Source organism: Thunnus thynnus, chromosome 2 (assembly GCF_963924715.1).
Source record: "Thunnus thynnus chromosome 2, fThuThy2.1, whole genome shotgun sequence".
Classification (NCBI taxonomy): domain Eukaryota; kingdom Metazoa; phylum Chordata; class Actinopteri; order Scombriformes; family Scombridae; genus Thunnus; species Thunnus thynnus.
In genome coordinates, this window is record NC_089518.1 from 1,676,732 (window position 1) to 1,748,820 (window position 72,089).

At 39.5% G+C, this 72,089-nt stretch overlaps 3 protein-coding genes and 1 long non-coding RNA gene across 4 annotated transcripts in view; 3 read left to right on the forward strand and 1 right to left on the reverse strand.

Annotated features, from left to right (window-relative positions):
- Positions 1-4,554: 4,554 nt before the first annotated feature.
- On the reverse strand, positions 4,555-11,780 carry LOC137189984 (uncharacterized). The gene is made up of 3 exons (XR_010929830.1): positions 11,690-11,780; positions 5,641-5,908; positions 4,555-4,731 (listed from the first exon to the last, which is right to left on the reverse strand). It is a non-coding gene; the product is annotated as an uncharacterized lncRNA (long non-coding RNA).
- Positions 11,781-11,954: 174 nt separating this feature from the next.
- Positions 11,955-39,512, forward strand: LOC137189968 (Golgi phosphoprotein 3). The gene is made up of 4 exons (XM_067600061.1): positions 11,955-12,218; positions 15,729-15,860; positions 33,503-33,617; positions 36,031-39,512. The coding sequence occupies exons 1-4, from the start codon at positions 12,009-12,011 to the stop codon at positions 36,453-36,455; spliced, it is 882 nt and encodes a 293-aa protein (XP_067456162.1). The 5' UTR covers positions 11,955-12,008; the 3' UTR covers positions 36,456-39,512.
- Positions 39,513-65,906: 26,394 nt separating this feature from the next.
- LOC137169725 (uncharacterized) lies at positions 65,907-68,975 on the forward strand. Its single transcript, XM_067573047.1, has 11 exons — positions 65,907-66,015; positions 66,168-66,271; positions 66,358-66,681; positions 66,746-66,839; positions 67,060-67,180; positions 67,383-67,494; positions 67,577-67,807; positions 67,947-68,009; positions 68,173-68,253; positions 68,548-68,628; positions 68,824-68,975. The coding sequence occupies exons 1-11, from the start codon at positions 65,907-65,909 to the stop codon at positions 68,950-68,952; spliced, it is 1,449 nt and encodes a 482-aa protein (XP_067429148.1). The 3' UTR covers positions 68,953-68,975.
- A 399-nt stretch (positions 68,976-69,374) lies between these two features.
- The window catches only part of LOC137189995 (uncharacterized), a 7,600-nt gene continuing 4,885 nt past the window's right edge, over positions 69,375-72,089 (forward strand). The window contains exon 1 of the mRNA XM_067600062.1: positions 69,375-72,089. This exon is cut by the window's right edge and continues 4,885 nt beyond it. Coding sequence (XP_067456163.1) covers positions 69,504-72,089 — 2,586 coding nt within the window. The 5' untranslated portion in view covers positions 69,375-69,503.

Here is a 72,089-nt window from a genome sequence, read left to right on the forward strand (position 1 = left end):
TTCCTGCTTGGACCTCTGACTCCCTTTTTATTTTCAAAAGAGAGTTTTTTGCTCTGGTACATTTTTCTGCAACAATGTGATACAACAGATGTACCATAGTTTTAGAGAAAACATACCTTTTGTCTTGTTTGCATTTAGACTCAGACATGATTGATCAAACCAATGTGTGATCCTTTCCAATGCAATTGTTAGCTTAGCAGCAGTTAACTCAGCTGTTTTTGCATGTATGTACACAACAGTGTCATCTGCATACATTTGTAGTTCTACATCATGAAACTGTTGAGGGAGATCATTAATATATAGGCTAAATAATAGGGGACCTAACACTGACCCTTGTGGAACACTCATTGTGCACTTCATGTTACTGGACAGTGTGTCACCAACTTTAACACATATTTATTAGATAAACATGAAGACATCCATGCCAGTGCTCTAGATGAGAAGTTAAAGTTAGAGAGTTTCGATATCAAAACATCATGATTGACTGTGTCGAATGCTTTACGCAGATCTAAAAATACAGCTCCAACTACTTCTCCTTTGTCAAGTCTTGATTTAATTTGCTCTATTAAGTTCAAGGTAGCAGTTTCAGTGGAATGATTTGCTCTAAAGCCAAATTGCATACAATGTAGACCAAAATTGCTCGTATTAAGAAATGTTGTCAGTTGTTTAATGACAACTTTCTCAGCAACCTATGAGAGTACTTGCAGTATACTTATTGGTCTGTAGTTACTGGCTTCAAGGCGGTCTCCAGATTTAATAATAGGCGCGGCAATGGCACATTTCCAGTCATCAGGAAAGGAGCTGTGCTTAAAAGACAAGTTAATTAAATGAGCAATAGTGGGAGTTAAAATATCTTTGTGTGATTTGACTAACATGGTGTCAAATTGGAAAGCATCTCTACTTTTGGAGCTTTTAAAGGAGCTGATGATTTTGTTTACTCGTAACTCATTAATCTCTACCAGCTTGAAAACCTGGCCTGTAGCATCTATAGGAAAAATTTCCAGTTTCCTTTTTTGTAAATATTTTTCCTAACTCATATACTGTCGCCGTCTTGGATTTGACTGTCCCCATCTTTGATTTTCTGAGCCAGAATTGGCCATATTTAGGTGAGAGGGTGGAGCAGACCCTAGCACTAGCTTCTAGCTTGATTATAGTACCAATTAGCACGGTGCATTTACAGTCTATGATTAACTGTGATAATGCTAATGCTAATTTTCAGCAGGCTTAAAACCATTAAAACAAAATGTACTTACCGGAAAAACTGAACAGCCGGCTCCTTAGAGGGTCTTTTAGTACACCCAAGTGCTGAACAAGACTATTTTAGACAACTAAAATGTTACAATTAACTTTCATTAATTGAAAACACGCTGTGAAATAGTGGCAGCTACACCTATACTCTGTGAATCTGGGGTTATACCATGGTTACGTTACATGATCAACGTTTTCACCGTGGTAGCGACTTGACAATCACAAGGTAGCCACACCCTAAAGCATACCCTGCTTTATTGTTTATTTTACTCTAAATGGGACAATGATTTACAAAATGAACACCATGATGTATTGAAGAAGACTTGAAACTAGTGTTTGAGAAATTGGTCTCATAGAACTCCATATAATTGGAACCAGTGGAGTCGCCCACTGCTGGCCATTAGAAAGAATAAGGGTTTAAAGAACTTATGCATTGTCTTCACTTTTCAGACCAGGAGCTACCCACTTGGGTGCACACAACAGTAAACATACACACACATAACAACAAGAGCAAACAAAACAAACATCAACACATTTAGACAATGTCAACAAGACAACTGTGACTTACAGAAATGCTAATGTGTGTTTTAATGTAGATAATAGTTTGCCCAGCACAATGCTAGAAGTGCCTGGTCACCACCATGACAAAGTAATTTTAGTTCCTACCTGCCATTTTTTACCCAGGAGACATTTGTGTAATAGTAAGAGAGTATCGTGCTGATCATGAATGTATTGGTACTGATAGAGTGAGAAATCCACTGTGAATTCTAAATTTGGGTGTACTGCCCTGCCGTGTTGATGTTGTTGGTTAAAGAGGCTTTCCAAAGAGAAACTGTAGCCCACGCCTAGAGTGATTGGAGAAGGCTACTCACCAAGAAATCGGCATTACACCACACTATGATTGCAGTGTGAATTGATAATTTGATGCTGTGTTGTTTTTCTTATTGCTGTCTTGAGAGATGAGTTTACAGTATGTGGTTTTAATAGAGTTTTGAGAAGAACAATATTTGGAGTATCTGATTTTCAAGCTGGAAGACAGCTTTGGAGTATAATGGATGTGTATAATTTATTACACAAAAGCAAACAACAATAGATTTTATTATTGAGCAGTTGCTATGTAATTTATCCACATATAGATTACTCTTTCATCAAATATAAACTGTCTGTGAGCTGCAAACGTATGGACGCTACCTGAAATAACACACAGTCACTGTTTTTGTGGGCTATATCTGGGACCAAGCAGTAAGGCTGACAATAAAACAAAGAAAACAAACAAAAAAAAAAAATTAAGAAAAAAACAAAACTAGCCCAACCCGAGGGCGATAGCCATACCTTTTTTCCTGTTACCACTTGCTCACTTGCCAGGGCAGACAAGTGACATCAACAAATGCATTTTGTTTTGCAAAAAAGAAAAAAACATGGCATGTCTTACAAGAACAAAAAAATATATTCTACAAAGACAAAAAAATATGTGACTTTTGGCAAAATCTTTCCACCATGATTGTGCCAAGAATACCTAACTGCAGACAAAATGGCAGACACAGAGGCAGACATATTGGACCTCCGCAGTTGACAGGAAATCAAGTTAGCAGCGGAAGCTTGTCTTCTTATTATGATATTTTCCCCCCAGTGAAGTAGCACATGGATTTAAAAAAAATATACAAAATTTATTCATTAGAAATATATTTGAAAGCTTAAAGGCTTTATACAGTATTTCAAATTAGAAAGTTTGCAATTAGTACAGATTTTAAAAATGGGATTTTAAAAATATAAAGTCAATTAAGTCTTTAAAAAGGTGCCAAATCTTTTAAATGTTTTATGTAATGTTTAAATTAATTTATTAAACAATTTCTTATAAAAAATGTATTAAACAGTGTAAATAGAGTATGCCTAACTCGAAGACCGTGTGAGCCACTGATGAAAGACAGTGACCCTCAGCACTTTTAGGGGAGACCAGGGATGGTTGTAACATTTTTGACATTTCTGTCTGTAGCTTGGAGCTCTTTTAAACCACTGCATTCAAAATATGATGTAAACTAGTGACATGTGTCTGCTATTAAATGGTGTAGCTTTTATCTATGCAACACAAACAGAAAATGCTTGGTTTAGTTTCAAACACAAGGAGTGAAATTTTACAACTGACCCCCCCATAGTCTGGGTTAGTTGTAACATACCCTGGGGTGAAATGTAACACTATGAAATAAGGATTATGACAAAAACTTAAGATATTTACATATTATTATTATTATTATTATTATTATTATTATTATTATAATTATTATTATTATTATATTTACTTTTTATTCAACACTTAAATGACTCTTTAACATAATTGGGATGTGTTTGTGTGTGTGTGTGTGTGTGTGTGTTTGTGTGTTTGTGTGTCACACTAACATTTGAACATAATAATAAAACTGAAAACAAATGTGCAAATGTGTGTGAGTGTATCTGTGTGTGTCAAGTATGTTAGTCACTGTCAGAATCACAGTGGTGACAAATGTATGGCACTCCTGGAGTGCAGGCTTTGTGGGCCCACAGACTACATGTCATACACCAAACCCAATCTTAGCTTTCCCCGCTCTTTTACATATTTTGATGCTCTCTTGTAAATGTTGAGAGGTACCCGCCCGTCAGTCTTTCTCTTTTAGGACCTAGGCAATTCAAGGTAAACATATAAATATAATGAAATGTTTTGCTTGGGGTAGGTTGCAACATTTTTTCACATGTTGTTACAACTAACCCAGACTCTTGTAGCCATGAACTAGTTTACCTTACAGCTAACAACTAAAACATTAGCACTAACAACTTGCATGAAAGATATCTACACAGACACATAATTAACATGATTTAAATTTGATGAGTTTATCTACAAAATAAATGAAGTAAAAAAAAAAAACTTTCTTACTTCAAAATTAGTTTTTCTCTCTAAAATGGGCTGTTTCTGCCACAGGGCGCTACTTCCTCATATTTTGAACAAGTACTAAATTGAGCATGTGCAGAGTGACTCAGGTGATTTGTAACTTGTTCCTGATTGGAGAAATTGAAAGTGTTACAACTAACCCATGTTACAACCATACCTGGTCTCCCCTACTACGTCAAATCAAAATTAACCTAGCTATTACGTGAAAATAAAGATCTTTTATGTTTGGGGTCAAATTGCCCCCAGTAAACCTACAAGGTACTCTTATGGAAAAGACATGAAATCTGTGCTGGAAACCAAAATCAAACAGGGACATTTGTGCACAATCCTGTATTCCCTCTCTATCAATTCAATGTTCAATTCAAAGGGCTTTGTAGGCTTTATTTTCATGGGGAACATGCATTTACATTGTCAAAGTAAGTGTGAAATAAAAACGAATATAATTGTGATTTTGTTCTCTGCTAGTTTTGGTTTTATTCAAAAAATGCAGCTGCAGTTGCACCAATCTGCCACTGGAAGTCGCTGTCCGACCACTCTGAAGGGGGAAGTTCAGCGTGTAGCGTCTGAATCCAGAGAATTGAAAGAAAAGAGAAGCACACAGTTAATGTCAAAATGACAGAAACAACTAAAATAAAACCATAAACCAATTGATCATCTGTACACATGTGTTGTATTAGCAATCTGTGATAATAGGCGTCACTACTATGTTGAGGTAATTTAGCCAGAAACAGCTTGTTCTCTCATTGAGAAAACGCTGCTAAACCAAACAGTTTTAATTTTTAATACATTAGCAACAAACATTCATTACTCGTCTAATATGACTTAAAACATCCATTCAGTTTGGTCATTAGTCTATTCTGCCTACCGAGAGATTTGGCTACTCTGCGATTCACCAAAATAGCTTTACTTTGACTTTTACAACCAGTTAATCAGCGTTATTTACTACAATCATTTACTGAAACACTGCAGACAACTGCAGGGGAGCGAAGCAAGTCTGACAGCTGAAACTGTATTAAATTAATTGCAAATTATATCATTAATAAGCTGAATTGAGCAAAATCCCTTCTTCATAAATAACATATCTTGAGGTTAAACAAATAAATTGTGGAGGTGTCATTAAAGTGACTTTATCCGATAACACACTGCAATCTCTAAGTTAGTTAGTTTGTACTCAATAGTACAGCATCCATTTTAAACTCATTTGAACTCAGGATTCATTTACACAGATATTTTTTAAAAGTGCTTGCGTCACCTGCAACAATAAGATAAAAATCGTTAACGTTAAATAATTGGGGCCGCTTTGCATTTTCAAATCATTTTCTCCATATCGTTATACCTGTACTTGCTGGATTCTTTGACATGTTAAAGTTTAACAGACAACATTGAATAAAACCTTAAAAAAGCCAACAAACTTTTTAAAAGATCCTTAATCAATTGTATCTCACCGCTGTAAAGTCTTCCCACCTTCTCACCTTTTCTGCCACACATGCACAATGCAGATGTTCATGCAAAAACAACATGTAGAGGACAAACTTCCGCTGCTAAGGTCACGTGATTTCCTGCGAAGGCGGAGGTCCAAGATGTCTGCCTCTGTGTCCACCATTTTGTCTGCATCCAGGTCCCTCTTGATTGTGCGGAGGATTTTCTCACAAATGTCCTGAGCAGGTGGCATTATGAGTCAATTTAAACACTCCAGGAGGTTAAGCAGAGCAGAGCCGATTGAACAGCCACTGCCAGCCACTGTGGACAAGAAGACTTTATTTACATAGGACCCTTCTTAACAAAGAAAAAAATAACATTAAAAATAAAATTAAACACCAAGATCCTAAAACACAGAGGGATTTAAGAATTTTTTTGTAGATATTGAAGGTCTGATGATTTGATTGTGAATGTTGTTTAAGATGCTTTTTATCTTGGACTTTTTTTGTTGTTTGGAATTGTAGTGTATATGAATGAAATTTGTGCTGTATGTATTTGTATGAGTTTCAAAGTATAAATAATTGTATGCATGACACAATAATAAAAAAAATCATTCATTCAGGTAAAATAAAAAACTAGTTTATTAAAATTGCTTTTTTAGATGGAAGAAACCTCTAATTTGGTAAAGTATGTGAAGACCTAACTACACCTAAGGTTTGTAAATTTCATCATTAACAGATTTTTATCAGGAAGTTTAAAAAATAGAAAGAAAAATGGGAAACAGTTTGGACATTCTTTGGATACTACATATCACATTTCAAAATGGTGTCCAGAATGGTGAGTCTGCAGTGATATAACATGTCTTAATGTAATTTGTGCTGTAAACAAAAATTTTCTATTTCATTCAATTTTTGAAAACATTTCACCAAAATATTTGTCAATACACCCGAGAAAAGCAGAGGGCTACTGCACAAAACCTACATAGCTGGGATTAAACGGGGATTTTCCAGTTATCCTGGCTGAATTTAGCCATGCTGAAACCTGCTGAAACTGGGGTTGTCTTTATGCCACCACAGCAGAGTCTCAAGGCCTGACATTGAATTGTATCCAACTTCTTTAGTAATGTATTTGATGCAGACTGATAAATTATGTAGCCATAGTCTAGAACTGCCCTGATTAACCCTATATATACGGTCTTCAGAGAAAACCTACTTGCTCCTATGGCAAGCCATTTTTACATTCAATCGAACCACACTCCTATCTGCGAAGGCCCTATTGTATCTGAAGGAATTATTAGGGCCCAAGCACCGACAGTGCGAAGGCCCTATTGGAATTCAAGGAAGTAGTTTTATTAGGGCCTGAGCACTGGACGCCTTTCCTGTGGTGGCACAGTGAATTTCGATGTTTCCCCATGAACAAACAAAGTGTTATTACTTGACTCTGCATGATCAGATCTTTTCCAAATGTCCCATGCTTGATAAGGGTCCAGGTCTGAGGGCAAGTACAGGCTCATATTGAGTCATATTCATAGCACCACCTACTGGCAACAGGAAGTCTTAAGCGCCACTCTTTTGCTAACTACTCCTAGCAGGTTAGCAAAAAACACATAAAATTTGGTCAGCCAAGGTGTAAGACCTTGACGATGATAACTCCTGAAGCTTTTGAGCAGGGCTAGGACCCTATTGTTTCTCATGTGTTTGTTTGTTTGTCTCTTTCTTTCTTTCTTTCTTTCTTTCTTTCTGTCTTTATTATTGCGCCACTTAAACCCTAATTTTCACCCCCTAAACATGCTAAGAAACTCACCAAATTTGGCACACACATCAGGTCTGGTGAAAAATTTGATAAGATGTAAAATTAACCCCCAAAGTGCCAAAATGTGCTCTCTAGCGCCACCTATGTAACTAAAATGGCCACCACAGCCTGTGGGAATGTTGTAGAGAGATCAAACCAAAACTCAATTATTTATCTCATCAAGACCTACAAATCATAGATGACAGCCCTGACCTAAATCCAACAGGAAGTCCGCAATTAGCCTTTCAAAATAAGACTTTGCCCCAATTTTGGCCCTCGAACAAACGCTATCTCCTCCAAGGGCGTTAATGGTATCAACTTCAAACTTTAATAGATGTCTTATGACACTATGCTAAAAAAAAGTTGTTAAAAACTTTGTAATAACTTAAACGGTTTGGATTTTATAAGTCCTCAAAGTTGCAGTGCCACATCACTCTTACAATGTAAAACAATGGGGAGGCATGAACTTTGTGTCAAACAGAGGCGCCTGACGTCTAAACTATAAGTCTGACCACTTTCAAACCTGTATCAATGGATTTGCCATGAAATTTCCTACTAAAATATAATTTTTAATGTAAGATTTGGCCAAAGTCACGGGGAGACTTATGAGAAGATTTCACAAGAAGTGTACTCTAAAATCCTCCTCTCCACCTGCTCCTAATGATGTCACTCCCTCAGTGCTGTGAAACATTCTGCAAAACACACTCATTATAAAATCACAGGAAGAGCAAGAAAAGACTTTAAAAGTCAAACTCTGATATCTCTAAATCAGTAAAAGATAGAAAAAACATGTACATTCAAGATTTGTAGGTCAAAGTCTCGTGACTCATTTAAAGTTCAAAGTCTGTGTCTCAAACTATGTGGAAGCAGTAAATGTTCAAAAAGGTGTGGGTTCGCTCATACTCTCAATTCAAATATATGACTATTTTTCTGTTTCCAGCTGCAGTTACTTATTGTCTCTACACACCTGTCAATCAAACTTTGAAAAAATAAAGGCACACCACACTTGTAAGAAATATCCCTCATTTTTAAAATGCAAAATGATTTGATTTTTGATTTTTTGATTTTGATTTTGGAACAAAGATTCTTTGATGTGCATGAAATACAGTGAGTTCCTTGCTCTTATCATTATCGACACAATACATATTTTTTCAAATTTTTTTGCCTAGCTGGAAGTCGGCCATTTTTGATTTTGTGCTTCAATTTTCTTTGTACCTATGTTCGAATTAGTAAGTATTGTGATTAGTATCATAATCAGGCTTGGGCATGGCACATCAGCTTTATAGCGCCCCCTAACTACTTTTAGCATTTTTGAGGTGCTAGGTGTGCTCGAAAACTCACATAACTTTGCGCATGTACCAAAAGTGGTGTGACTTGATATCGGATATGGGTCTTGGGCATGGGTGTGGCAAAATGGCTCAAGGCGCCCCCTAGAAAATTTCAAAGTCAAAGCCCCCAGCTTTAATTTTGACGTAGATTTATGAAATTTGGTTGGCAGACGTACCATCAGACTTAAAAAGACCTCTTGGAGCCACACCCTAAGTCCAACAGGAAGTCAGCCATTTTGAATAAACTGCATTTTTTCGCAAAGTGAAGCCATTGTCAGGCGTTGTATTTTAACAAACTCCTCCTAGAGATTTAATCCGAGCAACTTCAAATTTGGTAGGTTACAATTTAAGGCATTTGCAATGCTAAATTGGGAAGCTTTTTATATTTCATAGAACACCCTTAGCATGGTGTGCTGGGGAATTTTGTCCAAAACATGTTGGGGGCATTAAACAGGAAGTTGTTGTAACTCCATTTTACATTGTCCAATGTGCCCCAAATTTCCCATGTTTGATAATAGTCCAGGCATGAACACACCTACATGTCAATATTGACTCATAGTCATAGCACCACCTACTGGCAAAGGGAAATCAGCCGTATGTGAAAAACATGATCATTAACATGAAATTTAAATGGTGTTGTCTACACATGATATACAGAGTTACGTATGTTTAGTGGTTGTTGTCTAGCGCCACACAGTGGACACAGGAGGTGAGAGTTTTTTCCTACATGCAATTTCCATTATTCATGAAAATATGTATCCACGTCAGTTGCCCTCTGTTAAATGTATTGCTGCAATTATATTTCACTTATGTAGTATTGCCTACATTCAACAGGAATTGAGGCCTAAATGACACATAGGCCCTGTTTACACCAGGCATTATCATGCGTCTCGGGCCGATCACAAGTGGACAGCTCTAAGTACAGGTGTGAACGCACCAAAGAAACATTGAGGACGCACTGAGACCACATGCAAAGGTGGTCTGGGCCGCATGTAGCCACATCCTTTTAGCAGTATTAAACGCAATGTGTCCTGGGCCAAAAGGACCGCCTACTCAGCTAACGTCCTAAATTTTCAAGCAGACGAGGTACAAGAAGTGCATTGCTGCTTCCTGGTCTGTGAACCCTCCGTCCAAAGCTGTGTTCAAATTTGATAACAGGATAAAGACATGCATTATTCTGTTTTTCCATTTTTCATGTGAATTAAAAAATGTAATCCACTTCTCGTTTTTTTCCTGCTTTTCCCGTTCCACTAACCCGTTTCCCTCATCTAATTGACGTCTGGAATAGAAATGAAACCATTCATTTTTCGCTTGTCTGTCTAAAAAATATTTCAGAAGCTAAACGTTGCTGGATAATTTCCTCTGTCCTGTTAAATTGATAACTACAGTTTTTTAGTTTTGCTGCGCTGCTCGACAAAATGAGCTCAGGATTTATCAGGAGGACGGCTGCCTTACTTTAAACAGTTTCACTGTATGAACCTGGACTGTGTGTGTAACAGCTGACCTACTGTATGTGTAGACGAACACAGGACATTAATTAACATTAGATCCTGACCGATGCTGTCAGTGTGTCGGAGATTTAAATAATCAATGAAGTTATGCTGCTGTGCCTTGTGCGTAGGCTAAATGCGCACAGCGTCTCTCAATGGGGAGATGCAGCTTTGGGGAGATTGTTGCATATAACTCCATATCCTCCCGCCAGTTAAAAACAACAACAAATTTGGTCTTTGCAAAAGGAAATGATGTCCATGTTTATTTTCATATAGAGTGGAGAAGTGAGATCTGATCACAAGTGGTCACTCACGACACGTGGAGACGCATGTTAATGCCAGGTGTAAACAGACTAATGCATTGTATCATGCATTGCATTTGTTTATCCTGTTGTCAAACAAGTTTAACAGATGAAGGCATATGGCACATTTCATTCCTGTTAAAAAGACGGACAGTGCGTGAGTCCAGTTAGCAATGATCCTTGAGCAGGTACCCACCTTTTCCAATGTAAGTTAATGCCGTTGTGTTTTCTGTTTTGTGGTTGTGGTTTCTGTTTTGCCGTTGTGATTTCTGATTTGTTGTCATGTTTTCTCTTTTGTTAATTTGAATCGCAATTTGTTGTGTTTTATTTGTGTTTTGTGAATTGTTGTTATGATTCCCTATATATCTCGGGTATATATATTTCGCTGTTTTGTGAGTTATGTTTTCCTATTTCCTGTTGATTTGTGATTTGCTGTTGTGATTTCCTATAGACCTATGCCATTGTGTTTTTTGATTTGTTATTGTATTTTCCTATTTGCTGTTGTGATTTGCACTTCACGGCCACGACAGATTTACAACAATTTCAGGCAGTTGAGAGTTGAGAGTATGAGAGAAATAAGTTTGTTTTATAATTTCCAACTTTTTCATGGGGAGTGATGTACATATCTTTCAAGCCCCGTTTTTGTGCATACGCAAGTTATAAATGAGGCCCCCGATGACTAACAGACGTGTTAAATCACCACAAAAGAAATTCCACTCAACTGAATGGGGGTAGGAGATAGGGAGAAATGTCCATTACATATATATATATATATATATATATATATATATATATATATATATATATATATATATATATATATATATATATATATATATATATATATATATATATATATAGAGCTATTTGTATCGCAATAAACGTGGCATCTTATACTATATCATGTAAACAGAAATGTTTATATTGAAGTAAATGCCTATTTGATCCTTGGTGTCCTTTTATATTTTTGCCATTGCTATTGTATTACCGGGTCTTTTGTAATGCTCTACTGTGCAATTATAGGATTGAGTTGAGCCTATTTGTGTATTTGATGATGACGAGGGTTTGGCTACATCTATTAAAGAGGCTAAATAGCGTCAATATACAAGTGCCGCAATGAATAAGATAAAATGGTGCGTGATGAAAGGGCTTTGGTATAATAGTGTGACTGTATTTAGTTAATGAAATTACCTGATGGCATTAAACCGAACTTAAAGTTACTTGCAGCCTGTCTGTGCCGGGTATTCAGGTTATCTCGGCCTCTACCTGCTGGATAAGGTCGGTACCACATACACCACGCGGCGCCATATTAGATAGACATTATATTGCTGCGGACAGAGTCAAGGCAAGGGAATAGTACTCCAGATGACAACAGTGCTCGGACAGCAGTAGTCCATACGCAAAACACTCGTTACAGCTATATGGTTCTCATCAAGTAATTGAGTCAAACATCTCGGGCAGCGGAGTCCGAGGCGTGTTGTTTTCGTCGTTGTTTAGCTAGCTAGCCGGCATGACTTCTTTGACTCAGCGGAGTTCAGGCCTCGTGCAGAGGAGGACCGAAGCCTCGCGCAACGCCGCCGTCAAAGACCGTCCGTCCGGTGAGGAGGACGACGAGCCCCGACGTGGAGACGAGCAGGACGACGACGATACCGGAGACTCCAAAGAAACGCGTCTCACTTTGATGGAAGAAGTGCTGTTGTTAGGACTCAAGGACCGAGAGGTAAAATCTGATGGTCTTTGAGACTGTTAAATTAAGATAAACCTTGACGTTAAACGATGGGAAGTTACCGAAGCCAACGTTAGCTATATTTTGCTAATCGACATAGCTTTTACGTTAGCTAGCGTTCTTGGTTGTTATAATGCCAGCCGAGCTGACGAACGTTTAGTCTTTTGATCAATCCCGGTTAACGCTATGTTGCTATGAAGCGATCTTATACATGCAGTTAACTGTGGCGGTCTGTGAACTGAATGTTGTTTTTTTGACAGTCTTTCTTGTGACGTGTGTGCCTATTATTGCACCAGTTGCTTAACAGCTAGCAAGGTAAACAATAAAACATTTTTTGTCAGTGGTCGGGGTAATTTTGTTGGTGTAAATGTACATTTCAAGAAACGCAGAGTATTGCCACAAAGTGAAACTTTTAATCTGCTGTTCAAGGGTCATTCTGTACTGTGATCTTAACACTGACTAAACAGAATACTACTGAGAGAGAGGTACAATACAGTACCCATCAATAAGTAGGCTGTTGGCACCCCCTTGTATTGTTTCAAGTCATTTTTTTTAAACTCAAAGAAAAACATAAGAGGGAATTAGGATTTGTTCACTCTGATCAACAACAACAACCAACTTTAAAAACCAAACTGAAGACAAAGATCTACAATTTTGATATGGGATTAAACATTCTGATAATGATATGTCATAAACATCTTTATATGGATCCCTTACATTTAGTTAATGAAGAGTTCTGAAAGAGATATATACTGTGCAGGACATTATGCAGTTGAAAAATACACTTGTTTTTATTATCAAAAACGTAACTAATAGCAGCAGTGAACTTCATTGAAATAATAATAATTATTGTTACTGATGGTTATTATAATTGGCAAGCAAGCAAATGTTCTCCTTTTTATAGACAACTATTTATGTAATAGGTATTGGGCTAAATTAATATTTGATTAAGTTACTGTGATTAACAATAGCTTGTCATCAAAGACTGTTTATTTTCATGTATTAATTTTTCCAGTTTATCCTTTTACCCATACGATTTTATTTCTGTCTATACAACAAAAGCTACAGAAAAGCATTTGTCAACTACCATTTATGTCAGCAGATTGAAAAAGTCGTTTACTGTGTGTGTGTAATGATACAATAAACTGATACAGTTACTGAGAGTGAATGCTGCTGCAGAAACAAGACAAATAACTGCATTAGCTTTCACTGTCATTTGCGTCTCTCAATGTGCACACATTAGTTCTTGTGTTTTTCTGCCTAATAATCTCTCTGCCCTCCATTATTACCTATTCTAGCCGATTCAGGCTAGAATGTTTTATGTGATGATCAGACATTAGTTGAGGGGATTAATAACTCTGAAAAGGCACTGTGTCTCAGCCTTTAACTTTTCAGACAAACTACCGATATAATATCTGCAGTGAAAATCAGACATGTGTTTCCAATACATCCACTATAACTGTACTACCACACACTAAAATGTGAGTTGTGGATATATTTAGGCTAGAATAAGTATAACGCTAACCATTAACAACCCATTAGCCAACATCCACACTACTCACAAGCCATGACATGAGCTAGCTTCATGGCTAACAAATTTAGCAACAGAAACTGTAAGCATGTGTTTTATATAGCAGCTGTCAGTGTTACACTGACGAGAAAATGATAGAGCTGTTGTTCATTCACTCACTAGAATGGTTTTACTGACTGTTTCACAAATAAATGTAAAGTTTATTGAGGAGGCCTTGCATGAAGAATTGTCCCGCCAATGTATCGGTCGGGCTCTAATATCTACAACTTGCTGTAAATTGAGTCAAATATAAAACTGATCCATATCATCACTGGTGCCCCCAGTTTCATTATTATTTGAATGGAGATCATCTGTATGTAACCAAGATGTGAGTTATAGTTATACCGACATCTGTGTCTGGAAGTCCCAACAGATGGCTGGTCCATTTCCTCTCAAAACCTATAAAAAAATCATGATATATGAGAAATAAACATTCTTGTCTTCTCAAAAGACAAATCTGCGTCAAGTTTACAGACTAGAAATTGGGGAAGTAATTTTTTGATCAGTGTCAAAAAAATGAGATGATGATACATGTGCAGTAAAAATGAAAATCTTGGTGTCAAAATTTAGAACGCACAATTATGCTTCATTTATTACAGCCAAACAGTTATACATTAACAACATGTGATAGCGGGGAACGTCATTCAAAACTTGGCTACTTCATTACTAATGATTACTATAGCTGAATATGTACAACAGCAATAGAAATGACCATTCAACTCAACTGACAACTGTCCCATTTAATCTAAAGTCTCTAAAAACAATCCAGCACTTCTCTAACAGTCACAAGAAACAGATTCAGAGACAGCTTCAGGACACGCTTCATTAACATCACTAGTAGTTATGGGTTGAGACTGAGAGTATGACCTGCCTTGTTAAGTGATGTGCAAGTAATAACATTATAGCCAGTCAATTTTTTTTTTTCTGTAGTCAGGTGGTTAAATTATGGTTCAACAAATGAACTTGTAAACCTTCGCTATCACATTCAAGTTAGCTATATGAGACTCAACATTAACTTAATGTACGTTATATCACTGCAAAAAAAAAAGTGCATTATTCAGGCATTTTCAGCAGTGTAACTGGGAAACCAGGCATGCTTGTCATCATAGAAATAGATCATAAGACTGTGGTGTTTTTGAAACTTCAGCATAAAGGATTGTGATGTTAATTGCAAGTTCAGCAATATCTGCTGCCTCACCTTCGAAACACAGCTCTGTTTGCTCACCGGAGCTGCTTCAGTCTGCAGGTCTCTGGCACAGCAGCATGCACAGCCTTCAGTGGTGATAGGCTATTTCTCGTGATGTGTAACCAATCAGATGCTGTGGTGCTGTAGGTGGGACAGTGCTTGTGACCACAGAGTGCTGACTACAGACAGAAAGAGGCTGCTGCATCAGAGCTAAAGTAGCACATATCAGCAATCAGATAAAAAAATAAGGATTCCAATAGTTGTAAAAATGCTGAAAGTCGGATCTGATTATCAGTCGACCCCTAAAAAAATTATATATAACATTTTTACTTACAATTTTCATTCTTACTAATAATTCTTACTAATACTTATCTAGTACTCTGGAGAGAAGACCCAAGGCTACACATCATGGCAATGTTAAGTATATCTATGACAAGGCACAGTCACAGTGCTGCTGGATGTTTCTAAAGTAATGACTGAGTGCAGTACTGTGGTGAACTGATGTTTGTTTTGCTTCAGTAACACAGAACTTGTGAGGCCAATGCTAGAGGCATTCTAGGTTGCTTTCCTTTCTGCATATATGGTATAATGCTGAATCTGCATTAGCGCTAAAAAATTTATTTAAACTTTTTGTTTCTGGCTTCATTTGTACTGAGGCGTAGCTTCTGGATTTGGGTATACTTAACTGTTGTTAACTGCATGTTAACTTTTTAACAAACCAGAATTCTGATTCTTTTCCATGATATAGGGCTATACCTCATTTTGGAACGACTGCATTTCATCAGGATTGCGAGGGTGCATGCTGATTGAACTGGCCCTGCGAGGACGCCTTCAGTTGGAGGCCTGTGGCATGAGGAGGAAAGGTCTGCTGGCCAGAAAGGTAGGATATGTTCTTCTGCTTTATGACATAAATAGTTATTTTATTATTGTCTTTTTCACCTTGCTGGTGCTTTTCCACCACCTTAAAGACCTTTTATGCTTTTCCTTAATCTCTCTCTCTCTCTCTCTCTCTCTCTCTCTCTCTCTCTCTCTCTCTCTCTCTCTCTCTCTCTCTTGTATATATATGGGTCAATTACAAATAAGCCTTTTAAATTTTTTTTTTTTTTAATTTTTTTATAATGCCTTAAAAATGTACAGAATACATTTATTTGATGTTGGAAGAGTGGGTTTAAACAAGTCTTAATGGTTGCACAACATTTACAGGGATTTAGTTCAGTTCTAGACTATATTTGCAATTGCACCAGCCAAAAAATGTCAGGTGGTGCAACCAAAAGTTTCTTGAAAAAAAAACACACTTCCTTCTTTTTTTTTAAAGTAATTTTTTTTAGCAAGTATACCTGAGAGTGTCTACTCTGCCTAAAACATTACTATTTTGTGGTTGAGCTGGGCATTAAAAGTATAAATTATATAAATTATAAAATATTATATAAATTATATAAAGTATAGTATACATTTAATTAATATATTTAATGATATACATTTGTATATCTCAGTTTAACATGTTTATTTAATCAAGAAACTACATTCCTTCTGGTTGCACCCCCTGAATTACTGGTTGCGCCACCTGACATTTTCTATTATTTCCCAATTATTCAGGCATCTACTTGGATATGTATTTAACCTTTTGACTTTGCTAGCTAACTCATTCATTCATTTTTACAATACAATAAAGAGTTTTAGACTAAAACAACTTTTTCTTAGTTTTATATTGGTTGTACCACCTGACATGTAAACAGTACAAGTCTAACTATGAAGAGAAAATAGCAATTTTTTAGCAATATATGAGAGAGATTTAGATACCTTTCACTCATCAGTCAAGGTCAGTTGGGATCCTTTAGATGATGCAATATCCTGTTTACTCATCTCTCTCTTCAATTCAAAATAAGTTGTATGAATGCAGTTGCGCCACCCTGACATTTCAGATATACAGATTTCCAGACAAAGTTGTTTTTAATATTCCAAACAATTTAAGAACAATTAAACTATTAAACTTTGTTTATTTGAAAGGTTTTCAATATAAAATTATGCCCCCATATTTATGTTATATTAATTCATATTTTAAATTACATATTTAATACATTTCATATAGTGTTAACTTCCTCGGACGGTTGCGCCACCTGACATTTTGAGGGTTTGAGATGGAAAAACATGAAATATCTATAATTTATATGATAAACTAGAAATATGTTCACTAATAATAACAATAATAATAATAATAAATAGGTTTAATAGAATAAAATGAAGCTTATTATGAATCATTTAAAATTATTTAAAATCAAAGTAGTGCCCTCGGACACAAAACTCTGCATGTCACGTCATTGACCCATATATATGTGTGTATATATATATATATATATATTATACAGCATGGCAAAGTAAAATAAGTTGTTTACCTGTTGGAGGTGTGTTGGTTGTCTGCAGCTTTTCATTAAACATATCACAGTGGCTGTTTCTGCTTGTACTATTTCTCCCTGAATTGTAACTATGTCCATATCTCAGGGCAGTGTTTCCCATAGCATTGGATTCTGTCTGTGGTGGTAGCTGATGAGGGGGCTTTCTTAATAATTCAATAATACTGTTTATGAGGTACTCCACTGTAAATAGCACACAGCTCTGTACAGCTAACCTTGACAACTCAGCTGTATTTTGACAGTGTTGTGTTAAGAACATAGACTAACTTATCAGAGATAACTTGCAGGGTTTTAGTAAGTATTTTAATGTTTTCTACACTAAAATGTGTTATACAAGTAGCGTAGCTACTTTCAGGAATAGCTCAGTGTGCGGTCAAGAGAGAGCATGTGTGTGGCTGCGCTAACACCGGTCTGTAGCGCACAGATGCAGGGACTAGCCAGAGGATGATCACAGCTTAGAACCAGAGCCAGTGGCGTCTATCATTTTTCCAACCCAGTTTAGATGAAACCACACCCACTTCTGTATGATGAAAGCATCAATATAACAAACTGTCCCAAAATGCATTGCATCTCTTCATACTGTGCTATGGCGCAGATGAGCCAGGTTACAAGCTGTCGTAATTTTCGCTGTAGGACTGTTAATATGCCACTTTATGAAGTTTAAATATTTTTTCAGGTTAGAAAGTAACCATGTACATTCGCAATATGTGGTCGGTTTATCCAAATCACGCCTGTTTGTAAATCTGCTCAGACGTTTTCAGACATGAAAAAAAAGCTCATAAACGACAGTACTTCTTAAGGAAACTTAAGAAGGCAAAATTCCCATCCCAAATTCTTGTTAACTTTTACAGAGGAACAAAAGAAAGCCTCCTGACTAGAAACATCAGAATTTGGCATGGGATGTGCACAGCCCAAGACAGGAAGGCTCTGCAGCAGGTGATTAAAACCGGCCAGAACATCATCGGTGCCCATCTACTGAGCATCAGTGATATTGGTTAGGTGAGGTGCCGGCATAGAGCCCAAAGGATACTAAAAGACAATACCCACCCCAACCACAGCTTGTTTACCCTGCTGCCATATGGCAAGAGATACAGAAATATCCGCTGTAGTACCACCAGACTACAGAGCAGTTTCTTTCCTCAGGCTGTGAGACTCCTCAATTCATCCTCTGCACTCATAAAAAGTAGTTTTATTTTAATGACTTATTATTTATTAATCCATTTATATAATTTCTGTTTTTGTGAGTAGCATTAAAGGACTACAAACTACATTTCGTTATACAATCTTGTGTGGTAAAATGATAATAAATTAATCTTGAATTTTGAATGTGAAGAGCTGCTGGCTGAGTGAGACCAGCTGGTCATCTCAGCTGTTAGCAGCCCGACTCCTAAGATGATCGGCCAGTCAACACATTGTCGTTCCGGGGAGAACGTGATCTGATCAACTGATCTGTGCAGCTCTTTGGAGATTTACCACTGGCTCTCCGCAGCATTTTGATATATGATATAATTCCTTTTGGAATATAAATGTTGGTCTCACAGATGAAATCTAAAAGTTGTAGGTGCCACATTAGTTTGTCTGAATGTAAAGTGAAGCCTCCTGTTTTTACTGGACAGAACAACAGCGCTGCCTCTAGGGCTCTATATGTACAGATGTCACCACATTTCAATAAATATAAATGTATTAAAATGAACAGATCAGTCTGTATTACATTTTATTTTATTTTATTAAGCGTCCTCGTCCTCAGAAGTTTGTACTGTGATAAAATAATGTCAAATCAAAGCTCCACTAACACTCTTTTTCTCACGAAAAAAAAATCTTATTGACAGAGAGATGTAGTAAGTAAGTAATGTTTTATTAAACCAAAGTAAATTAATGTGCCAATTAAGGATTAATAAGATATGGGATATGGATGTCAGTATGGTCCAGTGTTTCCCCCATAATAGTACAGGCCTGACGGGCCCCCAGGCCGCTGAGAACCCCTGTCAGGCCAAAAAAATATTTTGTAATGCCAAAAATAATGCCAAACATCCATTCATTCGGAAATCAATAGCGTTTGGGAGCCACTGTACAACTCTGTTTTGAGTCGTGAGTTAACCTCTGTGTTGTTGCCGAGGAAACTCTTGGTAGTGTAGCTCCTTTTTAAGGAACAGGACAGTGCATAAAATGTGGCGTAGCTGGTGAGGGCGTGGTTGAGTGAGCGAGCGAGTGGCAGAAAAGTGATGGTATGCCGGAGCAGAGGAAAAGGTTAGCAGTAAGGTGTCAATCTGGCAGTAAATGTACAGTACAGACTACAGTGTGTCAGTTAATAAATGTTGCAGCTTGTCAAGACCAAGAAAAGTCATGTCTGTTTCCCCAACTGCTGGAAAAGTGGAGGGGGTTAGCCCCAAAGGTAGCAACAATTGGTTAGGCCGTATTCAGACTAAATCAGGCAGTGTGGTGTTCAGCCGCAGGGTTGAGCGGAAGTGTGTGGGGTTGTGGGCGTGTTTATTTATGCTCTAGAGCGTAACCGCTGTGAAACAATCAGAAAATAAAGTTTTATTGATCTGATTCACCAGCTTTCTTGCTACCAACGCTCCCTCTTTTCATTCACTGTCTAGCTTGCTTGACCACAGCTGCTCTGTCTCTCTCTCGCTGGTGCTCTCTATCTCTTTCTCTGTCTCTCTCTCTGTCTCTCTGTCTCTCTCTCTCTCTCTCTCTCTCTCTCTCGTCTTTTTTAAAATGAGTTGGGAAGTTGACAGCACAGTCTACTTTACTTTTAACGTTATCAAACAAAGAGAAATGTCCTCCCCTCCTAGTAACGTGTTTTTACTCCCCCATGGCAGAGTTTACAGCTCTGATCAGTCTGATCTCTGGCTGTGATTGGCCACTGCAGCCTTCAGCCGCAGTGACGTTGGGTTGCATTTCTCCAAAAGTTGACTCTGGCTCAACTTTCCAGCTGCAGTCCGGTGTGGTGCTGCAGCGGCCAAAACGGCCACAGCTTAAACGCACTACCCCCATTCAAATGAATGGGATTTTGTCTGAATATGGCCTTAGCCTAACCTGCAGACTCTAAACAGAGAAATAGAAAACGGAGGAATATGACCCCTGGGCACTGCTGCTAGGCCAAAGCAATCAACCTAGGGGAAACAGTGGTCAGTGGTGTAAGTATGAGTGATGAATGTGAGTGTATATGCTGTAAGATGTGAAACAAGGTATAAAGATAACATAGGACAGCAGAACTAAACCAAACCTAAAACGGGTGGTTATAGAGAAAAGATGAGAGAGGGCTGCCTCAGCAGCAGCAGCATGGCAGAGAGAGAATGGACTAACATACCCAGCTCTCTTATATTGCAATCAGGATGAGTTGATTCACGTCATCCTCCTAGAAAAATATAAAAGTCAAAAGTCAAAAGGTAACTAAGCTCAGTTTTTAAACTTTTAAGCTGTTAATATGAAGGAAAGTTGATTTTCAATTCCCCTCTGCCCCGTCTAATCCCTCTCCTTAGAGGCAGGACATTGAGAGAGGGGTAAGGGGGCAAGAGGACTGTCAAAACCCAATGTCCTGCCTCTGAGGAGAGGGATAAGAGGGGGTAGAGGGGCGTCAAAACCCAATGTCGTGTCTCCGAGGAGAGGGATGAGAGGGGGTAGAGTTCCTTAGTGTTTTTTGGCAAGGGTGGTGTTCAAAGCCACTGATGAACTCTGTGAAAGCTGTGACATTTCACAGGACGCCCAGCTGAAAGACGCCTCTTTGAGCCAGCACCTGACTGCCTGTGTGCCACAGCAGTAGGCTGGCAGCCAATCATCGGGCCTTGAAGTCTGGAAGTCCACCTTAATGTGGCAGCCCTTTTGCTGGTCAGGCTGCTGGACTTCCTGAAAATGTGAATGGCTGACAGCAGTTTGGAGGGGTTGGTCTTCAGGAGGTGGTACTGCTTAGCCATTCCCACTAGCCCAGCAGTGACGAAGGGATTCTGTCCATCTTTTCAAATCCTCCATCATGTCCTCTACAAGAGAGACATCACTTGAATGTGTGATATCTAAGAAGGAAATAAGTTTGAATGATATGTTTATCTTTAAATTTCAAGTTGGCATTATAGGAACTGTCCATTGATCTCCACTGAAGCTATGAATGCTAGAATATGTGTTCGTATAGCATCTTTCTAGTCTTCCAACCACTCAAAGTGCTTTCACACTATGTGTCACATTCACCCATTCCCACACACATTCATACCCACTCTACCTCCTGAGCCACAGCCTCCCCCCTTCATATGAACTGTTATTCTAGATAGGAGAAGTTATTTGAAACAATCTTACCGTGTAAGTAGACATCTTTGTTTTCAAAAGCACCAAATCACATGTGAATATAAACTTACACACTCACAGCTCACCTTCTTGTGGCTTATCAGCAGCAGCACTTGTGAAGGGTTGGGTCTGTTGTCCTGTCAGTACACCTGTGAAGAGTAGTAGATGCTAGTATTAAATCAATTATTAACATTTCTCAAACTGCCCATTTTCTGATGTAATGGTACGAGGCAGAGAAAAGTCTAGCTAGAGACTTGATAAGTCAGACATGTTGGTTACTGTAACAGCTTTAAGGCTTTATGAGAATAATACAATAAAATACTGTACGCTTGTGCTACATATGTAGAACACATATTAAGTAACAGTGAGGTCTCCAAAATGTCTCATGTAACATATTGCTGGTCAGCTGAAATGTTCATAATTAACCATAATTAAGTTCTTGCAGTTGCTGTTGCTCCTGAGGCATAGTGCTTGGTTCAGTGGTGGCTCCTATAGATATAAAGAAATATATCCATTCTGTGTGTCTCAGGGGTGAACAGTAATTGAACAGAACTACTTTGTTGCTTTACTTAAGTACTACTATATTTTGTATTAGTAATTTTACTGCAGCACTTTGTCCACTATTCAGTTCTTACAAAATGTATGGAAATTAGGACAAGGGGCCATTGGTGTAAAATGTAGTGCTGTTAAAACAGAATCTTGGCAGAAAATATATTTCCTCATTTTTTTTACTATTATTGAAATTACTGTTGTTTATTACTTACCCGTAAATGACTGATATGCCGGCTGAGTAAGCCTTGGGGGTTGTAAGAAGCCCAAAGAGATTGTTTCTGTAAAACATTAGAAGGATCAACATTAACCATGGTCCGGTGGTCCTTGACCCCTAAATTATACAGTGTGGCCACTAAAAACACAGCATTGGTGGCCCCAATAAACATTACTTGCACTGGCCACCAAATTCAGTGGCCTGATTGGCCACTTGAAATGAAATTAAGTGTCTTTCCCTTATTGGGTAATTTAAACTGGAAATGTTGGGAGTCTTACTATCACAGTTATTGTGAAAATATTGGCTTTACTTCTCGATGTTAGTTTTAACAGTTCTGCTCTCTTCTCTGGATTTGTCGGACAAACAGCTGTAGATTTTAGCCACTGCTGCCTGGTGTTTGCATGACGCCCCAGTTTGTCCTGCAGGGCACGAACACAGCTCCAACTCCATGTCCACAACATAGGTTTGCCTGAACCCCTCCACCATGAACTTCTTCTCCTCAGTCTATTGAAAACATAAGTAATACAAGGGGCAGTATATTTGGTGTGTGTGCATATAGATTCCTCTGTGATATAGATTCCTCTGTGACAAACCTGTAGGATGTCAACTAATGACAGCTGTTATGATCCATTACCTGCTGAAAATGCGAATCTTGGGGAAGGAATCTGTATCTCTAGAATGATTCCCAGCGTCCAAGGGCACCATCAACAATGCGTGTCTCCATTGTTTCCCCTATAATTTTACAGGCCTGGTGGACCGCCAGGCCAACAAGAACCCACGCTAGACCAAAAAATATTTGTTTAAATACGAAAAATAATGCCAAATGCCCATTTATTTGGAAATCAATAGCATTTAGGAGCCTCTGAGCAGCGCTGTTTTGTGAGTCAACGTCTGTGTCGTTGCCTGGGAAACTCCTGGTAGCGTATCTCCTTTAAAGTAATAGAGCAGTGTGTAAGCGAGTGAGTGGTTAAGTGAAAGAGCGAGCGGCAGAAAAGTGATGGTGAATGCGAGCAGAGAAAAAGGTTAGCAGTAAATTGTCAATCTGTAAGTGAAGTAGTGTCTGTAAATGTACAGTACAGGCTACAGTGTGTCACTTAACAAATGCTGCAGCTTCTCAAGACTGAGAAAAGTTTTGTTCTTTCCCCATCTGCTGGAAAAGTGAAGGGGGTTAGCCCAGAAGTTAGCAACAATGGGTGAGCCTAACTGGACAAAGATAAACAGAGAAATAGAAAACGGAGAAATGTATGGCTGCTAAGATCGCTCCCTGCCAGGCCAAAGCAGTCAACATAGGGGAAATACTGGTGTCTTGAGCCTCCAGCCTTGATGTCAGGAGGGTGAAGAGCTGTGGAGGATTGAAGGCCTTCGTCCTCTACAGTATTTTGTCCTTGAGGACACACATTGTTGCTTCCGCAAAATTGTTGGTATTGTTTTGTCTGGTGAGAAGACTGCCTCTGTAACTGAGTGCTGGACAACTACCCTATGGTTGTACAGCCATTCCATGTGCTTCAGGTATTTTTCAAACCTGCAATTGATTAAAAAAAAAACCAAATGCACAAAACATGGGAAATGCACATACATCAAAAATGTAGTGGTTTTAATAGCTCCAGCCCTTCAGAAATGGTCTGCTCATCCTCCGACTGGCAGAGGAGAATGCCCAGCGGGAGGCCACCAGCACAGCTGTGGATCAGGAAGAGAAACACTCTGCAGTTCTCCCTGTCCATATTCCCTGAGAAATCTAAGAAGCACAGCTCCCCACTGTTCTTGAGTTGTTGCACTTTCTTCATCAAGGGAGAACACACAGCAACAAGAGGAGCTCCCTGGGAAGATGTGTCCATTAGGGCACAGCTGTCCTTGCACTTCTTGTTGTTGCTCTCCACTTGATTTTGTAGTGCTGCAAACATGGTTGGACCACTTTGAATGCCATACTCCTCCCGAAACACCTTGTGGAACAGTCTAGGAAACACATTAACTTAGTTGGTATGGGTGTTTCTTACATACTGCAGAAAATTGTAATTCCATTCACTGAATATGTTATACTATTTCATTGCATTGTGACAAATACAGTGGGTAGTAGTTATCTTGACTTTTTTTCCCAATGTGATGCCCACATTTGCACATAGGGCAGGTCGGGGCAAATCTCCATGTTGGCAGATGCATACACAAATTTCCGTCCATATTCCATTTGGAGATCTTGTTTAAGTACCGCCAGAGCAGATGTGGGGGTGGTGCCAATTTCAAATAGCCCTGTCAGGACTTCTGTTTCTTTCCCCCAACATCTCGGTGGCGGATGGCGTCCGCAACATACAGGTGGTAATTGTGCCTATTGACTATTCGTACCTCAAACAGGAAATCAGATGTGGGTCTTCAATCCTATAACATATATCTATATATCTATATCTATCTATATATCTATATATATATATCTATCTATCATCTATCTAATCTATCTATCTATCTATATGTGTGTGTGTGTGTGTATATATATATATATATATATATATATATATATATATGTATGTGTGTGTGTATATATATATATATATATATATATATATATATATATATATATATATATATGTATGTGTGTGTATGTATGTGTGTGTATATATATATGTATATCAACATTATGTCTAAAAACAATGAAATTATGAGTGGATCAATAAACTCACTTGCTCTTTTCTCCACCAGTACTCTTCAATGTCACAAGCATTTTAGCTTGACAGCAGATTCTTAGATGCTCTGCTGCTGATTGCAGCTTTCACATTCACCCTTTGCTGACATTTGTAACTTGCCTGAGCAAAATATAGTAGATTTACTGCAGTATTGGCCAAAGGAAAAAGGTCCACTAAGAAGTTGCTTTAGGAAATTTCGACAGCAGAACTCTTACTCCAACCTTGGTCGGGTAATATCCACCCTCCATGTCACCCCTGACAACCCCTTCAACAGTGTCACCCACTCCTTGGCCTATGGCAAGTGGCATCAAAACCAACGTGGTCTCCCAATGAATCCACCTCTTCATAATGGCAGACATGGTACCTGAACATAACAAACTACTATTAATTAAAATCCACACACATAATAAAACTGTCTGCCTTCACATATATCTCATACCCATATCTTAGATATCTGATATTCAAGAAAAATGACAACACTATCAACTACCATACCAACACAGTCACTATTATGGAGAATGACTATGACAGTATTAGGAAAAATAAAACATCTGAGTGATATGTAGGCTAAGCAGTGTTCTGACAAAATGATCTAATACTGTAAGCTAATACAATGAATTAATGAATGATGTTCCTCATAGTAAGTTACTAAGTGACTGATATTGTCAGGTACCTTCAACTGCATGTACTTCTCTATGTTGTCCTGTTGTCCTGAACACGCACAAAGACCAGGTCTGAAATAAAAGCAAAAAAACATTAACAAAACCATCACAATGCAGCAGGCCCAACTTAGCGACATCATTAATTTATTAGCTACGAACAGTACTAGGTTAAACGTCTCTATTAGGCCGTATTCAGACCAAATCAGGCGGTGTGGCAAAAATGCCAGTCCTCCCATTCATTTGAATTGGGGTAGTGTGTTTCAGCTGTGGCTGTTTTGGCTGCTGCGGTGCCACACTGGACTGCGGCCGGAATGTTGAGCCAGAGTTAACATTTGGAGAAACGCAACCTGACGTCACTGCGGCTGAAGGCTGTGGTAGCCAATCACAGCGGGAGATCAGACTGCTCAGAGTTGTAAACTCTGCCACCAGGGAGTACAAAGACGTTACTAGGACAAGGGGAGGACATTTCTCTCTGTGTGATAACGTTAAAAGTTAAGTTTAAATTTTCTGTTGGCTTCCCAACTCATTTAAAAAAAAGACGAGAGAAAGAACTGAAAGCACCAGCGAGAAAGAGAGAGCAGCTATGGTCGAGCGATCTTGAAAGTGAATGAAGAGAGGGAGCCCTGTTAGTGAGAAAGCCAGTGAGTCAGATCAAGAAAACGTTATTTTCTGGTTGTTTCACAGCTGTTATGTTCTAGAGCCCAAATAAACATGCCCACAACCCCACACACCTGCGCTCGACCCAGCGGCTGAACGCCGCACTGCCTGATTTGGTCTGAATACAGCTTTAAGCCCATGTACCATATAAGCCCACTTGCAACTTCTGAGGCAAATAAAAAAGAAAACGTTTGTTTTTTTGATGTGTGAGGTTTCTTCCAATGAAGCTGCTTGTTACATAAATTACACTTTTTATTGTAAGTCAATCATATTTGTCAGTATTGCGTTATCGAAGCACATGTGTTACATGTGCCTGCTGATCCCAGAAGAAGATGCAAAAAAACTTTTAGGAATGCACGATATTATTGGCATGTCATCAGTATCGGCCGATATAAGCTCTAAAATGAAATATCGGCATCAGCCGAAATGAACATTTTCTGCCGATTATGAGAGGCCAATTTGTTGCCTTCTCCTCCGCCGCATAACTGTGCTTCCCTCCACAGACTGTTTCACCCTGACGGTCCCGGTGCTTCCTCTGCATGCTCCACTTCACTCAGCTGCACCAGCTGCTTCTTCTAGCAGAGGCTAGCTGGCTGTGCTTCCCTCCAGCCATTCTGCTGCCAATAACGCTCCACTAGCCTCTCAGCTAACGTTAGCCCTGGCTCTCCGTGTAGATCCAACTAGAGCAATCGAGCCCCGGTTTGTTATTCAGGTTAAAGTGGGAAGAAGCAGTGGGTCTGACAGGCAGCTTGAGTGATGTGGAGCCTGCGGAGGAAGCACCGGGACCGTAAGGGTAAAGAGTCCGCGGAGGAGCTGCTATGTTCGGCTGCACAGACAGGAAACACTTCGGCTGACAGGATGTACCAGTCTGTTGCTCTGTTTGGGGAAAAAATCTTCTTCTTTTTGGTTTATAATGGCGGTTGGCAACCAGCGCATTAGGTGCATTACTGCCACCTTCTGCTCTGGAGTGTGGACCAGAGATTAAATCCTACATGTTAATCCTGTCTGTCTAATGAACTCAATGAAAACTCTACTGTTCCACCCACTTGGCAGGTTCATTAAAGTTTTAATACTGACCTCCTGAACTCCAGTCTTCCTAAGTTCTTCCTTCATATATTGTCTTTCTTGATCATACTTAGTACAATCTATGATTGCATGTGTAATAGTCTCCTCAGCCAGCTGGAAAAAAATATGTGCATATATCGGTATCGGTATCAGCAATAGGCCACAATGAGTTGGAAATATCGGCATATCGGCAAAAAATCCAATATCGTGCATCCCTAAAAACTTTGGTGATTTTGGTACCCTCAGAAGATACCATGTTTTGCCTATTTTTATTCTTGTTTTTGGTAAATACTCATTTGTTATCAAAATTTAAGTGATTAGTGGTTTGAATAAGACAAATGTTAGAATATTAACTTGAATTAGAAATATTTTGAAATCAAAATATGAGTTTTAGCATGCTGGAAAACAACTAGACAACATGCTGCATCAATACAGTAGCTGCACAGTATGGTTCATTGCAATGACATAAAGCATGATAAGCATGTATAGTTTACATTTACATATAGTTTACATATAGCTTACATTATTATACTATTAAATAGTATTAAATGTGTATGTTTATCTTTATTTTTTTAATTAACATTTTTACCTGGTGGGCTTAAAGGGAAGCTACAAAAAAATCACACTGTCGGGGGTGGAAGTAAATGAGTATAGCTAATTACTTCTCTGCATGATAAATTTATACTTTTCGTGTTAGAGCACCATATATAGATTTATTTCGTAAAGTTTTTTTAATGTTAGGTGCATGGAATCAAATATGTTGTCTTTTAACCATAAATTCACCGATGTTCCCTTTAAGCTCACCTGCTCCCATTAAGCCCATTTGAATGTGTTTCAATGGGGATTTTCTCCCTTATGACGTTTGAACCATTTTCTTCCCCAATTTTGACCTCACATGATGAATCAGCTCCATAATTCAGATAACTAATACCCATATTTAAATATCAGTGATATTGCATAGGTCAGTTCATCCTGGATAGGCCTATATTCTATCCTGACATAAGCAATAATTTTGAATCTTTACTTTTCAGATGAGGTTGCTGGTTGGGGCGGATGGTGATCTTCCTGGGGACTGTGATGTCATCAATACATTTACTGATGTAACCGTAGACGGCTGACACATAGTCCTCCAGTTCAACCCTGCCATGTTGGTGCAGCTTCTCTGAATATCTTCCAGTTGATTTGCTCAAAGCAGTTCTGAAGCATGGGAACAGCTGTATTGGACCACACAGTGATGTTCTTCTGTGTGGACTTATTGTGTCTGAGCACAGGACGATGAGCAGGAATCAGCATGATAGAAATGTGGTCAGAGAAGCCCAGATGGGGACAGGGCACTGCTCTGTATGCCTCACGTCTGTTAGTGTACACCCGGTCTAGCGTGTTGTTTCCCTTTGTTGCTATGGAGACATGCTCATAGAACTGAAGCAGAGTGTCTGTCAGCTGAGCGTGGTTAAAGTCCCCTGCTACCATGAAGAATGCCTTCAGATGCTTGTTCTGGAGCTCACAGATGTGGTCATATAGCTCCCCAAGAGCCACGTTAGCATTAGCACTTGGGGGAACATACACAGTCACAATGAACACAACTATAAACTCCCGCGGCAGATAGTGTGGCCAGCACTCAGCATCAGATATTCCACTGCTTTGGAACAATGGCTGCTTACCAGAGAACAGTGGGTACACTAATGCTTATTGATGTATCAATCAATCAATCAATCAGTCAATCAATTTTTATTTATATAGCACCAAATCACAACAAAAGTCATCTCAGGGCACTCTTCATACAGAGCAGGTCAAGACCATACTCTTTAATTTACAGAGACCCAACAATTCCCCCATGAGCAAGCACTTGGCGACAGCGGTCAGGAAAAACTCCCCTTTAACGGGTAGAAACCTCAAGCAGAACCCGGCTCTAGTTGGGCGTCCATCCGCTTTGACCAGTTGGGTTGAGAGAGAGAAAGAAAGGGAGGGGGGCAGAATAGCAACAATCACAACAACGACAACAGCAGCAGCCAGGGAAGGATGCCAACAGGACAGTGAAGGACCATGAAGGCTCGGCTCGGAACCCAGGGTTTCCTGCGAGAGGAGAAAGCACAAAAAAAACTCTGGGGAAGAAGGAAAGTTAGTGGCATGCATTGATGTTACATGAATGCATACAGGTGGAGAGGAGGAGGAGGAGGAGAGAGGAGCTCAGTGCATCATGGGAAGTCCCCCAGCAGTCAAGGCCTATAGCAGCATACCTAAGGGCTGATCCAAGGTGAGCCTGGTCGGCCCTAACTATAAGCTTTATCAAAAAGGAAAGTTTTAAGCCTACTCTTAAACATAGAGAGGGTGTCTGCACCCCGGACCGAATCTGGAAGATGGTTCCACAGGAGAGGAGCCTGATAGCTGAAGGCTCTGCCTCCCGTTCTGCTTTTAAAGACTGTAGGAACCACCAGTAAACCTGCATTCTGGGAGCGCAGTGTTCTAGTGGGATAATACGGTACTATGAGCCAATGAGAAGCCAATGTAGTGAAGCTAAAATGGGAGAAATGTGATCTCTTTTTCTAGTTTTAATCAGTACACGTGCAGCTGCATTCTGGTTCAGCTGGAGAGTCTTTAGAGACTTGTTAGAGTAGCCTGATAATAAGGAATTGCAATAAGCCAGCCTAGAAGTAACAAATGCGTGGACTAGTTTTTCTGCATCTTTTTGGGACAGGATGTGCCTGATTTTTGCGATATTACGTAAGTGAAAAAAGGCAGTCCTTGAGATTTGATTTATGTGGGAGTTATATATATCATATCCTGATCAAAGATAACTCCCAGATTCCTTACGGTGGTGCTGGAGGCCAGGGTAATGCCATCCAGAGTAGCTATATCATTAGATAATGTGTTTCTAAGGTGTTTAGGGCTAAGCACAATAATTTCAGTTTTATCTGAGTTTAGTAGTAGAAAATTGCAGGTCATCCAGGTCTTTATGTCCTTAAGGCATGCTTGGAGTTTGTTTAACTGATTGGTTTCATCAGGCTTCATTGATAAATATAAGTGGGTATCATCTGCATAACAATGAAAATTTATGGAGTGTTTCCTAATAATATTACTTAAAGGAAGCATATACAAGGTGAACAGAATTGGTCCAAGTACAGAACCTTGTGGAGCTCCGTGTCTAACTTTTGCCTTCATGGAGGATTCATCATTAACATGTACAAACTGAAATTGGTCTGATAAATAGGACTGAAACCAGCTTAATGCTGTGTCAATTAATTCTTCCAGTCTCTGCAAAGGGATTTGATGGTCAATTGTGTCGAATGCGGCACTAAGATCTAACAGGACAAGTATGGAGACAAATCCTTTGTCCGATGCAGTTAGGAGGTCATTTGTGACCTTCACCAGTGCTGTCTCTGTGCTATGATGTGCTCTAAATCCTGACTGAAAATCCTCAAATAAACTATTGTTATGTAGAAAGTCACGTAACTGATTAGAGACTGCTTTCTCAAGGATCTTAGAGAGAAATGGAAGGTTAGATATAGGTCTATAATTGGCTAAAACACCTGAATCAAGAGTAGGCTTCTTAAGAAGAGGTTTAATTACAGCTACTTTAAAGGACTGTGGTACATAGCTTGTTACTAAAGACAGATTGATCATATCTAGTAAGGAAGTGCTAACTAAGGGTAAGGCTTCCTTAAGCAACCTAGTTTGGATGGGGTCTAAGAGACAGGTTGATGGTTTGGCTGAACAAATCATTGAAGTTAGTTCAGGAAAGTTGACTGGAGAAAAACAGTCCATATGTATGTCAAGATTTACAGCTGTTTCTAAGGTGCCTGTGTTTGGGGAGAAAATGGTGCCTGTTGTGGGAAGGAGGTGGTTAATTTTGCCTCTAATAGTTAGAAATTTATCATTAAAGAAGCTCATAAAGTCATTACTACTGAGAACTATAGGAATACATGGATCAATAGAGTTATGACTCTTTGTCAGCCTGGCCAAAGTGCTGAAAAGGAACCTAGGGCTGTTTTTATTCTCCTCTATTAATGCTGAGTAATAGGTGGCTCTGGCATTACAGAGGGTCTTCCCATGTTTTAAGACTATCTTGCCAGACTAAGCGAGATTCTTCCACTTTGATGGAACGCCAAATCCTCTCTGATTTTCGCGATGTTTGCTTTAATTTGTGGGTTTGGGAGTTATACCACGGAGCTAACCTCTTTTGTTTTATTATCTTCCTTTTTAAGGGGGCGATGGAGTCGAGTGTTATTCGTAATGAGCCTGCAACACTATCAACAAGATTATCAATTTAGGAGGGACTAAAGTTAACATAGGAGTCCTCTGTAGTATTGAGACATGGCATTGAATCCGGTACTGATGGAATTGCTTCCTTAAATTTATCTAAAACACTATCAGATAGACATCTAGTGAGGACATTTTTGTCCAATCGTGTGAAATCCAGTAATAGGAATTCAAAAGTTATTAAAAATGATCTGATAAAATAGGATTTTGTGGAAAAATTATTAAATGCAACTTCAATCCCATAAGTCAGAACAAGGTCTAGGGTGTGGTTAAGACAGTGAGTGGGATTATTTACACACTGAGAGAAGCCAGTTGAGTCTAATAATGAGATAAATGCAGTACTGAGACTATCATTATTGACGTCCACATGAATATCAAAATCACCTACTATAATTACTTAATCTGTACTAAGGACTAAGTTTGATTAAAAACTCTGAGAATTCAGATAGGAATTCAGAGTACGGGCCAGCCATATTTCTAGATATCAGAGCAGCTCCATCCAACGTGGGATGTATGCCGTCTCTCCTAATCAGACCAGGTCTTCCCCAGAAAGTCTGCCAATTATCTATGAAGCCCACATCGTTTGCTGGACACCACCTCGACAGCCAGCGGTTGAATTGTAACATGCGGCTATACATGTCATCACTGGTCAGATTAGGCAGCCGTCCACAGAAAATTACGGAGTCCGACATTGTTTTTGCAAATGTACACACCGGCTCAACATTAATTTTGGTGACCTCCGATTGGCGTAATCGGGAGTTGTTGCCGCCGACATGGATGACAATCGTACCATATTTACGTTTGTAGGCACCAAGTCCTCCTCCGCGGGTTTCCCCTGACAGCTCATTGCGGTTGGCTCGGAAGAAGAGTAGACCCTTGATCTGGTAAGCTGCGTCAGGCATGTTGTTGTTTAGCCGTGTCTCTGTAAGCAGAAGTGCGCAGCATTTCCTTATCTCCTTGTACCTGCTCAATTGGAGTCTCATTAAGTCTATTTTGTTATCCAGTGAGCAGATATTTGCCAGAAAAGTGTTGGCAAAGCGGGTCTGTTGGTAGCTTCCAGCCTGGCTAGCAGGCTGACTCGCTTGCCCCTTTTCTGCCTCTGGGCACACCGCTTCCTCCTTCCTCTCAGCCGGTGTGTTTCCCTTCTCTAGCCCACTGTTCTCAGGAGCCTCTATCTGCCTAATGCTACCTTGAGCTCTCATTTAATCACCACACTGGGATTCACGAGTTGAAGTAGTTCAGAAAAACAGTACTTCACCGTGTATCCTGTGTTATTAAGTACAACCGACGGTAGCTGAGAAGCCACTGCACTGCTGCACGCTGCCATGTTTTCCGCTGTTTTCCATAAACTGATTATGTGGGGGTTTTGGACTGTTGGTCGGACAAAACAAAACATTTAAAGGATTCAGCCTGGGCTTCTTGGAAAATGATGGGTATTTTTCTCAATTTTCTGATGTTTTTTATAGACCAAACAATTAATCAGAAAAAGTAACTTAATCAGTAAGTAAATCAATAATGAAAATTGATTTTAGTTACAGGCCTAGTTGAGTGAGTGGGTGGACTACAAAGCAGACAGTGTACAAAAGTTGTAAGCAGTTTCAATGTCTGATGTGACTGGGAACGTCAATCAACCATGTGAGCACAGCCTCTATTCATTAAAATAAAAGCATCATTTCACGTCTATTTCAGCAGCTGTCCTCTGATAACTACACTTTGTAATTGGCTGTCATCATTCTGTATTTTCTTTGCAGGTGATTTGTAAGTCAGATGCTCCAACAGGTGACGTGCTCCTGGATGAAGCCCTAAAACACATCAAAGACACCCAACCACCAGAGACTGTGCAGAGCTGGATCGAACTGCTCAGTGGTGAGTTCAGCCCCGCACTGGTGGTGTATCTGTGATGAGATATATAAACAAAACTGACCCATTGTGCTTCGCTCTGTTGGTACCCAACTTAATGTTGAACTATACATCATGTGGTTTGAAAATGCAGGTTGTTTAAAAGTGTATGTCTGCAATTACTGCACAGGCTGTGAGTGCCATTTGTATGAAATTAAAATTGAAAGTTTTGTCCACAAACTGCAACAGAGGCTGATGTTAATATATTTTGGGATAACTTTGATTTTTGATTAGGTTGACACACCCAGTTTTAAACTAGGAATCTGTCAGTATGCTGTCAGACTTGTGCCAACAACAATAAACCAAAAAATGTGTAGTAGTCTTTTTTTTTGACCAAAAAATACCAGGAACTGAGGAGTCCTAGAGTTTAACAGGGAGCTAAATATCCTTTTTGCACTGTTCGTATTTCCCCTGAATCTGATACGACAGGGTTCTCGCAAATCCTAAAAGAGTCTTATAAAACAATATAGAAGATGCTGAAGACAGTTAGCCAGGGGTTCTCAGAGAAGACACATTACCGTTTATTATTTCTGATAGACAGTTCCTACAATCTGGACAGTAATGTTTTAGTGCAGAGCCAAGCACTGACACACTGTATGTGGACAGAGTGAAGGAGAGGAGTGGACTTTTCAATTTGGTAATCACTCAGGTGGTGTTTCCTACAAGATAGCGAAAGTGGATGGAAGGTTAGTAGATATACTATATGTCCACAACTGCTGAGCTAGCTGACATGTATGTGTCTTAATGGGTATTATATACTATACTGTGAGTGAGAGAATGAGCAAGATTACCAGACTTACTTTGTTGTACGTTATCTAATGTCAATTTACTACATTCACTACCGGCTTATCCTGCATGTTTTAAACTAGTGTAGTGTCATAAGGTATCATACAATATTAAACTTGGAAATAACAACAAAAAAAGTGCTTAAATGGGTGCTTGGGGGATTGGTATTGGAATAGGACTATTTGTTTTGTCCTTGGTCTAGACTCAGACTCAGGCTCATTTGGACTCTCTTTACTTAAAATTGGTGTGTTAAGTCTAGACTGGGGTGGTTTTGACAGTTTGTATGTGCATTAGGACAGGGGAAATTATTCAATATTATTATTTGCTGAGTGGAATCCTATCATTATATGATCATACCGCATTATTGTAATACAGAATATTGTCAAATGAACAATTCCAAGCAAATTGTAATTAAAATTTTAAATCAATGTTTATTTTTTTACAGTAGAGTTTTATCTAATGTAAAGCAACAGTGGGATACAGTTAATTGCATTATCCATTAATTTGATTACTTTATGTGATTTTACATATGATTGATACATGGAGATAGAAAAATATCCAGAAAAATGTCCGTATTATTGTGACATTGCTGCCAAACATATGGCTCAGCCCTAACGTGCATTTGTTTTGCTGTGGAAAGGGTAATACATTTTCTATTAGGGCTGGGCGACATAACCAAAATCTCATATCCCAATATAGGTAATTTCATATGATAACGATATCTATCCCAGTATAGCACATTTTAATCCCCCTCTCAGTGCCGGTGGGGCTGAGCCCTCCTCGTGTGCGCAGCGAGGCAGGAAAGACAAACAGCGGTGGAGAGTTGGAGAGTTTAAAACAACTAAACTTGTTATGTTACTGTAAGTGCAATAAAAGCTTTGTGAGTAAAAAGCCAAGAAGAGTAATTTATCAATTTAATCTGTGCAAAAGTTGGACAGACTCCAAATGATGAAAAATATTGCCGTAAAGAGTGTGATTTGTGCCACAACGATATAAAAGATAGAGTATAATATGCAATGATAGACATTTTTCTCTTGTCACATGATATATATCATCATATTGCACAGCCCTATTTTCTATGTTTAGGTCTTAAAAAGGTCTTAAAACACATTACATTTGTGTGAGGCAACCCTGTGTGAAGATAAGTAGTATTGACTGATAAAAGATCAAACAGTAACAGCTCTGTTTTGAGATGCAGTTTTTGCATATGACAAAGCAACTACAGAGTTTTTTTGTTGTAGTTTACAGTGGTTGAATGGAAGTCAAAAGGCAGACATACAGAGGTGGAACAGGTGACGGAAAATAGCATAACACCCAACTCTCAAGAAGCAATGATCCACTGAGACTATAACTCTCATCTTTTCCTAGCAGCTTTAGTGAGTATGTTATACCACTCAGTTGGTTTGAAAGATGATGTCTCCATCTACAGTGGATGTTAGTCCACATCTACCACTGTAGTGTGTGCAGTTACTGAGATACTGGCACTGACTCTGTTCTTTCTGTGGTCTTTGCCATAGCATGTGGTTATACATGTAGATGTACACATCTTTTTGTGACAGCATTAACTGTCTTATTTTTATTGGCTTGTCTTTAGGAGAGACGTGGAACCCCCTGAAGCTTCATTATCAACTGCGGAACGTCCGTGAGCGGCTGGCAAAAAACTTGGTGGAAAAAGGTGTCCTCACCACTGAGAAGCAGAACTTCCTGCTTTTTGATATGACCACACATCCTCTGACCAACAACAACATCAAGCAGCGCCTCATCAAGAAGGTCCAAGAGGCTGTACTGGAAAAGTGGGTGAATGACCCTCATCGAATGGACAAGCGGTTGCTTGCACTCATCTTCTTAGCCCATTCCTCTGACGTCCTGGAAAATGCCTTCGCCCCGCTGCTAGACGACCAATATGACCTGGCCATGAAGAGAGTGCGGCAGTTGCTGGAACTGGAGCCTGAGGGGGAGTGCATGAAGTCCAGTACCAACGAGTTGTTGTGGGCTGTGGTAGCTGCCTTCACCAAATGAGGCTACCACAAAGAGGACAGCAAGCAGTTGTGGCATTCAAGTGGCATTGTACACTGGGGCACTGACCTTAACATGGTAACTTGACTGACTTGCATTCCGTGCCTGGACTTTTGGAATGGGCTGCACTCTTTTCTCACCCCTCCCCTTCCCTAATTTTCTTTTCCTTCCAGATAACTGTACTTCATGTCCCCCCCCCCCCCCTCCCCCTGTCATTTATGTGTTCACTTTTGCTAAAAAAAATACTAAGTCTCATGGAACTTTGAATGAAGTGGTTGGTGATGAAGCCAGAATCAAGATGTCGATACATGTCTGCTTTCTTTTGGGTATATCTTTCAGACACACCTACGAGGTATGTATGGTGCAGGTTGCTCTAGGTACCATCCTGACACATGTACAAACCATTTACAGGGCATGAAAGGAATGAAAGGTTAGCTGATGATTCTGAAAAGTCAAATCTTCTACCAAATGTGATTGAAGTGTATGGATATGAAGTATTTGGTGTCACAGCCTTCTTTGACTTTCATATTAAGCACAGGGAGACATCTAATGCGGTTATATCCAAAAGTGTGAGTCAACTAATAGAATTAGAATTTCAACTCAGTTGATGCCTCTTATTCCATCCCATCTATCCATCGTATGTATATACCTGCCTATCCTGTGCAGGGGGCAGGGGAATCCCAGCCCACACTCTAGGCAAGAGGTGGGGTACATCCCAGTAAATCACGGGGCTGACACATCGTGACGGGGCACTTGGAGAAAATCCAAATCCCACAAAGAAAGACCCCATCTGCCTGCCGGATTCGAATAAGGATTTTTTTGCCGTGAGGTGACAGTGCTGACTACTGAGCCACTGTGCTGCCAAACATTCCATCCCTTCTGGCCTAATGTGTGGAAGATCATTCATTTTGTCAACAGGACTGGGTCTAAGTCTGGACATGCATGGTAGCTTCCTGAGACAACATATAGGCCTTCCTTCCCAGGTAAATCCGAGGAAGATGGAGTGCTGATTTGTTTTAGTTTCCTTGTTGGTTAGGTAGACATCAGCCCTGTTCAATATTTTGGAAACACTTAAAAAATGAAAAGCAAAAATCTGGTGAACATCATTAGACAGACTTGTTAAGGGCGTGGTGTAAAAAGATAGTACTGGAATTACACAAATTGCTAAATTCTGCAAACACTTAGAAATACAAAGAGTGATGGAGGAAACAATTAAATACTTAATATACAAAATATTAATGAACCTCTCTGTCATAATTAATTGAAAACAGGTCTCAGTGGTTTGTGGCCAAAAATGTGTAGTAGTCTTTTTTTTTTTAATTATAACAACATATTAGTTTTGGTGGAGGATTGTTTCTCATCTAGATACACTGTCATGTGTACAGGTCTAATGTAAGTTAGGGTACATTCTGGAATCTAGTCTGAATGGTAACAGTTGAAAGCTTAAGTATCGTAGTCTGGATCCAGTGCCATGATTTTCCATTTTTGCCTGTATCTCCTTGATAAAAAGTGTAATTTATTGGACTGGCAGTCTGCCAGCTAACACCGTGAACACTGGGGTAAAATGGCTCTTTGCACGAGTGGCTGTTGAGAATCAAACTGAAATATTTTAGTAGAAGAAACAAACTCAGGAAAGCGGACCCAATCAATGCCAGTTACTTTTTATTAGCAGAATTCAAATACACATAGTTTTCACTTATTAGTGACTTTAAATAGAAACACAAATTAAGTAATCCACAGGGTTTAACACAGCTTGGGCTTGGTTTACAAATGATTGAACACATTCAAGTCATTCACTCTAGACATTTAGTGATGTACACTAATCTGAAGATGAATGTGAATTCCATCTCTATCCCCAGTACAGCAAGAGGTCCAGAATGTGTGTGTTTAGTTGCTTAAAAAAAAAATTGGATCAGACAAGCTGCTACCACAGCTCTCTCAAACATGAAAAAATAAAGTGCAACAATATCCCAAATGGCCTCATTTACATTATTACATTCATATATATTTTCTCCATTTAAACATACAAAAAACCCCAGAAATGTTTAAATATGGAGTTTTTACTGATTGCGCAGTGACTCCACACAAGATCTTAAAAGTCCTGCCCTTGTAGTGGAGGTTGGAACCCCAATCTATTGTCAGCTAATCAAATCTCTGAGTCAACTTGTTGACCAGCTGGGTAGTCCACTTAGAACAGACAGCTTCAGAGCTGTTGGACGGTGTATTTTGTTAATGGAGCTAGGCTAGCAGTTTCCCCCTCCTCCAGTCTTTGTGCTTAGCTAGGCTAAACATATTCCAGACTCATCACTGTATTGGATGCGTGGAGTTGAAAGTGTTATTGATCTTCTCATGTGAGCATGGTCTTGATGGCAAGCAACTGCATTTCTTAAACTGTCATCGATGCTTTAATGTGCAGACAGTCTTACTCTCAGAATAAATCCATTGTATTTAGCAAACATTTGTAAAAATCTGATGGATTATGTAACACGCTCACCAAAGTCTGACCAGAAGAATCAAAATATGGGCCCACATTCCATAAGTTGATGTATATACGTGTGCAGCAGCTTAATAGTCTGGCACATTAGACATTTTTATTACAATTGTACTATCTGCTATCTCAAATCTGTGGTTCAGCTGCTTTCAGAATGTTGGACATTGTGCTTAAAACATTCAAAGCCTTTTCATCGCCAACCGTATCTTGCTCTTAATTTCATATTGCCTCAATTTTATGAATTTTATTTTCACATTTGTTTAACTGTTCTCTGTTTTAACAAAACTTTTGCTACTCATCCTCATGGATGTTGTGAAAGACTTTGCTTTACTACAGATAGCCTCTTTCTGATCTTGTATGTAGCAAAAAAGCAGGGAGTGATTAGTCAGTGATTGTGGGGGAAGATGAGAGGTGACCAAGAGGTTTATGCATCAGAAAATCACCTCAAATTGTGGAGTGAATATGAGAGATTATATATGTTATCTAAATAAAGGGACCTCTAGTCTGTGTACTTTTCTTGACCCTAGAAAATAAACCAAGAGCTTTGAAGTGCCTAATCATACAACTGATTTAACTTTTTAGTGTTTTTCTGAGTTGTAATGGCAACTTGTTTTCCACTTGGACACATTATTTTTATTGTGGAATACAAATACTAGGCTGTACTTTAATGAGAATGATTTCACGCTGAAAGAAGCCACACTTACCCTGGCATATGGTGTGATGGATTTCTCCCCTCTCCAGACTGTATTTTTTTTTTGCACACATTGAATCCCAGTGGATGTAATGACAGTTTATTAAAAATGTCTCTACAGACAGAATACCAAATTAATAAATTAGAAGTGTAAGTTCTCACTTGCTTTAGTATGACCTTAATCATTATTGGTGCACACAGTAGTATTTAGAAGGCCCAAAATATGTTAAATGGAGTTGACGTAATCAACGTGTGACAGCACATACATTTGTATGCAGAAGGTGCAACAGTTAGTTTGGTCAATTTCATCAAATCTCAGTAAATCAAATGTGCCAGCAGTAAACCTGTCTAGATTTGGCAGTCTGTGTGAATAATTACAAAATTAAACCATAAATCCAAAATTACAAAAAAAAAAACAACAAACAATTTTCTCGTCTCTAGTGTAAGTGAAGCCATTAAGATAGTTTGTCATATGCCAACAGTTTTCAAAAGAAGTTTTTTTCAGTAGAGAGTTGTAGTTCTAAAAAGGGTTGGTGCTAGAGTCAAAGGGACACTTACTGGAAGGACATGTACCTGTTGGATGTTTTAATGTCATTTTTCAGTGAAGCAAGCAGCACAAAATACTGTGTGCCATTCTTCTCAATTGTATTTGTGTAAAGAAATCTGTTAGCAAAATTAAACTAAAACTATCTGCACAGATAGATACCACCAGAGGGAAGTGAGAAAATATGATTTTATTAATTGGGTTAACTGACCCTTTAACCGAGAGACTTAACATATCTGAACTTAAGTGACTTAGACAACTACTCTGGGAATGATGGCACTCAATTGCACGTGAGTACAAAATGCAGATAAGCAGAAAGATGAAGCCCATGTGATTGCAGTCATACTTAAAAGTCCTGGCTGTTTCTACACAGCAGGTTTCACCTTTATTTTGATAGTGTAGAAACAAATGATTAAGTTACTGCTGGTAACTCAGCCCTCATTCAACCTGGCAGTGTTGGGCTGTTTTGCGAGGAATGGGGAAAAATATGCAGTGCACAAGTGTACAAAGCTTTGGGGTGGCTGTGGCTCAGGAGGTAGAGCGGGTTGTCCTCTAATTGGAAGATTGGTGGTTCGATTCCCGGCTCCTCCAGTCTGCATGTTGAAGTTGCTAGGCAAGCTACTGAGCCCCAAATTGAATGTGTGTAAATGCTCAGATTCCTCTGATGGGCAGGTTGGGTCCTTGCATGGTAGTCCCTGTACCCATTCAGCGTATGAATGAGTGAATGGGACTCGTAGTGTAAAAAGTGCTTTGAGTGGTCAGAAAGACTGGAAAAGCGCTATACAAGTACAGTCCATTTCCCATTTAGCTTAGACCTGTCAACACAAATGCAAGGAGATATTTGCTGCCAAAGGTGCCCCTACTACTTAACATTGAATGGACAAGCCAGCATTTATGCCATCAAATAGTTTGTATTTTGAATTGAAGGGTTTAATCATGTGAGCCAAATAAATTGACATGCAGAAACTTGAAAATGAAGCTATATAATGTATAGAGTCTCATCGGTTCTCTTGCTAATCTTGTTCTTCACTGTACCTTTTCAATTTTGAAGAGATCAGTTGACAAATTCAAAGGGGTGGCTATGGGAGCTACAGTGGCGCCCTCTGCAGCCTCCCTCTATGTGGGACGCTTTGTGCTTGAGGAGCAGTGTGTATACAATACAGAGGTCCATCCTTATATACATCTGAGGGTGGCACTGTTACATAGGCAGCATATTCATGATCTGGTCAGGTGAACAGGAGGAATTCTACTCCTTACCCAACACCATAACCTCAAATTGACCATGTCAAAATTATAAGAGAGTATCTGTTTCATGGACATTCTATTAAGTTTGGAGAGTAATTATCTTTCAGCAATATTCACTGACTGGAACCCATTGAACTAGCTTCTTAATACCATCCAAAAGGCCTAAATGACTTCATCTGAAATGCCCAGGACATGATTCTCAGGTTCCAGGGGTGTGGGTATGGCAACAAAACCATCAGAAATTCATATACTCCTACAGAGATCTGTTAGTGCAGCCCACTACAAAACCCACCACTGACCACATACAGTATCTACAGTCTACTTTGACCAAACGAATAAAACGCATCATACTCAGACACTGGCATGTGCTGCAACTGCACAAAACATCTATGGAAAAACCCATCATTGCACACAACACAAACCATTAGTGCTATCCACAAGACACAAACCTTGTGGACATTGTTCTGCCCCCTTTCAGATTAAAGGATGCGTTCACAGTCGTCTGTCTTAAAACAACAGTCGGGTGTCCAAATCAAAGTTGATGAACTTTTAATAGCATTTTGCACAAAATGACACTGTGGATTTTGTCCGCCATCACTTACATTGAGAGCACATTTGAAGGGGATCTTTTAATGGCCAGTATGAACAGAAGGAATGATCATAACGAGGAAAACCTTTTTCAGTGTGTTTTAAGACACACTTGGAAAAATTGTTAATTTATCCTCTAAGGCTGCAGACTAATCATAACCAAATTACTGGTGTAACTGTCACACACCCTCCTTCACCACATACACCTCTAAGGGCGTCATTTATACCATTGAGTACCCCTGCCCTAAACTGTACATCAGTTAAACTTAATGCACCCTCCAAAGTGGGATAATCAAACATAAAGTTGTCATTAAAAGACTCATTCCCCCTTGCCACACATTTTATTCCACAGGGACACTCTTCCAGCGATTTGACGTTCTGGGCAGTGGACTCATCACACCAACAAGCAAAGGTGGTGAATATGATTACTGCCCTTAGCCTGGACACAGGCCATTGGCTTAATGAGGAACTCGCACTGTCATGTCTCATTTAAACCTCTCTTACAATAGGTTTAAATAGTTCTGCATACAAGCATTATCACCTCATTTTGACATATTTTTGGTTTATTTAGCAGGCTGCTTCCAGACATACATGTTTCAGCATGTCTACCCTTATGAATATTGTTTTTCTTGAGTTAAATAAGTCACTTAGAAAGCAACATGTGTAATACTCTAATCCTCTTTATCAATAATGCAACCATCCCATTATCATTTTGTCTAGTTTTACATTATGCTTTATTTACCACATCACTTCCTGCCTTCTCTTTATTTCTTGTTGCTACCTGAGGAAGAGTGCCAAGGTTGAAATGAAGGCAATCCAGTAGTAGCAGTATCTGCTGATCCAAGCCTATTTTGTTCTTAATGCCATTGAGTGCCTGTATTTGTACACATATTGTTCGTCCCTTCTTTCTTCAGTACATCATTTCTTCTTGTACAGTACACTTAAGTGACAGTGGCAACTGGATATAATAGTGTCATACTGCAATTATTGTTAAACATCCCCAACCCCAAAGTTCCTTTTCAGTCATAGCCTGTGTTTGTAGTGACAGTTACTTTCCAGTGCAAGTGAAATAAGTGCAACGATGTAGCAAATGCAGTAGGAACTAGGAATGCAACTAGGAACTAAATCCACTGCAGACATGCATGATGCAAAAAACAAGCGTCAACTCCTTCAACCAACACTCAGCTGTATACCTACTGTACATCTAAAGGTTACTGTTTTGAATACAGCAATGTCCATATTTTGAAGTGAGAAGGCCTGGGCTGAAAGAAAATTGAAGGAAACCATGTGCAGAAACGTCTCAAAAACTCATGAAACAACAGTCCTATCTGCCAAATGTGTTCAGTGACACTAAAAACCAAAAGTGTGTGAACTGTCACAGTCACAGATTGCCATTTTTAATTTCTGATTCGTTGCCAGGCTTCAAGAAGACGGGTCTTATCTATTATGAGCCTGTCAGAGTCTGTGGACTTGCACACAGGCTGCGGATGCGTACATGGCTCCACTCATACTTTTCAGGGTCTGCAGACACAGACGCATTCCACATGTGCACAGTGGTAAACAGGGTTGTAACATGATAACTTTTCGGAGTTGTGAGCATTACAAACCACTACAAAGTGTTTTTCTGATCAGCACTACTCCAACCGGACCTGTGGGACCATATTTGATCGTCTCACCGGCACTTTAAACAACACCCCCACACCAACTCGTATAGTTTTATAGCCATGCATAGTAGTCGGCAAGGGCAAAATCCGAGTGGGTGTGGGGTTTAAGGCATATCTTGGGCTTTAGCTAACTTAAATAAAAATGTCCTGACAGCTCTGATGGAGAGCAGGATTCATCCATAAGGGCTGCTTTATTAGAAACAATTCCACCATATGAACCTGGAATCTGTATGTAACCGCTGATCTCTTTACATAGGCCTACAGTCAATGGTGTAGATGTGAAGCAGAACACAGAGGAATAATTACAGTCAGATCCTGACCGATCATGAGTTTTGAGGAGCAGAAATATGTGGGGCTTAGCTCAAACTATTCAGGGCTGAAGCAGTGGCAGCCCACAGGACCTAAAGGACAGACTGAAAGCACTGCACTCATAGCTGCTGTGTTCACTGTTGTTGATATGAACACAGAAAAGCTCCTGCGTCTTTTAACTTTAAGTGTTGCAATATAGGGGCATTTGAGGGTATACACTGATCGTGACTTAAAGTGAATGTGAGAGGAGGGTAAAGTGTGTGTGTGTATGGGGGGGTGCCATTGCTTGTAGTAGCTTTGATGTCTCCCATGTGGGCATTGATTTACAGCTGTGATTGAGAGTTGGAACACCTGCTACTCTCCCTGGCTTCAAGACTCGCACTGAACCTGACTGTTGTCACAACATTTTTGGATTAGTTTAATGTTATGAAATCTGCCATGTTATTAAGCAAGAGTAGCTAACGTTAGCCCAAGTGCAGTGCTCAGTGTTTCCAGTAAGCTAGCGTTCATCTCGGTCTGAGGTAGCGGGGTGTGTTTCTGGAGCATGAAAGGCAACATCCTGAAATTCTTATCTGGAGTCCTGGCTCCAAACAGAAAAGATGGTTGGCTGGGCTTTAAACTGGCTCCACTGTAAACCAACGGATGACGCCACATCTCACTATGCCCATCTTTATATACAGTCTATGGTCAGAGGGTGAGACAGTTAAATTACAGTGGAGTGTACTTTTTCTGCACAGTTAATTACATTTTTAAAGTATAATACTGTGTATTAGGCCTGAAACACAGTAATCAACATGATACTGTAGGGAATCATAGTAGTGAACACACTATTGTAGAAAATCACAGTTAACATTACATTACTGTAGAAAATCACAGTAACTATTATACTACTGTAGAAAATCACAGTAATAATCCAACCACTGTAGAAAATCAGTTAACATTACATTACTGTAGAGAATCAAAGTAACCATCATGTTACTGTAGAATAACACAGTAACTATAATGCTACTGTAGAAAGTCACAGTAAACAGCATTATTGTAGAAAATAACAATAACCTTTATATTATTGTAGAAAATCACAGTAACCATTATACTACTGTCAAAAATCACAGTAACCATTATGTTACTGTAGAAAGTTGCAGTAAACATTACATTACTGTAGAAAATCAAAGTCACCAGTATGTTACTGTAGAATATCACAGTAATTCAATTAAATTCAATTCAGTTGTATTTATATAGCATCAAATCATAACAAAAGTCATCTCAGGGCACTTTTCACATAGAGCAGGTCTAGACTCTTATTTACAGAGACTCAACAATTCTACCATGAGCAAGCACTTAGCGACAGCAGTAAGGAAAAACTCCCCTTTAACAGGAAAAAACCTCAAGCAGAACCTGGCTCTAGGTGGGCGGTCATCTGCTTTGACTGGTTGAGAGAGGTTGAGAGAGAAACTCATTCAATATTTTGAATGAGGCAAAAGGTGATTTTAAACCCAAAGTACAGGGAAAGTTAATTGAACATCATTTTACTGTTGCTTCTGTCTTTAATAATTTTTTTCTTGAGTCCGTATATGAGTTAAGAAAAAAAAATTACGAAAAAAAACTGGATATTGTTCCTATTGATGCTACAGGTCAGATTTTCGAGCTGGTAGAGACTAATGAGTTACAAGTAAACAAAATCATCAGTTCCTTAAAAAGCTCCAAAAGTAGAGATGCTTTCCAATTTGACACTATATCTGTCAAATCACACAAAGATATTTTAACTCCCCATATTGCTCATTTAATTAACTTGTCTTTTAAACACAGCTCCTTTCCTGATGACTGGAAATGTGCCATTGTCACGCCTATTTATAAATCTGGAGACTGCCTTGAAGCCAGTAACTACGGACCAATAAATATACTGCCAGTACTCTCAAAGGTTGCTGAGAAAGTTGTCATTAAACAACTGATAACATTTCCTAATACGAGCAATTTTGGTCTACATTGTATGCAATTTGGCTTTAGAGCAAATCATTCCACCGAAACTTCTACCTTGCACTTAATAGAGCAAATTAAATCAAGACTTGATAAAGGAGGAGTAGTTGGTGCTGTATTTTTAGACCTGTGTAAAGCATTCGATACAGTCAATCATGATGTTTTAATATCAAAACTCTCTAAATTTAACTTCTCATCTAGAGCACTGGCATGGATGTCTTCATATTTATCCAATAGGATACAATGTGTTAAAGTTGGTGACACACTGTCCAGTAACATGAAGTGCACAATGGGTGTTCCACAAGGGTCAGTGTTAGGTCCCCTATTATTTAGCCTATATGTTAATGATCTCCCTCAACAGTGTCATGATGTAGAACTACAAATGTATGCAGATAACACCATTGTGTACACACATGCAAAAACAGCTGAGTTAGTTGCTGCTAAGATAACAGTTGCATTGGAAAGGATGACACATTGGCTTGATCAATCATGTCTGAGTCTAAATGTAAACAAGACAAAAGGTATGTTTTTCTCTAAAACTATGGTACAACCTCCTAATGCTGATATTTTCATCCAAGGTGAAAAAATTGATCCTCCAGAATATCCTCTATACAAGATTGTACCATACCATTTCATTGCACTGCATTTGGGCAGTCAGCTTTCTCTGTGAACGCCACAACTCAGTAGAATGCCCTACCTGATGATATGAGGAACTGTAGTTCAATCAATACATTCAAGGCCAAACTAAAAAATGTACTAAAGACCAATCAGCTGTGTGACCACTGAGTCTAGTTTACATCAATTTCTGATTGACATTGTGGGTGTATGTGATGTGCTGTTGTGTGTAGCTTTGTATTTTGTATGATATGTTCAGTGTGTTTTATTGTTTTTTTGTTTTTTGTTTTTTTTTGTTTTTTGTTTGTTTGTTTTATTTTTGTTTTTGTTTTTTTCTTTGTACTGCTTGTTGTTGTGCCGTTGTATGTTTTGATTGTGGGGGACTACGGATGCAAATTAGCTTCGTGCTAACTCCGGTGCAGTGCATCTTTAATGTTTAAAACTGCACACTGTCCCAATCAATAAATCAAATCAATCAGATACATGACTAGCAACAGCAAACAGCAGCAACGGCTGGAGAAGGACATCCTCACGGGTAAGGGCCACAGTCCAGTCCCTGGGGCATCCCTGCAGATGAGAAAGCACAAAAAACTCCGGAGAAGAAGCCAAGTTAGTAACATGCAGTAATGGTATATGAATACTTACAGATGGAGAGGAGGAGAGAGGAGCGCAGTGCATCTTGGGAAGATCCCTGGTAGTCTAGGCCTATAGCAGCATAACTAAGGGCTGGTCCAGGGCAAGCTTGGTTGGCCCTAACTAAACATAGCACAAAAAGTGAGGAAATTTGTGTTTGGTAGATTATTTCTCTGTTGTGACAATGCTTCTTGACAATAAATCTTATACTGTTGGAATGCCTGTTTATTTCCCTTTTAAATAGTGCCACATTTGTGAGGAACATGCATTTGTGGGATGAGCAGCAGAGCTGAGTATATGGCTTGCGCCCATGAAAAATATGCCAAATATTTTCTGCCAGTGCCAAACGGCTTATTTTGCTGTTGTTATTGACTCTTGTTTTGAGCTTCTGGTACCCCCAGTCAGGCCAATCAGGTGCCAATCAGCATGGGCCCTGCTACAGTGGTCAGTAGTTGTCTGCTCCAAGAATCGGCAGATCAGTCAAACGTGGCATGCCGATTCTTGGAGCTGACAACTACTGATCACTGTAGCAGGGCCCATGCTCACAGGTGCTGCCAATCAGGTGCCTGATTGTCAATAGCAACAGCAAAATAAGCCGTTTGGCACTGGCAGAGAAGATTTGGCATATTTTTCATGGGCGCAAGCCATATACTCAGCTCTGCTGCTCATCCCACAAATGCATGTTCCTCACAAATGTGGCACCATTTAAAAGGGAAATAAACAGGCTTTACAACGGTATAAGATTTATTGCCAAGAAGCATTGTTACAACAAAGAAATAATCTACCAAACACAAAGTTCATAACTTTTTGTGCTATGTTTATAAGCTTTATCAAAAAGGAAAGTTTTAAGCCTACTCTTAAACATAGAGAGGGTGTCTGCCCCCCAGACCGAATCTGGAAGATGGCTCCATTATGTCACCATTATGTTACTATAGAAAGCCACAATAAACATTACATTACTGTAGAAAATCACAGTAATATTGATACTACTGCAGAAACCATTATGTTACTGTAGAAAATCAAAGTAACTATTGTCGTACTATAAAAAATTACAGTAACCATTATATTACTGTAGGAAATCACAGTAACTATTGTACTACTGTAGAAAATCACAGTAACTATTATAATACTGTAGAAAGTCACTGTAATATTGATACCACTGCAGAAACCATTATGTTATTGTAGAAAATCACAGTAACTATTGTACTACTGTAGAAAATCACAGTAACTATTATAGTACTGTAGAAAGTCACTGTTATCTTCATACCATTGCAGAAACCATTATGTTGCTGTAGAAAATCACAGTAATATTCATACTACTACAGACACCATTATGTTACTCTATTTAAGATAGCAGCTTTCCCTTGAAAATCACCAAACATTATTTTGTAATACTTTCAAATAAAACCCTCAAATTCATGGTGCAGATAAAATAATTTAAACGTGAGTTTGAAATAATTATTTCTTTCATATGAATTCAAATACTTCAAGATGGCATTGTTTTGTCATGCTTCTGCACGCTGTTACTTTCAGTTTTTAAATTGTCTCAACGTTTATCAGGTCATGACAGGCTGTCTGTGAAGTCGTGAGCTGATTGGTTGAGCCAAAGAAAAACATCATGTGATCCCAAATTTGAACAGCGTCACTGAGTCAGTCTAGGCATCAAAGTAATTTACTTCACTGCAGCTGGTTTCACTGCAGCTTTTGGATTACATAATCTTTACCTTGTAGGATTTTCTTTTTCAGAGTGCTCGTATTCTTGTCTGTTTTTCCTTGGTGTAAAGTTGTCAGATGGTATCAATGATGGATAAAGTGCACTTTCTTTAGAAACTGGGGGTATGGAGAGACATTAATGCATAATCATCTTAAGAGGGTACACCTAGTTCAGCAATCAGAGTTACTTAAACCAAGTTCCTGAGACCTCTTTCTGGGGCCTGGCATTAGTCTCTACATATAGTTCCATCTCTAAGTCAGTCCAAAAAGCAGTGAGTAGACACTGGCACATTTTGGAGAGCGACCCTCATATTGCAAGTGCATTTCAAACTGCACCTAGATATTTTTATAACTTATGTGATGTCTTAGTGAGGTTTGATTTGCCTTAGAGTCACACTCACTTCTTGTCTCAGATTCCCAGTGGAAATTTTCCTTGTCATAATAGTTGTGTACATTGTTAGGCTATGATTAAGGGTAATTATTTCATCCATCTGAAATCTGGTGTGGAGATTAAGGTTAGGAGCAGAATCACATGCAATACAAAATATGTTGTTTATTTGTGAAAATGCCATGCGATTCATATTATGTTGGTAAAAAACGAGAGTTAAAAACCAAGATCTGTGAACATAAGTGCTCCATCCACAATCATGACGATAAATCATCAATGGCGAGGCATTTTAACAGCCATAACCATAGCTTGTGTGACCTACATTACATGGCGATTGAAACTGTGAATATGCCACAGAGAGGTGGCAACAGAGACAGAATCCTTCAGCAGAGGGAGACATATTGAATACACTCTCTGAATACCCTCATTTCCAATGGGTTGAATGAGGAGATTTCATTCTCTCGTTTCTTATGAACTGAATATAATTCTCTATGATTTGCTTTATGTCAAGAATCTGCTACATGGTAAGGTGATTTTATTTGCTTGTTTTTCATGAACTAAACAGAATTCATTTTTGCTTTTTGTTTATTATTGTATTTCTATAATGTGTCATGAATCCACATTATATGTTTGTAGCGCCCTCTGCTGGGATGGACCTTTTGTACCAGTTGTGGATATCTATAATTAATCCCACCTGTGTTGAGTGTGTAAATTGCCAGAACACACGCTGAAGAATGGTGTGTTGCCCAATTAAAAAAAGTAAACTAGATGTGCTGTCCTAGCCTTTTTTATTCATTTTCATTACTTAAAGGATTCAGCACCCTGCTTTATTATTGTGAGTCGAGCGTGTTGTGTCATTTTTTTCAGAAAGTCGACTTTCTGACATCTTACAGCTTGCTAACTTTACCAGCTAACATTTAACTGCAGAGTGACTTACTCTGAAATAAAGGACACAACAAACTCAGAATATTCATAAATGAGCACTGGAAGATGTGGAAGACCAAAAAATGTCTGTTGATCAGATATTTTTTGCAGTGTGGACAGTGCACTTCTTGCAGCTTGGTGAGGAGTAACTAATGTTAGCCGTCAGTCAGGAGCAGCAGCAGGAGTCACCAACATCAGCAGCTGATCAGTAAGTGTCTGACATCATTAAAACACTCGTTCCTGACTAACACAAGACACTACCGCAAGCTAGTTTTTGTAGTTAAATTATTCACATTGATTTCTAGCTGCTCAGAAGTGTGTTGTGCTAACATTATTACTACCTAGTGGTCTCTTAGCTAACAGAAATCCAATGTTAACCTGACTGCATTGTGTTAAACTGAAACAGCTTCATGTTACAAATCTAACTGGTCAACATGCCTTGACGTTACAGATGTTAGCTTTATATTTTCTGTGATCATAGCAGATGTGAAAGCACTGTAATGTGTATTTAACCTGTGTCACCCCCTGGCTAACTCAGCACACCAGTTACACCAGTTTTCTGTGAAAAACTCATCCTGTTTTATTTCATTTCTGTAACTTCATAGTTAAGTAAAGCTGCAAGCAGCGTTGAACGGACCTTTGCACCCTTGCGCATATCGGAGTGCGGTGCAGTCCAAGGGCTTCTGACACGGGCATGTAGATATCTCCAGACGTGGGCTGATAGGTCTGACTTTACAAACATGTGAAGTTTGGTGCAGACTGGGCATGTACAATAAAATTATAGCAATTTTCCTCTGTCATGGTGAAACATCAAATCTCAACGGTGTGAAGATGAGAATTTTCTGCAGGGTGAGACATGTCTGTCTTGCTCACCCCTGTATCATCAAAATTATGCAAGTTTTGGGACCTTTCACTGTAATTTCAATTAATAATTTGAAAACTTTTGATGAGTTTGTGTGTAAAAGAAATTCATTTCCTAATTTTCATCAAGTCTATTTTTAGAAAAGGAAAGACTTTTAACGCACATGACCTGGTCAAAGTTTGACATGTGTACTGTCAGGTGTGTAGAGACAATAAGTAACTGCAGCTGGACACAGAAAAATACTCATATATTTGAATAGTGCGGAGCCCCTAAAGGGACAAGGGGAAAATTTTTTTTTTAGATATGTTTCTCGTGCGCGCAAGATACTTCTTCGTGCGCATGAGAAAAACATCTCGTGAGCACGAGATAATCTCCCGTGCACATGTTACTTTCACTGGTATGCTCCAGAAACCGAGGGAATAATCAACAGTAGGAGTTGTGCTTGATGTGATTAAGCCTCCAACACAAACACAAAGGATGGCAGCAGAAGTAGATTTATTCTTGTTCCTGAAAATGCGGAATATACCTGATAGTGTCAGCAGCCAACCCAAAGATAACAAGGTGAGGATGATTGTTAACTTTCACATAAAGTAAGCAATAGCCTACATTTAATGTTACTAGCTTTCTGTAGGCAATGTCATTTTGCAAACGTTTGCCTTGCATTTTACAGATCGACATCAACATCATAGGTGTTATGACAGATGAGGAGTTAAGCCAGTATATCGTAAGATATGGGGACCGACTTGCGCTCAGAGCTTTTTGTCGTCAAAGAACCGTGACAGTTAGTACACTGAGATTGAAATTTTCCACAAGACAGTTAAAGTTTCATAATTTTGATAAGTCAGTAGGGTCTGCTCTCAAAGGTGAATATCCCTTTTTGTACAATTATTACATTTTCATGTGCATCTTTTATGCAATTATTCTGAATGAAGTTCATCATTCAGCATTTTTGTCAGCATTCAACAAAGAAATACCTGTTCAATGCACATACAGTACCATTTCCAATGGCTGTTTTTTATTTGAGCCTCATATGGTAAATATACTGACAGTTAACTACGAAGAGCATAATATTCTCAAATAAATATTCAGTTCCTCTTTCATGTCCTGCCTTGTTGTTTCTCATTGTAGTCAGTGTGCATATAGTGACATATCAATCCTTTTTGCCCCTCAATATCGCTGCAAATGTTCTGTATGTCTGTGGCATAGCACTGTTCCAGTGTAGTCAGTGTGCACATGTTGTACCCCTAAATAATCTGAATAATAATCCATCTCAAATTAGAGAGTGGATGTTATCTCATTCCTCAAATGCAGGTACAAATCCAATGCTTGATAAGCATCAGCTGGAAGATGCAGCTGTGACTCTGCCATCAGAATGTCGCAGATGTTGTAGATGTCTGTGTCACATGGCACTGCTGGTCGAAATGTGCAGTTACTCTGACACAACTGTACATCAGCTCTGTCCACTGGGGAAATGCAGTGATAAGTTGTGTAGAGTTCTGGGAACATGTACATGATTCGGGGGCGACCACAGGGCACCCTGTCATTCTTTGATGGTCTGATGACATGTGAATCCCACACATCGATGGTCTCGTCTAATTCATCCTGGAAAAAGATTATAGAGAGAAAGAAAAGTTAATTAATATGCAATTTGTTATTCTCATCATGCCCTCCTTAAGTAAGTTATGAGATGACTTGAAATAAATCATGTTAAATCTTGAAGTTTTTGATGTAGTTAGGCGAAATTGAGTGGAAAAGGACCAGCATAAATAACTTAATAAATTAATAAAAATAAATTAATAAAAACAATGTTTGCTGCCCACTATGCTTGTACTGGGGGTAGACATGTGTGCCAAGTTTCGTGACTGTATACACATCCCTTGTCCCTAAAATACAGCATCGTATTTCATGGCGAAGGATGTGTCGCCATGGCAACGGCGTTTTGATATGGGTCATGACCTGCCCATTGTAGCATCACCAAGGTCTTACATCTTAGCTGAGTCAATTTCAGGTGTATCGGCCAAATTTCCTAGGAGTAATACAACAAAGAACGACGCATGATACTTCCTGTTGCCAGTAGGTGGTGCTATGACTGTCACTAAATATGGGCCTGACAATGTGTTCAGACCGGGACTCTTAACAAGCATATGAAATTTGGAAAAGATCAGACCATGTGGAGTCATGTTATAAGGCTTTGAAATTTCATGGCGAGACATCGAAATTCGCTGCGTGGTCATGGCAACACCTTTCGATGAAAAGTCACCAACTTCATAATATACCATCTCCAAGGTCTTGAGGCTATTCTGAGTAAATTTGAGGTGGATCCCATCACCGTGCGACCCACAGAGCGTCAAAGTGTAAAACATGTAACTTCCTGTTGCCAGTAGGTGGCGCTATGACTCAGATCCAATATTGACACAGGAATGTGTTCAGGACGGGACTCTTTCCAAGCACAAAAGGTTTGGGTCTCGTAGGATCGTGCATGCCGGAGTTATGGCCGTTTGAATTTTCACGGCGAAGTATCGAAATTCGCCGCCCGACCACACCCCCTCGGCAATGTTGAAAACTCACCGTTTTGATAACTTTTCATCTCCCAGGTCTGTAGATGACACTGACCGAATTTCAAGTTGCTGAGGTCAAATCCCTAGGAGGAGTTCGTTAAGTACGTGGGCTAAAAACGGCAAAATTGGCGTCAAAATGGCAACTTTGAACCAAAATGGCCGACTTCCTGTTGGATTTAGGGTATGGCTCCAAGAGACTTTTTGGTGCGTCTGGTCATGATACATATGCATACTGAATTTCGTTCTCCTACGACAATCTGTATCGAGGGGCTCAATTTTCTTGACTTTCTAGGTGGCGCTGTCGAGCCATTTTGTCCCGCTTTATTTCGAGACCCATAAAATATCGAAATTTTCGCCAGTCCTGACATCTGTGCAAATTTTCATGAGTTTTCGTGCATGTTTAGGCCCTCAAAAATGCGTTTGTTTCGGAGGAATAATAATAATAATAATAATTAAAGCTGCAAGCAGCGATGATCGGGCCCTCGCGTCCTTGCGTATGTCGGGGCTCGGCGCTGGTGAAGGGCTTCTGTCACGGGCATATAGATGTCCCCAGACCTGGGGTCCGTTTTACAAAGCAGGTTTAGTGAAAACTCAGAGTCTGTTAACCCTGAAATGAGGGAAACTCTGAGTTTTCCGTTTCAAAAAGGGAGGTAACTCAAACCAGAGAAAGAGGGATAACTCTAGCCTGTTTCAGAGAGAGGGGTAACTTAAGCTCTCGGTCAGTTACCGTAGCAACAGACTCTATGAATCTAACCTGGTCGGGACCAGGTTTTTCTCAATGAACCTCGACTTTCTCTCAGTCTCCGCCCTCTTTCAGAGCCACACACTCCATTTGATTTCCTCATTCATTCAGGCAGCAGGCGAGTTTTGGCGTAGCCTAGTTCTGCCGTCTGTCATTTAAGAAAATCATTAAAAAAAATAAATAAATTAAAAAAAAAATCAGAGTCAGTATATTAGAAGTCCATTAGGCACAGTAAGTGGCGACTTTTTTTCACTAACATGGCATGTCCTTTTGATAACGATCCCGTGGATGAAGGTGCAGCATTACTGCGCAGAGAATTAAATATTCGTCGAGAGATGGTTATCAGACCACGCATAGATGTTCTAGCATTTCCAGCCATTATCTTTTTGAGCGGTACCATTTCACGTCACAGTCCATCATCTACATACACAACCTAAGCCGTCTTTACATTTGCAACATTACCAATCGTAGTCATGCTCTCACATCCCAGCAGATATTGTGTGTTGCGCTGCGTTTCTTTGCAAATGGTTTGCAAAAGTTTTTTGTACAATGTCGGAGCCAGCCACTGGCCTTCCTAAATTTTGGCTTAGGGCCAGCTCCTCTGCCTCCGTTAGAGGTGGCGGTGCTGGACCACCACCCGTTTTACGGGCATCTGCCTTCTTTCTGTTGGCTGAGTAGAAGTCTGTGTTAGTTTAAATAGGATTAATTATTTAACAGAACATGATGTAGATGAGAAGACATTTATGTGTGTGAAACCAGCATTATGTTGGGGATAAAACAACTGCACAGTCAAACAGCCACTTAATATTTACTTTACAATGTAAAACATGATCAATATGAGGTACCCCCATGAGATTATGCCGAGGTCTCACCTGTTTGAACAATGTTTTTAAATTTCATCCTAAACTGCTGCCAAGTGCGCTTGGACCTAAATGAAATAAATTAATAGGCCACCATTCAAGCAGTTTTCCTCTGTAATATTATTGTGATTACAAAGGACTACATTTAAACTTACGCAATGACCGAGCAGCAGCCGTCTCCCTCTCTTTTGCAGCTGCAGCGGTGTTGCACTTCTTTCTGAAAACATGCTCAAACTCGTCGTATGAGCGAATTAAGATGTCTAGTTCTAGGGGGGCGAAAAACGCAGCCATCCTCTTCCCCGTTGCCATGGTGACTCGTTGAATCGGGGCTCCATTGATGCTGGCTTTTTATAGTTGTGGTGCACGCGCTTAACTCCAGGTGAAACTACTCCGAGTTGATTAAACTGACTCAAATCAGCTGTTCTGGAACCGGAAACTCAGAGTTTTCTATCTCAGAGTAGATCAACTCAGAGTTCAGGATTAGACTCAGAGTTTGTTGAACCTGCTTTGTGAAACGGACCCCTGAGCTGTTTTCAGACAGTGCAAGGGGAAATTAACGTCACATCCTCAATCACCTACTCTGCCTGCTGCAGGGGCTGCTGCATTGAAATGTGGTAGGGGGCGCTATGGAGCCAGTTTTCATCACTGACTGAATATTGGTATTTAGACGTGTTCAGGCTGGGAGTCTTATCAAACATGTAAAGTTTGGTGTAGACTCCAGCATTTACACTAAACTTATAGCAATTTCGCCTGTCATGGCGAAACATCAAAACTCAACGCCACGCCACGGCCACACGCTTCAATGCTAAGTAAATGTTTTGATAACTTTTGATCACACACTAGTGTAGATGACACACACTGATTTTGAAGTCGTTACCATGAATTCTGTAGGAGGAGTTCGTTAAAATACAAGGTATGCGAAATGGTCAAAAAAACGCGAAAAATGACCACTTTTATCAAGATGGCCGACTTCCTGTAGGACTTACGATATGGCTCCAAGAGGCTTTTTTGTGCGTCTTGACATGATACATTAGCCTCCCGAATTTCATTTTCCTAGGTTCATCTGGAAGGCGGGGCTACAATTTTGAAATTTTCAAGGGGGCGCTGTTGAGCCATATTGTCACGTCTATGCAAATGACCTATCCAGGATTTTAGCTGGTGTCGCTCCAGACATGTGTGCCAAGTTTCGTGACTGTAGACCCATCCCTTATCCCTAAAATACAGCATCGTATTTCATGGCGAAGGATGTGTCGCCATGGCAACGGCGTTTGGTCATGGGTCATGACCTACCCAATGTAGCATCACCAAGGTCTTACATCTTAGCTGAGTCAATTTCAGATGCATCGGCCAAATTTCCTAGGAGTAATACAACAAAGAACGACGCATGATACTTCCTGTTGCCAGTAGGTGGCGCTATGACTCTCACTAAATATGGGCCTGAAAATGTGTTCAGACCGGGACTCTTAACAAGCATATGAAATTTGGAAAAGATCAGACCATGTGGAGTCAAGTTATAAGGCTTTGAAATTTCATGGCGAGACATCGAAATTCGCCGCGTCGTCATGGCAACACCTTTCCACGAAAAGTCACCAACTTCATAATATACCATCTCCAAGGTCTTTAGGCTATTCTGAGTAAATTTGAGGTGGATCCCATCACCGTGCCACCCACAGAGCGTCAAAGTGTAAAACATGTAACTTCCTGTTGCCAGTAGGTGGCGCTATGACTTACATCCAATATTGACACATGGATGTGTTCAGGACGGGACTCTTTCCAAGCACAAAAGGTTTGGGTCTCTTAGGATCGTGCATGCCGGAGTTATGGCTGTTTGAATTTTCACGGCGAAGGATCGAAATTCGCCGCCCGACCACACCCCCTCAACAATGTCGAAAACTCACCGTTTTGATAACTTTTCATCTCCCAGGTCTGTAGATGATACTGACCGAATTTCAAGTTGCTCAGGTCAAATCCCTAGGAGGAGTTCGTTAAAGTACGCGGGCTAAAAACGGCAAAATTGGCCTGAAAATGGCAACTTTGAACCAAAATGGCCGACTTCCTGTTGGATTTAGGGTATGGCTCCAAGAGACTTTTTGGTGCGTCTGGTCATGATATATAAGCACACCAAATTTCATTGTTCTACGACCATCTGTATCGTGGGGCTCGCTTTTCTTAATTTTCTAGGTGGCGCTGTCGAGCCATTTTTCCCCGCATTTTTTGCGAGACGCATAAAATCGAAGAAGCGATTTTCACCAGAACTGACGCGCACGCCAATTTCGGTGAGTTTTGGTACACGTTTGTAGAAGTTATTTGAGGTCAAAGAGTCGCAATAATAATAATAATAAGAATAATTAAAGCTGCAAGCAGCGATGATCGGGCCCTCGCACCCCAGCGCATGTCGAAGTGACGCTCAGTCGAAGGGCTTTTGTCAGTGACTTGTTGTGTAAAGTTTGAGGCAGATCCAACCGTGTACACTCAAGTTATATCAATTTCCTCTGTCATGGCGAAACATCAAAAGTCAACGCCACGCCACGGCCAAACCATCATGATCATACACTAGTCTAGATGACACACACTGATTTTTAAGTCCTTACGATGGATTCTGTAGGAGGAGTTCTTTAAAATACAAGGTATGCGAAATGGCCAAGAAAAGGCGAAAATATACCATTTTTCTCAAGATGGCCGACTTCCTGTTCGACTTACAATAAGGCTTCAAGAGGCTTTTTTGTGCGTGTTGACATTATACATGTGCCCTGTGAATTTCATCTTTCTACGTTAATCTGGAAGGCGGGGCTGCAATTTTGAAATTTTAAAGGGGGCGCTGTTGAGCCATTTTGCCACGCCCATTCAAAGCGACCACATAGGATTTTAGCTGACATCACTCTAGACATGTGTGTCAAGTTTCATGACTGTAGAGCAATCCCTTCTCCCTGAAAAACAGTATCATATTTCATGGCGAAGGATGTGTCGCCATGGTAACAGCATTCAGTTTTGGGTCATGAGCTGCCAAATGTAGCATCACCAAGGTCTCGTTTATTAGCTGACTTAATTTCAGGTGCATCAGCCAAATTTCCTAGGAGTAATTAGACAAAGTACGACGCATGATACTTCCTGTTGCCAGTAGGTGGCGCTATGACTTTCGCTAAATATGAGACTGAACATGTGTTCAGATTGGGACTCTTAACAAGCATATGAAATTTGGAAAAGATCAGACCACGTGGAGTCAAGTTATAAGGCATTGAAATTTCATGGCGTCACATCGAAATTCGCCGCGTCGCCATGGCAACACCTTTCAACGAAGGGTCACCAACTTCATAATATAAGATCTCCAAGGTCTTGAGGCTATTCTCAGTAAATTTCAGCTGGACTCCATCACCGTGCTGCCCACAGGGCGTCAGAGCGTAAAACATGTAACTTCCTGTTGCCAGGAGGTGGCGCTATGACTCATATCCTGTATTGTCACATGGACCCGTTCAGGGCGGGACTCTTATGAAGCACAAAAGGTTTGGCTCTCTTAGGATCATGTATGCCGGAGTTATAGCCGTTTCATTTTTCATGGCGAAGGATCGAAATTCGCCGCCCAGCCACGCCCCCTAGGAAAGACTAATGAGAATTGTTTTAATAACTTTTAATCTCCTATGCCTGTAGATGATACGGACCGAATTTGAAAGTCCTGGGGTCAAATCTCTAGGAGGAGTTCGTTAAAGTATGCGGGCTGGAAATGACAAAATCGGTGCAAAATTTCAACTTTGATACAAAATGGCCGACTTCCTGTTGGAGTTAGGCTATGTGTCCTTGAGACTTTTTGGTGCGTCTGGTCATGATACATATGCATACCGAATTTCGTTCTCCTACGACAATCTGTATCGAGGGGCTCAATTTTCTTGACTTTCTAGGTGGCGCTGTCGAGCCATTTTGTCCCGCTTTATTTCGAGACCCATAAAATATCGAAATTTTCGCCAGTCCTGACATCTGTGCAAATTTTCATGAGTTTTCGTGCATGTTTAGGCCCTCAAAAATGCGTTTGTTTCGGAGGAATAATAATAATAATTAAAGCTGCAAGCAGCGATGATCGGGCCCTCGCACCCCAGCGCATGTCGAAGTGACGCTCAGTCGAAGGGCTTTTGTCAGTGACTTGTTGTGTAAAGTTTGAGGCAGATCCAACCGTGTACACTCAAGTTATATCAATTTCCTCTGTCATGGCGAAACATCAAAACTCAACGCCACGCCACGGCCAAACCATCATGATCATACACTAGTCTAGATGACACACACTGATTTTTAAGTCCTTACGATGGATTCTGTAGGAGGAGTTCTTTAAAATACAAGGTATGCGAAATGGCCAAGAAAAGGCGAAAATGTACCATTTTTTTCAAGATGGCCGACTTCCTGTTCGACTTACAATAAGGCTTCAAGAGGCTTTTTTGTGCGTGTTGACATTATACATGTGCCCTGTGAATTTCATCTTTCTACGTTAATCTGGAAGGCGGGGCTGCAATTTTGAAATTTTAAAGGAGGCGCTGTTGAGCCATTTTGCCACGCCCATTCAAAGCGACCACATAGGATTTTAGCTGACATCACTCTAGACATGTGTGTCAAGTTTCATGACTGTAGAGCAATCCCTTCTCCCTGAAAAACAGTATCATATTTCATGGCGAAGGATGTGTCGCCATGGTAACAGCATTCAGTTTTGGGTCATGAGCTGCCAAATGTAGCATCACCAAGGTCTTGTTTATTAGCTGACTTAATTTCAGGTGCATCAGCCAAATTTCCTAGGAGTAATTAGACAAAGTACGACGCATGATACTTCCTGTTGCCAGTAGGTGGCGCTATGACTTTCGCTAAATATGAGACTGAACATGTGTTCAGATTGGGACTCTTAACAAGCATATGAAATTTGGAAAAGATCAGACCACGTGGAGTCAAGTTATAAGGCATTGAAATTTCATGGCGTCACATCGAAATTGGCCGCGTCGCCATGGCAACACCTTTCAACGAAGGGTCACCAACTTCATAATATAAGATCTCCAAGGTCTTGAGGCTATTCTCAGTAAATTTCAGCTGGATTCCATCACCGTGCTGCCCACAGGGCGTCAGAGCGTAAAACATGTAACTTCCTGTTGCCAGGAGGTGGCGCTATGACTCATATCCTGTATTGTCACATGGACCCGTTCAGGGCGGGACTCTTATGAAGCACAAAAGGTTTGGCTCTCTTAGGATCATGTATGCCGGAGTTATAGCCGTTTCATTTTTCATGGCGAAGGATCGAAATTCGCCGCCCAGCCACGCCCCCTAGGAAAGACTAATGAGAATTGTTTTAATAACTTTTAATCTCCTATGCCTGTAGATGATACGGACCGAATTTGAAAGTCCTGGGGTCAAATCTCTAGGAGGAGTTCGTTAAAGTATGCGGGCTGGAAATGACAAAATCGGTGCAAAATTTCAACTTTGATACAAAATGGCCGACTTCCTGTTGGAGTTAGGCTATGTGTCCTTGAGACTTTTTGGTGCGTCTGGTCATGATACATATGCATACCGAATTTCGTTCTCCTACGACAATCTGTATCGAGGGGCTCAATTTTCTTGACTTTCTAGGTGGCGCTGTCGAGCCATTTTGTCCCGCTTTATTTCGAGACCCATAAAATATCGAAATTTTCGCCAGTCCTGACATCTGTGCAAATTTTCATGAGTTTTCGTGCATGTTTAGGCCCTCAAAAATGCGTTTGTTTCGGAGGAATAATAATAATAATAATAATTAAAGCTGCAAGCAGCGATGATCGGGCCCTCGCGTCCTTGCGTATGTCGGGGCTCGGCGCTGGTGAAGAGCTTCTGTCAGGGGCATATAGATGTCCCCAGACCTGGGCTGTTTTCAGACAGTGCAAGGGGAGATTAACGTCACATCCTCAATCACCTACTCTTCCTGCTGCAGGGGCTGCTGCATTGAAATGTTGTAGGGGGCGCTATGGAGTCAGTTTTCATCACGGACTGAATATTGATATTTAGACGTGTTCAGGCTGGGAGTCTTATCAAACATGTAAAGTTTGGTGTAGACTCGAGCATTTACACTAAACTTATAGGACTTTCACCTGTCATGGCGAAACATCAAAAGTCAATGCCACGCCACGGCCAAATGCTTCAATGTAAACTAAATCTTTTACTAACTTTTGATTGTACACTAGTGTAGATGACACACACTGATTTTGAAGTCCTTACAATGCGTTCTGTAGGAGGAGTTTTTTAAAATACAAGGCATGACAAAAGGCAGAGAATAAGTTTTTCCAAAATGGTGGACTTCCTGTTGGACTTACAGTATGGCTCCAAGAAGCTTTTTGTGCGTCTGGATATAATACATATGCCCTGTGAATTTCATTTTCTATGTTAATATGTAAGGCAGGGTTTCAATTTTGAAATTGTCAGGGGGGCGCTGTTGAGTTATTTTGTCACAACATGTCAATGACCCATACAAGATTTTAAATGGTGTCTCTCCGGACATGTGTCAAGTTTCGTGTCTTTAGCCCATTCCTTGTCCCTGAAAAACAGCGTAGTATGTCATGGCGAAGGATGTGTTGTCATGGCAACGGCTTTTGATCATGGGTTATTTTTATGTATTGTTGATGCTTTTTTAAAAGGAATAGGATAGGTGGACATGTTAAGTTTCGATTTAACGTCAGTCTATCAGAGGCATAGTAGGGGCGGGTTTATGTGGAGTGTGTGTGAAAAAAATAGGCGGTCAACCAGATCCAATTAAGCAAGGAGAAGGTAAGCATCTTTTTTAAAGTGTTTTCACTTGTTGTTTGTAATAGGAAATATATGAGTTCGCGATATGCGATATGACGAAATAGGTCGTGTGACAATAGAAAACGTGTACTATTACACATATTATGCTATATTTTTTATTTCGTAATACGTAAATCAAACCTTTTATGACAATATTTTTATCGGTTTTGAGTCTGTTCGTCATTTTTCGGTTACTTAGTAGTAAAGTACTCTTCTTGGATTTTTATTCGCAAAGCTTTGGTCATAGTCAATTCTCAACTTCTCATTGCTGTGTGTTGCTGCTCTGCAGCTCTGCACAAATGGTGGGGGATGGGCAGCCTCTCCCGCGCTGAGAAAGTAGAGAAGAGTAGCGAAGTAGCGAGAAGGCGACTTGAAATGATAGCAAAATTCAGCAGAGATTGTAATTGTTTGTGCTATTTATCAAATTACGACACCCGTGTAATTTAAGTGTTAAAGCATCAGCAGGCTTTTGTAGTCGCACACCAACTACTTTTTCTTTGAATTAATAATGTGATGTGATATTTTTGTTTTGTTGTCTTTCCATAGTATGTGGTTATTAATTAAGTATTTATCTATGTTGTTTGTAGTTTATTTATTGTGTCTTGTTTTATGATGTTGCGCAGATGGCTGAAGCATCTCCAAGCAAATTTATAAAAATTGATGATCCGGAGGTGGAGAGGCTGCGGCAAGAGTGCCAGCTTCTTTCAGTAAGTGATAAATGTGGTGTTTTTTGTGTTGTTAGTATTTATGGGATTCCTTATGAGTTGGACAAAACACCTTGGAAAAATAAATATGGAATTTGGAAAATAATATGTATATGAAAATATGGAAAAATAAAATGTGATGCTCATACAAATCAAATTCCATGTACGTAAAACTTTATATAACCTGTCAATCCTATTTTTTTTTTCATCAAAGTGTGATTTTTACCTTGCTATGATTTATTTTTTGTTAATATTTACAAGTAATTGGTCATTCAAAAGCAGAGATGTCAAAGTATACACATTCATTACTTAAGTAGAAGTATAGATACTAGGGTTTTAAAATACTTCTGTAGAAGTTGAAGTATCACCTCAAGCTTTTTACTCAAGTAAAAATATTAAATTACTGCTTTCTAAACTACTTGAAGTATAAAAGTAAAAGTAATGTAAGGTGAAAAAAATGCCAGTAAGGACAAAAGCTTAGGCCATGCCACATGGGCCTATAGTGCACTACCATGCTTCCCTCAAAAAAACATTTTGAAAAGGCCATAATGGCTATAATGTTATATTAAAATGTTAATGTAAAATGTAATGTCAACATTTGGATGCACTAGGCTACTGATTTTGACCGCATATATGCCCATTGAAAATGAATGCATTTTAGTATAGACATTCTCTTCAGTAACTGACATCTTCACACTAGGTCTGCTATGTGTCCTGCTGGGGTGTGGCATACTTTATAAATGTGCAGGTGCAATTGATTGCGTACAAACCAATAGAGTGTTGGAATAGTACATGTTTATTTTTCTCATCCAACCACAATCAAATTCACTCTATTTGGATGGCGCGATTTATATGCATAGGTTTTTTTGTGCTTTTTTAAACAATGATAAGCCGGGAATGAAAATAAGCTGAAATGAAATAGGAGTAACGAGGCTATTTTTAAAATGTAAGGAGTAGAAAGTACAGATAATTGCCTGAAAATGTAAGGAATAGAAGTAGAAAGCTGTCTGAAAAATAATTAGTCCAGTAAAGTATAGTTAACCAAAATTTTTACTTAAGTAAGGTAATGAAGTATTTGTACTTTATTACTTGACATCTCTGTTCAGAAGTAAACTGGAATGTTAGCATTAAAATGTGTTTAGATTTGTACTATTGGAATGTGATCACAAAATATCAAATCAGCATGTTATGATCTGTTGACAGTATGCCTGCAACGATGGAGCTGTCCCAAGGGACCAGCTTTACCAGCAGGCTGTGGGGGTCCATGGTCGCACTTTGAGTGCATTAGTGAGGCAGGTCCGCCTCCGTCGAGCGGCAGAACAAAAGCTGCGCATGGTGCAGACGGAGCTGCACCATGCGCAGCAACAACTGGCTGCAGTGAAAGAGCAGCTGGAGGTGGAGCGAGCCTCTGCCAGTTTTATTAAAGATGGTAATTGTTTGTTCAGTTGTGGTTTGGTTATTGTCCATGTTATGACTGTCGTATGTATGTATATATATATTTTTGTTGTTGAATGCATTATCAAAGAATTGACGTCATAAAAATAGGATTGTCACATTTACTGTTTTTGTATGTTTGTCTACCATGTCTGCAGAAGAAACCTGTGCTGCCTCACCTCCAAGCCCCACCAGTGACCCATCAACCCTTCCCTCCACCCCTTGACTTTTTTGTGTGTGTTCATTGTTCATTGTTCATTGTGTGTGTTGTTTTAATAAAAATGTTTCTAAGTCTTTTTTTGGTTGTTGATTGACTGTTATCAGGTGTATTATTCAAAATATTATGTAACAGCCACCTCTGTTGAAGTCTGTGTTATTCTCGTCTTTATTCAGAGGAGCCCCCTTCCCCAACTATTATTAATAAGTTTAGTTTCATAGATTTCTACTATGTACCTGCTCTATATTTGGGTTTTATTGGTACACAGTCACTCCTCTGTTCGAAAATACAACATTTTATTCAGTTTTCTTTATAGCTTTATGATTATTTTCATAATATAGATTCCTCTGTAAAAAGTTATGTTATTGTTAATATATTTTTTTATATAACAAGGTCATGAAGGTCTCAACATATTACGTCTTGAATCATTAACACTCAGTTTATTTGTGAAGTACTGATTAAATGTAGGAGCTCATTACAATTCTTTTTAATGACATTGTGCACTGAAACACAAATACTTTTATTTTGACAACTTCCGCAATTGTAACCGGTATGTTTTTCTTACAGCTGCTTTGCACAGACCTGTCGGCACTCCTGATTGGTTCATTTGAATTTTGAAAAACGCGCAGGTGAAGGTATAAATACAGGTCAGAATACGTTTGCCGCCTGTTGCTTTGTTTTCGGACATTGTGACAACTGGTGAGAGAGCGAAAGAGCGAACAAGCTAGCTTGTGAGCATTTCAGCGATTTCAGCAGCGATTTCAACAGCTTTGCATTGCATTCTTGGGATCTTCGGTGGACTTTTGGTGAACGCACTGTGAGTGAATTTAATGTTTTATTATAAGCGACAAAATGTAAAGGTAGTTTTGGCTCGTTATCCTTTTACCGTCGTATGTATCATTAGCTCCTTAAACTGTTGCAGCTAAACTGTTTAAATGGTGTCGTGTGAAAGTGGCGGCTGTAGTTGGCGGCATTCTCATATTTGTGGTGATATTTTCTAACATGAAGTCAAATATAGATTTAGGAACAGTGTTTTTTATGCTTTGAGTATAGCTATTGGAAACGTTTATCCTGTGAGTAACTTATATGTTGTTTTAACGGCTGTAGCTGTTTTCGAGCTATCCAAAATTTGAATTAGCAATATTACTTTCATTGTGAAATATACATTGTAAATGCACCTTGTTAAACAAGGTAGCAGCTAGCGTTATGGTTAACGCCATCCTGTCAACCAAATATAGCCACTCTTTCTTACAGCCTATGGTCTGTAAACTTATACACATGGTCGGAGTCCCTAATACTAGCAACATTAACCATTTTATTTTATCAGCAAAAATATATCTCTTGTGGCCGAAGTTGTTTTAATTATTGTGTGTGTGTGTGTGATACACGGACAAGAATTTGTATAATTTTCGCACGACTGTACATAAATGTAAAGATGTATGAAAAATGTAATTGTATATTTATTGTGTGTTATAAGTGTTTTTGTAATGTCGTATTGAATCAATTGTGTCTGCATATTTTCAGATGCCTCGCGACAAGTCCTTTCGCCGTTCTCAGGCAGCTAGGCGGAGAATGGCGGAGCGCCGTCTTGTGGTTTTCGGACCTCAGCGGCCTTCCACTGGCACCTGTGCCCGTATGTATTCAACTGTTTTTTCAGTGCAACTTTTCCTTATATGTATATGCATTACATAGTTGTAGTATAATTGTAACGTATGTGTCCATGCATTTGTTTGTTCCAAATTTTTAATTGAACTTTTTGTGGGGTTGTTGTGTTTTTATAAACAGGTGAGGGCACAGGTTTTCGTCATAAGGTGAAGAAGTGGCCAATTTCTGCTTTGACTGGGCGCAGTCACAAATTGGTCATTCCACCTGAGGATCCTGACAAGAAGGTATTATTGGTTCAGAGTTTAATAAAAAACCTTTGATGTAAAGAGTTGTTATTGATTGTAATTGATTAAATTGTTTGTTGTTCCAGTTCGTTCTTGTCATTGGAGCCTCCCATCTACGGGCCATGGTAGATGGATTTGTGAAGATGCCAGAGGGACGCCTCTCCTTTGGCTTCATGTCGACCCCGGGGGCCTGTGCGTCTGAGTTGAGGACCGAGATGTTGCATGCTGCTGTACCTCGGACACCCGACGCAGTCTGTGTGATGGCCCCCAGCAACAACCTGACCGCCAGCAGGACGGTTGATGAGGCGGGAGCTGACTTTCGACAGTTCCTGCGCAGCGCGCGCAGTCTTTGGACAACGGTATGCTTTATAGTAGTAAATAGTCTTTGGTACTACGCATTATTTGATTGGGTTACCTGGTGAAAATTGTATACAATAATTTTCATCATTATGGAAATACTTTTGTTTTGTATAGGTCTTTGTCCAGGATTTCACACCTCGCCTGAATGCAGACCTGGGTATTCAGGAACTCATGCGGCAAGAGTTCCATCGTGTGGCAGCCAGCATGGGTAAGTTGAAAAGAAAGTTTTAGTGTTAGTTTTGATATGTATAACAGATGATTTCTTTTTGGCCTATCTGATTATAGGAATCAAAGAATTCATTCAGTTAATATGATATAAAGTGACAAATTAATATATGTAGATATTTCACTGTTTCATGATGTGTGTGTGTGTGTGTGTGTGTGTGAGTTTTTTGTTTCAGTGTTGTTGTTTTTTTGTTTTTTTTTAGGTATCAGATACTTTCCCACCGCTGAGCACTTCCCCTTGGATCGCCTGGACTTGTGGAGCAGAGATGGTGTAAGTAGAACAATATCTGATAAGATTGCCAATGAAAAACTTACTATACTCAAGTTTAGTTGATTTTTAAAGTGCAATTCATTGTAGATTCATACAGACATGAAAACTTCTGTTTTGTAAAATGTTATTTATTGCTTATATTTTGCAGGTCCACCTGAGTGATGCTGGCGGTATGGCGATCCTCTCTCAGCTGATTTGGATGTCTGCTTATCAGCTATTGGAGACACCACCACCTACGCCCCAGGTTCCTCTCAGGACTTCACCCCCTGGGAGAGCCTTTGTACCAAAGGTGGTGGTGAAGGGAGAAGCACCTGTGCCGCGTCCGTCAAACCCTTTTGACTGGACAGTTGTCAGCAAGGGCAGGAAGGTGAGACATTGCATATTGTATGTGTGTTTTAGTTTTTGGAGTGGAAGATTTTTCCTGACTAGTGTAACACTGTGCGGACAAAGTGATATCCATTTGTTGCTGTACCTGTGTGCATGTTTTGGCTTATTTTCAAGATACATTTGCAACAATGGTCTTGTTCTTTTGTTTTCCACAGGCAGATGAAACATCAGTCAAGTGTTTCATCCCGCTGAATCCCGTCCGTTTCAGCAGTGCCGTGTTGGATGCGATGGACAAAGCTGTCCCATCGCATCTCCCTAGCCCTGTGTGCACGGCTGTTCCACAAGGCAAACTGGTAATTTGCATTCAAATTGTATTTGTGAGGCCTTTTTATAAGTGTTTTGTCTTGACACAGAATGGGACTGTTATATTGTATGAATTTACTTATGCCCCAAATTTGTATTTGTATTTAAAATGTTTTTGTCTTACATTAGAAGCCAAATGTGGTCCGCCGGCAGAAAGCTGTTGCCTCAAAAAGGAAACGTGGACAGCAGCAGGTTGGTAACTTTTCTTTTTTTAAATGTTATATTTACATTTTTCTTTTGTATAGTTTGAGAAGATAGTAATGACATATTTACCTGTTTGTAATATTCAGGGAGTAATTGTGAAACAATGATAAAGTACATTTATACAGTTCTTTCAATTGTGTTTCCTTCCTAGGTTGTGGCTAAACCTGGCACCCAGCTCGTGTCTTGTGAGGCCTCACCTGGCTGTCCTGTGAAAGACGTTCTGCCGGTGGAGGTTTGTGTGAATGTATTTTACACTTCAGCATTATTTACAATCATGCAAGTCTAGTTTAAATTGGTAGCCTATAAGGTTGCATATAAAAAAACATGGATTAGTTATACGCATTGTATATCTGTAAAGTCGAAGCAAATTGTATAATACAGACCTAATGTTTATAAAGGATGTTTTGTTCTTGCACTAGAAGCCAGAAGATATTTTGTGTCACAGCAGACTTGCAAGGAAGTATTTTAGTAATGTGGTTCATTCATTTTGTTTAATTTTATTTTGTTTTTGCTTTTTGTGTTGTAGGAGGAGGCAACCCCCTGTTTTGTGGAGGTGTTTTCCCAGGATTCACCTACCATTGTCAAGACAGTGGTTGCAGGCGAGGAGGTAGGTGCTCTCACTAAAAATTTTCTGTTTCGTTCTGGTTTCTTGCAATGGAGTTAGTGAAGCTACTTTATTGTCACTGTTCATGTAGTATAAATGATAATTACAAATTGATATTTTTTGTAGCATTAAAGCCCCATGTCTATGCAGTTTATACATTGTGTTTTTTCATGGGGTATTTTGTTTTTTGTGTTGTAGGAGGAGGCAACCCCTTGTGTTGTGGAGGTGTTTTCCCAGGATTCACCTACCAGTGTCAAGACAGTGGCTGCAGGCGAGGAGGTAGGTGCTCTGAATGAAAATTTTCTGTTTCGTTCTGTTTTCTTGTAATGGAGTTAGTGAAGCTACTTTATTGTCACTGTTCATGTAGTACAAATGATAATTACAAATTGATATTTTTTGTAGCATTACAGCCCCATGTCTATGCAGTTTATACATTGTGTTTTTTCATGTGGTATTTTGTTTTTATAGGAGGAGGGAACCCCTTGTGTTGTGGAGCTGTTTTCCCATGATGCACCTACCAGTCCCATTCAATTGGTTGGAACAGAGGAGGTTTGTGCTCTTAGTCTGAATGTTTTTGAATCTAGTCATCAGCTATGCTATTGTTAGTGTAGTATATGCATGATTGAAAACAGTTTTGTTATTATTTGTAGTAGTAGTAGTTGCACTTTGGAAACGTAATATAGTCTAGATGAAATCAAGTGTAAACATGGAAATAGTAACCAGCCTTTTTTGTTGAACTCAATAAATACACCTAACTAGATGAAGACTAACTAAAGGTGTAATACAGTCTGTGATCGAGAGTGTTTTGTTTTGTCTATTTCTGATGAGGATGATGATGGGAGCGCACTGATCAAAATCTCCATTTATCTTTATTACAGATGCCGGACAAGGAGAGTCTTCATCATCAGCACTCATCAGGATCTGGTAAGGTGAAGAGCAAGGCTAGCCCTAGCTCCAGCGTATTATGGTCTTCTGTAGTAGCTGGTACTTCTAGCCATGTTCAACATAGTGTAACAGGTTCGTATCATCAGGGTAGTAATCGCTTTAAATATGGGGGATTCCAATGTATGGCTGTTGGTTTGGTAAGTCTGGCAAAACATGCGGTTGACAGTGTTTTTGCATGGCAGGTAAAAGATCTAGACAGGGTCGTAGTTTTAGGTGATCAGTTGTACACGTCTTTGAGAGACAACAAGAAGATTAGTGGATCATCTAAATTCTTGTGTGTTCCTGATTTGCCAAAGCACTCGGTTATAGATGGACATAACTTTGAGTTTCGTTATGGTGACTATGTTTCGGGTGATGTCAGTGTGGTTGATGGAGAGTTTATTCAGGCTGGCATATTCATGTCTCTACAAAATGGCTTGAAAAACATGTTTGAGAAATATGATACATGTTTGCTAACATTGTGTGGTACCACGTGTGCAGTCATTCGTCAAAACGGACGCTATGCGGTTGTTGATTCCCATGCGCGCAGTGCTGCTGGAATGCCAGATCCTAACGGTAATAGTGTTGTTGTATATTTTAGTTGTCTTAAAGAGGTGTACAGTTTCATATGCAATTTGTCTACATCTCTCACTCAAAATGACAGACCATATGAGATTGCTGGTGTTCGTGTCATTTGCGGGGGCAGTAAGTCTGAGTTGAGAACAACAAAGTGTACTGACACTGTCACGACTTGTGAAGCTGCATCCATGGCTTTCGGTTCATCGCTGGTATGTGGTATTCCTTCAGGAAGTAAAGTTGACCGAGGTACAAAGCGTAAGATTACAGGGCAAACTTGTGCTGCTAAGAAAATGAAAAGGAATAATGTGGCTGTAGTGAATTCAGATGTTGTGTTTGTCAGTGATGTAACTTCGAAAAAGCTGTGGTTTGATCCCATTTGTAAAGATGTTGCGCAGGCTTTATGTACACAGTTTAATGTAGAGTTTGAGAAATATGATGCACCAATGCCTACAGAAGTTGGTCTGTTGGGAACACCGTGTAAGAATGAGAAAATAGTGGCTGACGGTAACTGTTTCTTTAGAGCGATTTCCCAAGCTGTTAGTGGAACACAAAAGAACCATAGGAAAATTAGACTTGCTGTTGTGAAACAATTAGAGAGTAATGCTGCGGACTATAAAAGTATCTTGAGAAGTGAATATTCTTCAGTGGTAGAATACATTAAAAGTTCAAAAATGCGATATGTTGGCAGTTGGGCAACTGAGGTTGAAATACAGGCAGCAGCAGATTGTTTAGGAGTTAATATCTTTACTTATCATGATGATCGATGGCTAGAATATAGTTGCAAATATAGGTGTTTTTCAAAACAGGGGATCTACTTAGAAAATTGTAATGGTAACCATTATGAAAGTGTTGTTTGTGTTCATCAGCCTGAACTCCATAGTTGTTATGGTAGCTGCAAGTTGAACAGGTCTGAGTCCAAAGTGTACAATTTGAGACGGCAGAGTGCAGAGGAATGTTCATGGGTTAGCGCTGTGACAGAGAACACAAGTAAGAGCGATCAGAAAGTCCAGGAACAGAGTACAGCAACAAATAATGCTATTTCTAAGTATTTTATAAAGAAAAAGTATCTACAAATGAAAAAGAAATATCAGGAAATTGTGCAGCATAGGGAGAAACGTAAGGAAAAGATTAAAGTGAAATATCAGAAAAATGTGTTGCATAGGGAGAGAGTTAAGATAATGAGTATCGGGAAATATCAGAAAAATTTGTTGCATAGGGAGAAAGTTAAGATAATGAGTATCAGGAAATATCAGAAAAATTTGTTGCACAGGGAGAAAGTTAAGGAAATGAGTGTAAGCAAATATAGGAGAGATATGTTGCATAGGGAGAAAGTTAAGGAAATGAGTGTAAGCAAATATAGGAGAGATATGTTGCATAGACAAAGTGTAAAAGCCATGACTAAAGCGAGATATTATGGAAATGCTGACCATAAGAAGCGTGTTTTAGCAGCCAACAAAGTGAAGAGGCAACAATTGAAAGAAAAGGCGGAGCAGTTTGATTTTGTTATGGAGCAGTTTTTGGCTAAAGTAAAGGATGGGCCAGAGTTTGTGTGTTGCGTCTGTCATAGATTGTTGTTTAGACATCAGGTTTTGAATTGTAAGAGGGATTTTTATAACAAGAATGAAGCAGTAGCATCATTTGCAGATAAATGTATCACTGAAGTGTATTTACACAAATGTAATAAGGACTGTGAAAAGCCATGTCAGTTGTTGGATACAGCTAGAGGTTGTCTGTGGATTTGTTACAATTGTCATGGTAAGATTAATAAAGGTATAATGCCACCTGAATGTGCAATAAACAGTTTGAAAGTTGATCCCATTCCACCAGAGTTGGCATGTTTGAATAGTTTAGAGCAGCATTTGATTTCTTTACATATACCATTTATGAAAATGTTAGCGTTACCTAAGGGAGGACAGAATGGTGTACATGGACCAGTAACATGTGTTCCAGCAAATATTGTG

What these genes read in the sequence shown, in the direction of transcription:
- LOC137169725 (XM_067573047.1), top strand. Translation starts at nt 65,907, where the DNA reads ATGCCTCGCGACAAGTCCTTTCGCCGTTCTCAGGCAGCTAGGCGGAGA. An exon ending in CTGAGGATCCTGACAAGAAG is followed by an intron (nt 66,272 to 66,357) that starts GTATTATTGGTT and finishes TTGTTGTTCCAG; the next exon opens with TTCGTTCTTGTCATTGGAGC. An exon ending in AAGACGTTCTGCCGGTGGAG is followed by an intron (nt 68,254 to 68,547) that starts GTTTGTGTGAAT and finishes TTTGTGTTGTAG; the next exon opens with GAGGAGGCAACCCCCTGTTT.
- LOC137189968 (XM_067600061.1), top strand. Translation starts at nt 12,009, where the DNA reads ATGACTTCTTTGACTCAGCGGAGTTCAGGCCTCGTGCAGAGGAGGACC. An exon ending in TAGGACTCAAGGACCGAGAG is followed by an intron (nt 12,219 to 15,728) that starts GTAAAATCTGAT and finishes TCCATGATATAG; the next exon opens with GGCTATACCTCATTTTGGAA. An exon ending in CTGGATCGAACTGCTCAGTG is followed by an intron (nt 33,618 to 36,030) that starts GTGAGTTCAGCC and finishes GCTTGTCTTTAG; the next exon opens with GAGAGACGTGGAACCCCCTG.